The sequence below is a fragment of the Mixophyes fleayi genome, chromosome 7, assembly GCF_038048845.1.
Source record: "Mixophyes fleayi isolate aMixFle1 chromosome 7, aMixFle1.hap1, whole genome shotgun sequence".
NCBI lineage: Eukaryota > Metazoa > Chordata > Amphibia > Anura > Limnodynastidae > Mixophyes > Mixophyes fleayi.
Window position 1 is genome coordinate 125,464,530 of NC_134408.1, and position 72,089 is coordinate 125,536,618.

A 72,089-nucleotide genomic window follows, 5' to 3' on the forward strand; every position below is an offset into this window, starting at 1 on the left:
AAGGTTCTCACTTATCACCTCATGGAAGAAGTCTATGGGTTTAAGTACTCATAAGTAAATGTTAAAGGGTAATTCCAACCAAACTAGCTAAAAAAGTGATTTTGCCGAATTAAAATAATTTTGCTGGATACTACCATAACTTCTGCTAGTTGAAGTATGACTTCTGCCCCAAGTCAGTTGAAGCACTCAGTTATGGCTGCTGTTGCCATTTGACAAATATGTGAATAACTGCTACTAATTGTTGGACTGGAGTATGTTGGACCTACCAGGGAAAATAGGGGCCAACAAAACACCTCTCTTCCCCTCTATTATACCTATGTATGTGTACGGCCCATCTGGAAGTTACCAGCAAGACAATCCAACACTGGTGACACTCCTTAGCAACAACATCTGTAACCATAGAAACAGTCATTGTAACCCTAGTTTTCTTTCCATGGTTATGGAAGTAGTGTCAGATATTCACAACATATCTCCAACAACAGTCATGCCTGAGTCTTCCAACTGCTGAATTTTTTAGCTTTAGACCTATTTAAAATATCAGAAGTTACTCCAATAAGTTGCGGTGCCCAGCCTATTGGAAAAAGGCAAAATAATTTCTTACACTTTTTGTTATCATATTTTTTAGTTACATTATATATGTTTTAGGGCTTATCCTGCTTGATAAATTTAAAATAATAATTAAGAGCACCAATTCTTGTAAGATGTAACACTGAAAATTTAAGCACAGATCTGCAAAACTATTAAGCTTTACTACCAAATATTTTAGAATGCAGGCATGCCATAGCAATAATAAAGACGTCAACATTTCTTTTGATTGAAACATATTGAAGAACAAAACAAGGATATATCGGAAAATTTGGGTTGCCCTGTAAAGAACTCTGCTAGAAAGTGAAATATAAACTGTTGACCCCATCTCTTCTTAAATGTTTCCCCTAGCAGTACAGAGCTGTATGTTAAAACTGCATTGTCACTCTTTGCACCAGAATTTCAGATACCGTATCTTATTAGCATTCCTGGCGTTCAGATAGTTGTGTGTAAAACTATAATTATAGGCATTTGAACAATGTATAACCTTGGCAGGTTAAATCCGATCAACTAAAAGATTCCAAAAGCGTACAAAGGCGTACAATAGCAGCGCACGTCATGCTAAACATTTCAATAATATGTAATATATTAATGTATGATTAATTATAATAATTATAAAACTGAGTTGCTGTCCCATTTACTGCTGTTTATTTGGATTTAACTTTTATACGGAATTTATTTAATTGTTTTTTAATTTTAGAATTGCACAATTTAGCCAGACACCTGGCAATTGATGGTTGGTGCCTTTGCTCATAATTGTGCAGCTTTCTTCATCAGGATGCAGAGACCAAGGGCAAACTATGTACAGACATCCCGCGGGTACTACTTCCCACTCCCCTAATTTATCTGGTAGCAAACTGGTACCAGACTGTATGGTACTAGACTGAGTCTAGTAAGCAGGAGAAGACAAAAGCAGAAAGCTTTGATAACAGTAGAAGAGATGTAGTTCAGGTGGAAAAATATATACGTGTTTAACTGGTAACAATAATGAACGCCAGGTCAAAGTCTCTTGTTTTTGTTCTTCAAACACATTGCAATATAAATAATATTGTTTATAAAGATATTTGGTTATTTGTGCAGAATGAATCACTTTATCACTTTAAAACCTGGCAGAAGAAGGCACTTGACACAAGAGCTAACACTTACATGCAGGGGTGCCGAGAGGGCGTGAGCATTTACAAAGTACCAGGGCCCAGACCAGCTCCGTTTCGGCTGCACTGTAGTATACAGCAGCCGCGGCGCTGTCAAAGAAGCGCCCTACAGCACCGCCACGGACGCTTCTTAGACAGCGCCGCAGCTGCTGTATACTACAGTGCCGATATGTAGGGCACTTTTTAGCGAGGGGGGGTTTCTGGGTCCCCAGAAACCCCCATTGCGTGCGCCACTGCTCATGCTCAGCTGCAATTATTAGGCAGCTCATTAGTCTCTCTCAAACACTTAAACTCTTAAAATGCACTCATGCTTCAGTATCCAACAGCTGCTTGGATCAGCATAGACACTTCGAAAAAGTTAGCTTCTGTGCTGACGAAACACATCAGATGGATATGTTCTTATGGACTTGAAAATACACTGGGACAAAACAGATTATTTGGATTGACTATTATTTCCAATACCGATTTCACCTTCTATAAGTGGACACAGCACCCCAATTTCCACTTGCATGAGGACCAGCACATCAGACCGAGATCAGCCGTACATTCGGCGTTTTGAAGACACACAGAAGTCTACAGGGGAATTGTTCCCTAACAGCTTGGACGTCTTCCCTTTACAACAGTAATTTTGGAGCCTGAGACACACAGTGTCTAATTCACCCTCTGTTCATCCTCTGGAAACATCGTCTGTGAGGGTGCATTTTCAGATTGTCAACAGGAGATCAACTAGTGGGTGAGACTGTTTTAAACAAGTACATTATTCAGCTATTTTTGAAGTTCTGGATCAAGAAGTCATTCATTTGTCACATATATATATATATATATATATAGATACCAGAGGCCTGATTCATTAAGGATCTCAAATGGAGAGGATACTCATTTCAGTCTCCTGGACAAAACCATGTTACAATGGAAGGGGTGCAAATAAGTGTTCTGTTTTACACATAAGTTAAATACTGCCTGTTTTTTCATGTAACACACAAATACTTGATAGCTTATTTGTACACTGAAATTTAAAGTTGATATTTGTGTGTTACATGAAAAAAACAGTCAGTATTTAACTTATGTGTAAAACAGAACACTTATTTGCACCCCTTCCATTGTAACATGGTTTTGTCCAGGAGACTGAAATGAGAATCCTCTTCATTTAAGAACCTTAATGAATCAGGCCCCAGGATCTTAGATGATTGTATCAATGTGTACTGGCCAAATACTGTTTTTTTCTCAATATAATGAGGACAACTATTTCTGAATTTTAAGTACCGTATATACCCGTGTATAAGCCGAGTTTTTCAGCACATTTTTGTATGCTGAAAAAGGCCCCCTCGGCTTATACACGGGTGAACTTACCTGGTGTCCGGTCCCTCAGTTGTTAAGTTCCGCATTTGGAACGCAAACTAGCGTTCCAAATGCCGAACTTCCTGTTGGTGGAACGCACATGCGTTCCACTGCGGGGGAAGGAAAAGGCTGTAGGCAGAACTCTTTAAACCCGGCTGTGGAGCTTTGACGACAAGCGGTAAGGAAGCTGCTCTTAGATTGTGCTTAGAAACGTTGAAATGACAAATTAGATCCTACTTGTGACACGCTAATCTGATCACTAGCCTCATCAGATCACATCTCATAACAGAACTCGTCAGCCTTTTGGAGGGGGGATCCTACACAGGAAACACTACAGAGAGTGTATGGGATTTCTTTTGCTGATGCTAAACAGTTGAGTGCAAAATATTTTCTAATAGTGGCTGCAAACGTGTGAGAGTGACCCTGGAACTCAAGTCCTGACAACTGACAACCCCACCAAACTGCAAGTAATAGATTTGCAAATTTCACAACTTACACACTTAATAATTTATTTGTATTTTATGTGTATACATATTCTTATTTTCCACAACAATGTACATAGGGGGTGAAAGCATACATCAAAATGACAAAATAGCATTAAACTGAAAAACACACATGATATAAAAATGCATATACAGATGTAAATTAAAAACGTAATAATAAATAAATCTAAAAAAATTACCAGTAGCTGCTGCTGCATTTCCACCCTAGGCTTATACTCGAGTCAATAAGTTTTACCAGTTTTTTGTGGTAAAATTAGGTACCTCGGCTTATATTCGGGTCAACTTATACTCGAGTATATACGGTATATTTCCAATGTTTATTATCATTTTTTTTATTCCACTACATTTCATTAATACATTTCGTCAACACCTGTAGACACATCAGTGTGTATACATTTGTGGTTGATTGTTTATATGTTTATGTACTGTTTTTTATTGTTCATTCCACATCTTCTAATTAAATCTTAATAGCAAGGTCCGCCATCCCGCATACACTTTTTCTTTAGGATCCTCCTCTTGGAGCACCCTATCATGTTATAGACACTGTGCTCCCCAATTCAGGTATTTGGTATTTGCTCTGTCATAATACTTTCTTTTATCTCTCTCTGCTTCCCAATTTCTGTCTCGGAAATGTCACTTGTTCCCATCTCTCTTTCACAGCTATGCTCTCTTCATGTCCTCCCCTCGGAGCTCAGACTCAGTACATCCGAACGCAACTCTCCTACAGAGTTTGGAACATATCTCATTTGTTCCATTTCTCAAACCAGACTCTCTACTCCACACCGCTCACACCAATGTGGACAGATTAAATTCCTTCCACATTGAGCGTCACACCCTCATCCATCTCCGGGGGCCTTATATTAACAATTTGCTATTTTTACCATAAAAAAAAATGACGGATGGGATGTTGGGTAGAGGCATGAGGGTATGTATGTGCACAATTACCAATATAAGGCATATATTAATTCACATTCAGCCTTAACTCTAAATAAAACCTTGACTATCCTACTTTATTTCCTGGTGCGAGCTTACAGTTATTAGTAAATCACATTAGATCAGCTGTAGGAGACCAGTAGATCTTGAGCTGATGTTGAACCTCATCTTTCAGAATGACCTGTCTGCAAATCTACAGCTAAAAAATTGCAGCCTCCACCCTAATATACCAAAAGATGTGCAGGTGGTAGCAACCAATAAATAGGTGGACACCTATTTATTGGTTGCTATTGCCTGCGCTTACTGTGCCTGATTCAATAAGGAACGTAAATGCCAATACGTATTTTGCATAAAATTGCACTGCGCATACTTAGAAAGGGACTATATGCCTGTGAATGTAAGTAAATCCAAAAAATAAAGGTTTAAAATCTTCTGCCTTAGACAATAACGTGTGCATTTTCATGATGGGGTCTATCAAGACTGAAATGTGTGATTTTTCTCAATTGTGTTCCCTCACACACCAAGGGATAAATGTATCAAGCTGAGAGTTTTCTGGCGGGTTTGAAAAGTGGAGATGTTGCCTATAGCAACCAATCAGATTCTAGCTATCATTTTGTAGAATGTACTAAATAAATGATAGCTAGAATCTGATTGGTTTTTCAAACCCGCCGGAAAACTCTCAGCTTGATACATTTACCCCCAAGTCTTACCTAGTAAGTAGTACTCTGGTTTTATTTCCTATTTTATTTTCTGAAACTTATTTGTGCAATTTATTGTATGTCTTGTTATTAACTTTTTTTTGTAATTAAGCCTTATTGATGATTTAAGTGTGAAACATCAATAAGTGGTTTTGGAGAACATAAGGGCACCATAATAAATCCTTTGTGGTGGCAGAAAAGGTGTATTCATTGCTAAGTGACTAAGGTGACGCCAGTCACGGCCAGCTGTTCAGAATGCTGTATCTGGGACAGGCTGGGCTTCGTGACAGAATATATCACTCAATGTATAAAAAATATAAATACAAATTACATATTTTATTTTGCAATAAAATGTGACATGCAAACATATAAAAAAATTACTAAAATATAACTGCTATATATGTATGTTATTTAACGGTCCATACACTAATTTCATTGGTATATTAAGCAATATGTACATGAATATGAGCTATAAAACAACTGATTTTTGGCATGGTGTTTAAATTTGAAATAATTAAACATAGTTTTTATTATATGTCCGTTTCTTATTATAAGTCCTTATCATTTTTCTGATAACCGCTTCCACCTCTCAACAACCATCAATGTTAGTATCATCTAGAGTTTCAGCTGGTTAGCAACCTGCCTATCATCATCAGCATCATCAGCTATTTATATTGTGCTACTAATTCCGCAGCGCTGTACAGAAAACTCACATCAGTCCCCCTGCCCCAATAGAGCTTACAATCTAAATTCCCTAATATACAGAAAGAGGCTAATGTCAATTTAACAGCAGCCAATTAACCTACCAGTATGTTTTTGGAGTGTGGGAGGAAACCGGAGCAACCCAGAGGAAACCCACGGAAACACGGGGAGAACATACAAACTCCAAACAGGTAAAGCCATAGTCAGGAATATAAGTAAGTGCTAGATTATATAAGGTCTCTAGATGCACCATGTCAGTTAGACTTATACTATCAGGTATAAAGGTCCAGTGTAGCAATACAAATAAAATATTTTATTTAGTACACATATTTTATACCATAAATACATAATAATCTGCAATATTACCACTTGTTTAATTATTGTGGTATATGGGTGTGTCTTAGAGTCACATTTCCCAATCAAATGTTATAGCGGGAACACTTAGTTTTAGTAACTTTAATGGTTAATCCAAATTGTAGCAATAGGTTTCATTATATTGGATCTTTCCTGAAATTGACTGGCAGACAAAATCTCAGTCCATTTGGCAGCAGCTGACCACAATGCTGAAACCCCAATAGAGTGGGCAATAGCCATATGTACAGCGTTATGGGTACATTTTTTTGGCTAATACAATAAATAATCCCTATCAGTGTTTCAGACTTCGTGGTGCTGTATCCACTGTTTTGGTCTGACTGAAGCTGGTATTTAGTTTATTAGTTTTTTAACCTTTGTGTTCTCCCATATTCGGTTCTATATACAACTTGAAAAGTATGTCCCCCTCCTGTTGGTCTTTGCTCCCATTTCCAACAGTCCATGATCGATTTTAGGCATAAACATCTGTTAGAGTAGGTAGAGGGAGAAATCTATGTTTTTGTCCTGTACAGTTGTCACTTTGGATAAATGCTCACTGGTTGTGTTGCATAGCAGGTATTCAATTGGAAAAGCACCTGATCAGTGGTTATGTGCACAGACTGTAAAACAATGAGCTTCGGAGTTTTACTCATGTCTCATTCTCAGGGCTCAAGTTCAAATTGCAGTATTGGCACAGACCAACCGGTGACGTGGAGCATTCGTCTCTCAGGCAACAAAGCAAAATTTTAGGCCTGGCTGGGCATGGAGAATGCAAAACACATTCTATGTACATCTCTGAATTAAATGATATGCAGTATACAAATATTCTCATGAGCACATTGTAGCCAGGACCAGCACCATGACAGAGTTATGAAGGTAGCGAGAGTCCTTGAAAGAACATTTCTCCTTAGATTTCATCTAGTGTGAATTACTTATACCTATGGCTTCTTGAACATTGCTTCCAAGACAGCTAAATCCGGGGTAGTCTGTGTAAACAGGAGAGGCCTGTGTCAATATGCCTCTCTTTTATTTGGACAGTGTCTACAGACAAAGGACAACATTGATGAAACTCATCACCTATGATGACAGGTACAGACAGATTTCTGCCCCCAAAAATTAAGTGAGTTTCCCGCACTACATTTGTAAAAATACTGCTCAGATTCTATACATGTTTGTCTTACTTCTCTCTAATAAACCCTCTTGGGTCTAAATTTGTAGGGCCGCCAAACCTATGTGATCGCTTAGGGCGCTAAGGGTTAGGGGTTGCCTTATCACTGTATGAGAGTATGTCACTCATTCAGTATTTATAATGTCCCCGTGGTACCCCTACATTGACTGTCGTCCGCTGACACGGAGGAGCAGTAGCTGCCGCTTCTTCTCTGTAAAGATGCCAACTGCTGCTCCTCCATGTCTATGATATTCTGGGAGGGGGGCTCTGGGCTATTGCAAACTTCCAGTCTGAGGAACAGGGGATGCCACCCCCCACCTCACACCTGCTAAGGTAAGCTGCTGCAGGGAGAAGGGAGGAGCGAAACGCAGGAGGGATGGGGCATCTCCGACGACACGGGAGGGTGCCACCTAGGGCACAGAGAAAGCTTCCGCTGGCACTGCCCATCTTGTGCCGAATTTCAGTGTTTGTACCTTAAGGTTCTGCACCGAGGGCTGCCTTCTGCAATGTGTGAGTTGCATTAAAACAAAGTTAATTGTTCTCTATGTGGAAGCACACATGAAAGCATTAAGAGATGTTGACCGGGAAAAAAAGAAACGTTTGAAGAAGTATTATCTTGCCACTTATTTGGATAAATAATGTTCCATAGTAAACATCCTCCCACTGAGTTCATTTATAATTTCTACACCTTAGTTAAACTCTTATCAGTTGATATTTCTAATTCCCTCAGTTGATTTTTCTTAGCTCATAAAAAATTAAATGCCCTGTGCTGAGAAAGAGACGCCTCTCAGCTTTTGCCGCCCCTAGGTTCAGGCCTCTTGTTTCTCCAGCCCTGCATGACAGTCTTAGTGACAGCCGTGGGCTACAAGTGACCGTTGAGAAATCCATGTAAGTTACTTGGCCCTGTTAAGAAGACATACAATATAGAATTCCATGATTTAATAGTCTAACCCCACTATGTGATCACAATTTTTATTTACCTCCATCTCATATACATACTGGTGTCCAGACAGGGAGAACGGAACTTCAACTAGTAAGGACACAAGTAATAAATGGGCTTCTGCCATTGTACTGAGCGACCATCGACCATCTTGAAATTAATTTAATCTGCCCAAAACATGTTTACTAACAACGTTCATCTCTTTCCTTCAAGCACAGGCAAGTTTGTCCCAGTAGCTTTCCCTGTCCTTGTACAACACTATACCATGAGATTTGTGGATAGGCCTTGGTCTGGGGTATTCTATAAAAGTGGAGAAATCTGAAAGTTTCATACAAATGTCTGTGATGGAACAACTGCACAAGTTTACACCATATTCTATTAAAAAGTATTTTATTACAACTTGAAAAGGGTCCTTTTTACATCTTAAAAAGTATTGTTTTCCATACTAAGAAAACAGACAATTTATAGTTGTTGTCTATTGTCTTCAGGGGATCATTTCCTACTTTTTTAATGTGGATTACTGATCTAGTTCCCGTTCCCCTTTGCCACTGAATGGATTAATCACAGAGACTAGGGGGTATACTTACTAAACTGCAGGTTTGAAAAAGTGGATATGTTGCCTATAGCAACCAATCAGATTCTAGCTGTCATTTTGTAGAATGTACTAAATAAATGATAACTAGAATCTGATTGGTTGCTATAGGCAACATCTCCACTTTTTCAAACTCGCAATTTAGTAAATATACCCCTAACACACTTCCAGTGTAATCACCATTTTCCTCCACTTCAGTCTATGGATTTGTATTTGTGTTAACTTCTAGGGTTAAAATACAATTTTCAGACACTGGTTTATAATCCTAAGGGCCTCATGTAAAGAACCTTTCCTTTTCTGCTTAAAAAAAAGGTTTGCCAGAAGGCTAATAATAATTTGGCCGATTTTAAATCTATTAAGCAATTCTTAACTTGAAAATAAAAATTTACACCCCGCACAAAAAACGTAGTTGACACAGAGGGAAGCATTAAGTATGTGGAGCCTTCAAACCAGTGGCGTTAGAATGGCTAAGTCTGGCTCAGTATAGTCATCTACTGTATTTTAATGCGGCCCCAATACAGTACATTTCAATCTAATTAGAACAATACATGTTGCTAATGATTCATATAATGTCAGATGTGGCATCATTGCTCTTTCCAAATGGACACTATTTCGCCAAAAAATATTATGTGAATTCCAGTTCTGTATAAGAATACCCTGCACCAACTTTTCATGTATAGTAAAATAAAAATAAAAACAACTTTGACCTGCTCCTATTTTCCTCAAGAGAAATGTAGCTTTTCTTCCCCACCAGAAAGTAAACAATCATAGTTTTTATGCACAAAAATATAGGTCTGAACATTAAGTTTAACACAGCATAATTCTGAAATCCAAATGAAGCTCTTGCAGCTATACAGACGTTCCGTTGACATTAGGTTCTCACATGGTGGATCTTTGTCCAGCCTCATCCAATTTTAAGTTCCGTTTTCTGGCTGCATCGCTATTTAATTCCATGTCAGACTTCTCCGTGTTGCTGTTCTCGGTGGCAGTACCATCATTAGTGCCATCAGGAGTCACTCCAAATGGACTTTGGTTCTTATTGCTGTGCTCAGGAGGGCGCTTCCAGCCTGGTCGAGTGGTTATCCATATGATCAGTCCACCAAACACTGCAATAAGAAGTCCGAGAGTGTTCACGAAGACTCCGTGTGGTGGTAAACTACTGTAGGATGGATTTTTCCTTGGAAGATAGAAAAATGGGCTTGGTTAGTTGAAGAAGATTAGCTATGTAAATTGAAATTGCATGTGAAAAATCACTACTGTTAAAATGATATGGTAGTTTAGAGTTCCATCCACCAGAGTAGGAGGCGTATAAATGACTGACAGTCCCCATGATCATGCAGATTCATTCGTACACACCTACACAAATTACCATCAGATCTGTGCTCTTCATCTCTCATAACCATCTGCAGAGATCGTGACTCTGTACACACTATAGAGATCTGCCTACACTGCTGGATGTGAGTGCGTACACACTTCCACATTTGCCCGACATCGTTCCATCGTTGATCGTGATTTTAGGACTTCTATAAAACCAAATCAGCAGATACGATGTGCAATGTCTGAACAATGTGAGATCTGTACGAGAATTGCATGAATTATCTGTAGTGTGTACCCAGCTTTACAGGCAATTACTATACCAGGCAGTGATTGCCCATGGGACTTGTGAATATAGAGTAGCACTGCAGACCAAAGAGCGGGACACGTGATTGGATGTGAGCTAGGGAAGATTTCATGGTATTAATTACTCATGACTCTTGGGACCACCACTGTGCGCCAAAATGCACTGCCAGTTTTAAGTGTCTTAATATTCTAAAAATCAAGTTATTTGTTTTTCTATCAGCCTTAATGGTTTGGTGTCTCTGTGTGTGCATGTACACTAGGTGTATACAAATGTCTTGCACAGTAGTCTGGTCTCAGATATCATTACGATATGTCTTGCTCCATGCAGGATACATCCACACAAGAGTTAATTAATTCTTAATTAACCTAATTTTTTAATTAGGTTACAAATGGAATGCATAGATCTCCTCTTTGTGGTGCCGCTTATGCTGTCCACACAGCCCTAACATATGTGGCCCAGAGATCACCGTCAAAAACGCCAACACTATTTACTGTTGGCACAGACAACACGACTTAGCAATACATTTCCCCAGTGGTTTCCTCACACTGCATTCCACTTGGAACACAACAAGAGAAAGCTCTTGTGTGGACATACAATCCTGCTTCATAACATTTAGATTTTAAACTACTGGATCAGCTAATTAGCGATCACTCTACACAGACAATACAATAAACAAGAACATCTACAGATGCAAAGACCAACAATAAAACTGTTAAACTGTCATACAAAAAAATAAAAAAACCTATTCCCTCCTTAATGATATGCTTAAACATAAATACACATTATACAAAGTTTGATGATCTACTATATAAATGCCTAGTGGTGTGTGTGAAAAAAAAAAAAAAAACAAGCTGCAGCGCCACCTGCTGGGCAGAGTTACACACTGACCTATATATTTCTTGAAGGAGAAGTGACAGTTGGGAGTGGTTGGTGGTTGCCGGGGGTGACAGTGGGGAGTTTTTAACACCTTAAGTAGCTTGATGAAGGATGTGGCGATGAAGGATGAGGTGATGGAGAAAAATGATGAGGTGGTGACGTGGACAAAACCACGTTAAAAAAGGGCGCTTGCGTCGGGAAGTAACGCTCTTCCCCTGAGGAGGCCTGGGCTAGGCCAAAATGCATGACAAGAACCTTTTTAACACCTTAAGTAGCTTGATTTGACTAGAATGCATGAGTATCATGCACGGGTTAACTTGTGGTATATAATTGTCTAGGGTTAATATACTATTAGCGTTTACAGCTGGCATTGTATTGTAGTAATTATTGTGGCAACTTCCACTCATATTACAAAATGCAAATATATAGAGAAATGAGACGATATATGCAGAATTATTTATGCAGATTTAATTTATTCTTCCATTATGTGTAAATGATCGTTTATGTAATTTATTATTAATAGCGTTATTTTACCTGTATATCACAATACTTACAATGAAAAAATGAGTTTTTCTGTGATTCCCATAAGAGATGTTGCTATGACACCACCAAAGAGGAGAAGACCAGAGTAGACATGGATTGGCATTAGAGCCGCTCGGACAGAAATGGGGGTGATTGGAAGCAAGTAGACAAAAATACTTACAACAAGCTGAAAAATAAAATGACAACTTAATGAATTGCATGCATCCAAGTATATTTAACTTAACTCAATTAACAAGATTGTATGTACCACCTTGTGCTACTCTTCTCCAGCGTGGGACAATGTAACATGAATCATGTGAGCAATACGCATAAGCTTTGAATACTCAGGTAGGCTTTGATAATCTTAATCTTTCAATGATACAATCTTGTATGGCCAGATAACTATCCCAATGTCAGATAATGATCATGGGCCTGATTCATTAGTGATCTTATCTGCCGTTTTTTGCTTATCTTAAGCAAATCCACTCTGTGCATGCTCAGAAAAGGGAGATAAGAAGCAAAACCCACTGCGTAAGTGAAGAATTTCTTAAGTTAAGATGAAAATCCATCTTAACTTTACTCTTATCTCCCCGTTTCTTCTTAAAAATAAGCATCTTAACTTTTGCACAAGATAAGATCACTAATGAATCAGGCCCCATTGTTCATAAATGCGGCCAGCAGACGATCACGCGCAAAGGAGGATATGGACCATCTGTAGTAACGTTCTAACAGGCCCCAATTAGTTCAGAAATGATCAAACAGCTTGGTCCTCAGCATACACTAATGTTAAACTACCCTCACACATTGCCAACTAGCTAGTCAACACAATTACCCGAATGACCAGATTAGTGATCTCTTTGGTGACACACAAGTTGCACTAGCCTGGTATTACAGTAGACATGGAGAATGACCAGACTTCAGTGGAAGTATTGTTCTCTAATCCCACACACCTAGCAATGCGAATCAATGCTTAACTTCTTTTTCAATGAGCCAATCTCAGTAAACAGGATTAGTTTTTGATAAAACATGGTGATCATTTAGGAGCTTGCATGTTTTACAATGGGTCGTCAACGTGGTCAAATCGAATAGTCTACTAGAATTAGTTCTGTTGTCTAGATGAGTGCAGTTTCTTGACAACTAGCATTTTTGCTTTACTGTGATTTTACATAAATCCATATTCTGAAAAGGAATAAATAACATTATCCCCATTCCAAACCAATTCTCAAAATGACTCTGAAAGCCACCTTAGTACTTTTAATTCAATTAGATACATTTTCAATTTATGTCATGTACCTGTACTACTCATGATTATTGATGATATAATGTAGAATGGAACACTATAAATATGGTGTTATAAGTGGGATAATTATACTAACATGTATGTAAAAAAAAATCTGCATAACATTTTATAAGAGATTTTATATCTAACTAAATGGCCTGCCCCAGGTGATTGATGAGTCGACATAAAGATTTTATCACTTTAATTACAAAAAGTCGGTAATTGCCAATTTTATAACAGAATGCAATGTAGCAATACAAATGACATATTTAATGTGTCCAGAAAAATAGCCAAAGCTACTATCATCACAAGATATACAGTGTTTTCTTAATTAGTATTAAAAAGCAGTTATCAAAAGGGAAATTTAGCCAATTATTATTTAAATGTTATATTTGTAAACTTTCCAGGAATTTGTTAGAACTAAAGATAAGCATTTTATGTACATCAATGTTCCAGTCTGTCGGGTCTATTTTAGAAAAACAGCAGGGAGACTTTCAGGGTCTCAATTAGCTGAGGACAGAAGAGTAGACAGTAGCACTCAGCTCAAGGGAACATACAAATTCAAACATCTTATAGTGGACCTGCTGCCCAAATGAAGCGGAGCCAGCCATTTTGTTGGCTGAACCAATATTTTACGAGAATGCAGCCTACCGATTCACTAGGAAATACTGACATGACAGAATCTCATGTTTCACGGATGTCACTAATTCATACTTGCCCACTCCTGGGAGACTCCTGAATTCCAGGTAGGTCTCACGGACTCTGTGGCGTGGGTGCTTCCGTGACGTGAATTGCGTCATTTTGGCTCCACCGCCTGCGGCAAAATGGCACTTTTGCATTATTGCGACACAGACTGGGTCCCCTTCCGTCCCCACACTTCACCTCCCCTCTGAAGGTGTAAAAACTTGACAAGTGTATACTAAATCATAATGAAATGATAGGCTGAATATTGGTCCTGCCCATAAAATGGCTGCATCCACTCTGTTTGTTGTTGACGACTCCACAGGGAGTTGTGCATGTTACAAGATATCTTTCAATATCACCTGGTTATGTTATCTAGTTATCCAATATTTTAACATTTTTTGAAAAATGACCTGCATTAAGGGAAGGAAAAAAACTCACCTGCAAAACAAAAAGGATGACAACCGTCAAACCAACCCAGCTGTGCAGACTATACATGTTGGGAATGTCTTTGGCGTTGTGGTAATCGAACACAGCCACCAACGCCACCACTACAAGAACCGTGGCTGTGAGGTGCAGACCAGCGTGTATGCATTTCATGAGCACCTTGCTGCATTTCCAGGTCCATGGCAACCTGTACACTATAATGGCTGGAAACAAAAGGGTAAAGATCCAGGACCACGAGGTTACAGAAAGTAGTAATAACATGAATACACTTATGATACTTAAAGACCTCCACTGAATTTGTTAAATATTCTCCCTCCGCCCAAATATTGTTTATTTACTGTTAAAGAGACATGCATAATGGTTTAACTAACTAAGCATTAACACACCACATACCACATTCTCTTAATACTGCCCTGGTACTTTGTGGTTGGGGGATGGCCATGCCAAGTTGGGGCTATGGTCTCTCCACATGAGAGAGAGCCATGTTCCTTGGAGGCCTGGCGTTCCCAAAAAGAAAAATACACTCTCCACTCCCTTACCATAAAAATGTATTGCAGTGTGTCCCTGTCACATTCACAGAGAACTTCTATCAGTCAGAGTTAGTGCAGGCCTTCCCAAGGCGCGGACTCTAACGAACCCCTTGGTCTTCAGCAAGAACCACCACAAGGCGGGATGAAATTTGCTGCTGAAGGTTTGCAGGTTGCGGCCCTTAGGTTAGCCCTCTGACGTGATAGGTGATAGGATACCAAGGCTGAATCAAGGAGCACAGACTCTGTAGCAGCAGAGATGTACAGCGAAGCAAGTAAGATTAATTAGCTGAAGACACAGCACTCACAGAAGAATCCTAGGCCGCAATCAGTGGAGCACCGGGTCAGATACACTAAAGAGATGCCGCACACAGTAGAGTCCATAATGATAATCTGAGACACACCTTCCAGCTACAATCATGTGCCCGCCTGAACCAGGAAGTGCTGACCTGTACACAGAGTCAGGGGAATCAGCAGCACAGGAGTGCAGGTAATTCATGTGACAGTCCCATTGTGAAAGGGACATTCCTGGCAGTCAGGTCCCTAAATCAGGACAGCTGGATGTATGTGCACAGTCTACAAATATACTGACCTGCTCGTAATGTATATTACAAATCCCATGTACCTTGATCTTCAGTTCATGAAGACCTAGGAGCAGGAATGCTGTAAGGACCAGTATGTTCAGCATGTAAAGAGGTACGTTAGTGAATATAAAATAAATTCTCTCTCAGACAGGGAAATACTGCAATCCTCATAAGGAATGTTACAGGACACAGACATTGCTCTCTACGGCCTTGAGAAATTTTCTCCTTGGTGTTAAGGGTTGAAGCACACACAAATGCTTTATGACTAAAATACAGAACAAGATTATAGCAAAGCAGCATGACCCTCTGCAATCACTGCAATCTTGAGAGGTTTCATGTCAATCCATACAATAGATTCTTCAATATCTCTGTTGACTTTTTTCCCATGAATCAGCCTTGACCATATTCTCAATAAATAAACGATAGTACGTGTGGCACCAACCTACAGCTCTGTAGCCCTGAGTGCTTGTTCCCAACAGTCCTGGTAGTACAGTAATCTTGTGGGGCACCTTTTCCTGGTTTGGGTGCAGTCATTCTCTTAGAAGGCAAGGTCAATGCTGATCACTACTTAATAATAATAAGATATCATTTCACTCCATATTAGTAGTAAGTCTTTCCTGATGAGAGGCAGGGGCAGGTTGGGCTGGGGGCAGAGGGGAATCTGTCCCCCCCGCCCAGCCAGTCCCATAGTGGACTACCTTGGGCTGGGTCATTGGGCCACCTGCATTGTTTTCCTTTAAAATGTTTTTAATAGGCTGTTGAGTCGCGTTTTGGCCCCTGGGCTAAAATTTGCCAGCCCTCCCTTGATGGGAGGATTGTCTTTCAGAATGACAATGCCCCCATCAATTGAGCATGTGCGGTCACCCAATAGTTTGAGGAGCATGACACTGATGTTATTCAAACCTCATGGCTTTCTTAGTTACCAGATCTGAACTCAATCGAGAATTTATGGGATATTCTGACGCATGAGTTAATGTTTTCACCACCATCGACTAGACATCAGTTAAGTGACTTTTGTGTAAGAATGATGCTGAACAATTCTAGATATTAGTAAACTCAATGGTATGGTACATGGTGGCCCATCGTCCTCCTTAAATCACTTTATATTGGTGTTTCCTTTTTATGTTCACTACCTGTATATCTACCACTGTTACTGCAAGTGTCGGGCCAATGTAATACATTTTGATCTCTGATCCTGAGACTCCAGACTGGGAGACTATTTTCATGGCAGCTACTACTAATGTGTAATACAATGTTGGCAAATTTAAAATTTGTCTTTTTTCTTCTGTTTTATGCCACAGCTGAGACATTTATTTTGAGTGCTAAGCCAGTAAGTAGCCTAAAAGTCTGATTGGAATCAGTCACTGAAGCACTGCCCCACTAAAAACTAATTAGACCTCTCTTGTATTCACTAAGTCAGTGGTTCACAAACTGTACACCGCGGGTCCCTGGGCTGCCGTGCGATCTCACAGTGGTGCCGTGGCCAGGACTGGTGGTAATCAAGCCGGGGGACTACTTGGTAATTATTTTGCCATGGGGGTGCCTTGACAAAATTATTGCGACTCTAATGGTGCCTCTAGCTGAGAAAGTTTGGAATGCACTGCAGTAAGTACTTGTTCCTAACAAATCCATATGCTAATTTCCTCTGAATAGTAATCCCACCCACAAAATGGCTGCCTCCATTGGTCATCTGTAACAGGAGCACTTTAAGAAGACTTAGGTATAGCAGCCAGGTATATATTTTAGGTTGTTTTGATCACATAATATCATGATCATTCTCTATTGCCCTAGTACCATTCTCCGTATACAGTACACTGGCCACAATAATCAGCAAACAACATGGTGTAACCTATGAGAGGTATAACCTTATGACCTGCTTTGTACAATTAGTCAGAAAACAATTAGTATCCGTTACAAAGGGCAGATAAAAGTGTGGAGAACAGATTCAGCCGACTCAGGAATACTATAACATGATGAATAAATACAACTCCCCATCACAGACTCCTTATCACTGATATTCACATGAGCTGGGAAAATATTTGTTCACACTAAGGAGCTTGAACGGTTTCCAAGATTGATAAAGAACTAAATGATGTTTTCACCTTGTGTACTTGAAGAATTCTATGGAACTTTCATGGGATTGTGGTCAGTCTGATATTAGTCTGTTTTCAGTTCTTTGTTTTTACATTTTGGACACATGTGAGGTCCATGCAGTGTGCCCTCCAGTTCAGAGCTATTGGCTCCTTGGAGTTTTGATAGTTGTCAGTAAATTTACTGTCAGTAAAACAGGTAAAATTTAAAACTATCAGTAAAAATTAAGTAGTTGTCAGTAAATAAAACAAATTAGATCCTGTCACTAAAATAATACACACAGAAGTGCAATAAAAATGTTTTTGTGATAGTTCAGGATTCTAAATCATTTATTTTAAATCCATGAGGACAACTGTATTGTTAATAGTGGTTATAGTTCAGTTTTGGATAGACTTTGAAACATCGTTTTAACGCGTCAGTTGAAAAAATGCTAACAGTCAGTAAATATTTTGGAAATTGCCAGTAAAATAAATTTTAGGCATCTGGCTTGTTTCCAAAATGGAGTATTTCACTAGTCTTCAAAACAATAAAGTTAAAAATTACCATAAGATCTGGGAAACCTGGTATTCCAAGATCATATCTGCCATTCCAGGAGACTCCCAGATTTCTTCTAGTCCTCCTGGACTCCCGGGAGCGCAGGACAACCTCCCGGTTCATGGCCACCTCATTAGTTAAGTGGAGGGGGCAGAGCTTATGTCATTATTCACGAATCATCGTGGCCCCACCCCCTTCAGTAATAGGCTTGAAATTGTGATGACCATTTAAGGGGTGAGGCCAAATTAAGTGCTTTCCCGAGTCCCGTCCCCACATGCCCACCTCACCCCGGATCTCCCAAGTATGCATAAGATATCACGTAGGAAGTCCCCTTTATCCATCCAAACCCATTTTACCCCACCCCTCTCCTCACCTGCTACCATCCTTTCTACCTCTTTTGATTTTCTTTTATCTTTCATACAAATTTACACAACTGAATGTTTGCCTAATTGCTTTCTGATTAATAATTATAAGTTAACTGTATTATCATACTACAATTACTATGTTTTGTCCAACAATATATCATCTTATATTTACTGTGTATTACTATTAGATTTGCATTTTGTTTATCCCCTCTGTGTTCTGTTTGTACACTGAAAATAAAGAGAATTTAAAAAATATTATTATTTTAATTGGCATCTTTGGTGCTTTGCTATTTTAAATGGATACTAGTAGTTGAAAAAAAAACCTTGTATTTGAAAACAAGATGGGTGACTAAATTAAGTGAACTGTGTTACTGATATAATGAAGGCTGCTTCAAACGTAATTTTACCATAGGCAGTAGGGATTTTTGCCTTTTGATAAATCTGCCAATAAATCTGTGTTTACTGCATATAAGTCATAAGTCATTTCTTAGCTTGTCCTGGTTGCTGGCAAAGTAGAGTTATACATTAGTCCTACACAGCTTAGGACAAGATAGAGAAACGTCTTAGGCATTGAGAAGGTTCGGGAAGGATGTAGTGCCTCTAGATCTGACCAGGCAAACAATGCTCCCATTGAACGTTATGTCACCTGGTTTGGGAAAATAATGGGCTCAAATACTCCTCAGTGATACCTTTAAATAAGGGTAAAAGGAAGACTGGAAGTTTCACAGGTCAAAGCTTCGTCCTATTATGGCCCTAATCTCTTGCACAAGAACTGACCCAGGGGGAAGACAACAAGCCTCCTGTGTTCATCCCTGGAACCTGTGTCTTATATGCATGCAGTCTCTCTCTCTTACCTGAATGAGCAAAATACACCGATCAGCCACAACATTAAAACCCCCTGTCTAATATTGTGTAGGTCCCTTTTGTGCCACCAAAACAGCTCTGACCCGTCGAGTCATGGACTCCACAACACAGAGGTGTCCTGTAGTATCTGGCGCCATCAAGTTAGTAACAGATCCTTTAAGATTCCCAGCAGAACATTTCCCAGAGCATCACATTGGCTGCACCGACTTGCCTTCTTTTCATAGTGCATCCTGGTGCCATCTCTTCCGCAGGTAAAAGACGCACACGCACCTGGCCATCCACTTGATGGAAAAGAAAATATGATTCATCAGACCAGACCACCTTCTTCCCTGTTCTCCATGATCTAGTTCTGAGGCTCACGTGCCCATTGTAGGCGCTTTTGGTGGTGGACGGGGGTCAGCATGGGCACTCTGACTGACCTGCAGTGACACAGCACCAGACACAGCCAGCTGTGATGCACTGTGTGTTCTAACATCTTTCTATCACAGAACTTTACAGCAATTTGTGCTACAGTAGCTCTTCTGTGGGATTGGACCAGACAAGCTAGCCCTCTCTCCCCACGAACATGATTGAGTCTTGGGCGCCCATGACTCTGTCACCAGTTCACCAGTTGTCCTTTCTTGGACCACTTGTGGTAGCTATTAACCACTGCATACCAGGAACACCCCACAAGACCTGCTGTTTTGGAGATGCTCTGACCCAGTCATCTCACCATCACAATTTGGCCCTTGTCAAAGTCGTTCAGATTCTTATGCCATTTTTCCTGCTTCAAACACATCAACTTCAAAAACTGACTCTTCACTTGCTGCCTGATATATCCCACCCCTTGACAGGTGTCATTGTAATGAGATAATCAATGTTATTCACTTCACTTGTCAGTGGTGTTAATGTTTTGGCTGATTGTTATATTTAGAATATAAAGACTATACAGCCCTGTTGCCTCAGATACCAGGTAAGAATAAGTTCAAGGTTCTGGGTCAGATCATGGAGTTATTGTAAAAGTTAAGTCATCTCTGGGACAGCCTCTTAACGAATGCGCTGTCCCAGGACGATATTGGGTCATCCTTTATCATTGTGATAAGGGATGATAATTAATGGGGGGAGATGCGGCCATTAATATACATTAAAGGCACCTTAATCCTCAATAGGGTCCTGTGCACATCTGAACCAACACAGCATCAGTGAGAGCTCCCTTAGACATCCCACCAGCATACGGCCACATACACACCAGTGGGTTTTTTAAAACTAGTGAAAAAAAATGTCAGACATGTCTGTGTTTAACATGGATTCTTACTAGTGTTTTTACTTGCATTAAAATAACTTTTTAGACATTCTGGAGGCATTTACCCCACAAAATACAACAAGATGTGTTCAGAAAACCAAATACAAATACAAAAAAAACAAACACAAATTTTGTGCTACTATTCCTAACAGGTTGTATGAAATATTTTGCAGCAGTTTCGGAAACCATTAACATATATAAAACTGGGATGATCCATCCTATTACGTGACAATATTTGACTTTTATAGTAAACGCTATGCTCAATTAGAAGTTAAAGTGCACGTTTTGGGTATATGGGATGAGAACGGCTTTATTCCAGTTGCTGCGTCAGGAGATGGATGGTTGGAACCATGTTTAACCCTTACAGATAACTTCTGTAGAACCTTATTTATCTGAAAGTTGCAAATAATACAACAGAAACAGAATAAACAATACAACAGAAATAGATCCATTAAATGCCATCATCTGTTGACAATGTGTGCAATCCTCCCACTAGAGATATTTGCCGTCATTTCCCGTCACGTTTGCATGCTTGCTGCATGCAATTCAGTATTTTGTAATCACACACATTTCTTCATAACTTGTGTTCATATAAGTAACAATAATGCTTTCAATGATTCTACTTAGCAGGCAATATTGTTATCAAAACAATGTTAGATCTATTATGATGGTTGTGCCAACTTAATTTATTTTCCTAAAATGATTAGAGTAAATGAATAGCATTATCAGCATTGGTCAGTAGGCAAAACATAAACATGTCACAGATATGTCCTGTGTTAACCAAAGTAATGCACTATACCACCGTCCTCTATGGGGATCAGAGGCTGGCTGGGGGAAGGGGGGCAGTAGCCCCCCGGGACGGTCCCATAGTGGACTTTGGGCTGAATCATTGGGCCACCTGCATTTTTTTTTTCTTTTAAAATGTTCCTAATAGGCTGCTGAGCCGAGACTTGCCCCGGGCCTAAAATTTGCCAGTCCTCCCTTGGTATGGGGTTTTTGAAAAGCTTAACTTTTTCCAGCATGGACTCTACAGTCATAGCCAAACGTTTGGAGAATGTTATGTTAATATTATTTTTCACAAATTCTGCTGCCTCAGTTTTTATGATGGCAATTTGCATATACTCATGAAGAGTGATTCTCTCGTTAACACAGGTGAGAGTGTTGACAAGAACAAGCCTGGAGATCAATCTGTCATGCTGATTGAGTTAGAATAGCAGACTGGAAGCTTTAAAAGGAGGGTGGTGCTTGAAATCATTGTTCTTCCTCTGTTAACCGTGATTACCTGCAAGGGAACATGTGCAGTCATCATTGATTTGCACAAAAAGGGCTTCACAGGCAAGGATATTGCTGCTAGTAAGACTGCACCTAAATCAACCATTTATCGGATCATCAAGAACTTCAAGGAGAGAGGTTCAATAGTTGTGAAGAAGGCTTCAGGGCACCCAAGAACATCCAGCAAGCACCAGGACTGCCTCCGAAAGTTGATTCAGCTGTTGGATCGGGCACCACCAGTGCAGAGCTTGCTCAGGAATGGTAGCAGGCAGGTGTGAGTGCATCTGCACACACAGTGAGGCAAAGACTTTTGGAGGATGGCCTGGTGTGAAGAAGGCCAGCAAAGAAGCCACTTATCTTCATCAAAAACATCGGAGACAGACTGATATTCTGCAAAATGTACAGGAAATGGACTGCTGAGGACTGGGGTAAAGTCATTTTCTCTGATGAATCCCCTTTCTGACCCCTTTCTGACCACAACACTTGTCCAGAGAAGGAAAGGTGAGCGCTACCATCAGTCCTGTGTCATGCCAACGGTAAAGCATCCTGAGACCATTCATGTGTGGGGTTGCTACTCAGCCAAAGCAGTGGACTCACTCACAATTTTGCCTAAGAACACAGTAATGAATAAAAAATGGTATCAAATCATCCTCCAAGAGCAACTTCTCCCAACCATCCAAGAACAGTTTGGTGACGAACAATGCCTTTTCCAGCATGATGGAGCACCTTGTCATAAGGAAAAAGTGATAAATAAGTGGCTTGGGGATCAAAACATTGAAATTTTGGGTCCATGGCCAGGAAACTCCCCAGACCTTTATCCTATTGAGAACTTGTGGTCAATCCTCAAGAGGTGGGTGGACTAACAAAAACCCACAAATTCTGACAAACTCCAAGCATTGATTAGACAAGAATGGGCGGCCATCAGTCAGTATGTGGCCCAGAACTTGATTGACAGCATGTCAGGGCGAATTTCAGAGGTCTTAAAAAAAGAAGGGTCAACACTGCAAATATTGACTCTTTGCATAAACTTAAAGTAATTGTCAATAAAAGCCTTTGACACTTATGAAATGCTTGTAATTGTACTTCAGTATACCATAGCAACATCTGACAAAAAGGTCTAAAAACAATGAAGCAGCAAACTTTGTGAAAACCAATACTTGTGTCATTCTCAAAACTTTTGGCCATGACTGTACAGCTAAGGCCATCTGAGGGTTAAATTGCTAAATTGCTACGAAAATGCAACTTTTACTGCAGCGATAAGAGATACTTCCGTACAGGGAAAAATACTTCCCTAAATCATTTAATGAGCAGCTACAGTAATAATAACATCTGTTGACTATAAGGAAACCTTGCACAACCAAATGAATAGAAGCCCCAAATGTATATAGTAGTAACAGATCTACTTGTGAGATTACAGGTTATATAGATTACTTTTTTCTGTTAATAGGACTGGACTTATTAGGAATAATTCAAAGATTGTCAAGGTTTCTATTTCTATGAAACAAGACTTTAACTCTTGCATATCCACCTTGCATTTAATATTAATATATTATTACTACTATAAGTGTCCCTGCAGGGTAAAGTCAGCAGGATAATTAGTGGTAAATATGGGAGCAGCTTACTCCCAGGTGAAACAGGTCAGGTTGACATCTAAGCGCAGTTGACCATGACTTCATAGTGTGTATACTGTGTGGGAAGGATCATTAATTCTTACATGTTTATTTACAGTGTTAGCAGGATATTAGAGCAATATGTGTGGTCGTGCCCACTATTACTTCAAAGATTATCCATGGTGGAGGGTTGTACTGAACAGCAGATTCTTAACACAGCCCTTCATGGTTTTTTTCTCATTCAATGAAACTTTGAACTTTTTTCATTTCTAAATGGCTCACTCTAGGGCACACAATCCCTATAATTGTTTCAAGAAAGTTAATTAACAGTTGCGCTTTACTTGCATTGTGTTAGCATTTTGCTGAACGCTGTATGTCCCATTTTCACACAATTGTTGTTTCAGCACATTTGGAGCTATACAAAACACTAATAAAAACAAAAAGCATTTCAAATGGCAGTGGGTATGTAGAATTGCCATTGGTATTGGGATGGCATTCATATTGCCATTGTTGATCATGTGCTAAATATTGATGTTTACTTTAAGCTGAGTGGTCTGAAAACCCTAAGCTTACAAGAGCTCCCACTTGTAGGGTTGCACTGCACGGACAATCTACAGAATAATACAAAGTCCTATTTCAAGTAGATATGTCTTTTAACTATTTTATTTCCAGACAGCTTTAAGCATGCAATGCCAGTGACCACCACAGATTGCCAATCGCAATCAATCTGAGAGGAACCTGGATTGTGTCCTGCTGGTAATGATATTCATACCTGTCATTCTAACTCAATTTAAGCAGTGTAATTATAGTCTACTGCTTTTCCCAGTTCTTATATTCCAACTGCAATAACCTTGGTTACATGAATGAACAATAACAAAGTCATTTTAAACGCCAATTAACTGATACAACCCACATTACTGCAATTGAGAAATAGGTCGATAACAAAATAGAAGTATACTAAAATTCCACTGTGATATTGAAACAGGTTGGCAGGTATATGTAATGTAAAGATAGTGTAGCTCAGAAAGAATCATAGATACATGAGCTGGCATCTAAACATTAAGATAATTTAAAAAAAAATACATATATGAATAATAAGGCTATATGATATAAAAGTGACGGGTATTATGTTTTTTCCTGTTGTAAAATTCTACAGACCAAATTAAGTGTATAATCTGTAGCGCCTGAAGGAATATTGGAGTAAATCTGTAACAAAGTTTAACTATGTTAAACCCCCAGAGCTCCAATTTCCTGCCAGATGTTGCGTGTGGTGTGGATTGTGACAACAGCTACTCTGTGTAATGTATCCTAGTATAAGTGGCTGTCCTGAATTGATGGAAAATAAAACTGTTACAATTTTGGTTTAAAAAAAAGAGAGTTTGAACATGCTGCATTCTGTATTATCCAATGTAGAACAGAGTCCTACATTCTGTGGCTCTGTTGCAGCTGTGGAACTACAAGTCCCAGTGATCGCTTTCTATGCCCTGCCAGGGTCTCAGGATGCAGAAACTGGTGTAAAAGTTACACAATCACACTATTCCTCATCTGGTAGATCTTGCAATCTGGTACTTAATAGTAATAACACCAGGTCCTTCACTTTTATTCAAGCCCCTTCTGCAAAGCACATACCAATGCCTTCGATGAAGATGAAGCCTGTGATGATTAGTACGGGGTGCCAGTTAAATTCAGGATTGCCTCCATCCCATCCAAGCCCGTCGCTGTAGTGGAAAACCCAGACCAAAGCAAAGATGACCAGGATGAAGCCCAGCAGCAGGGAAGACACAAGGAAGAACAGGAAACTTATGTAACCTTCCATGTTTAGCAGTCCATGCTCTGTGTGTAGTGGCTGCAGAGGGCCCACACCTCCTTCCCTGATGGAAGATAGGAGGAGAGTGGATGGAGGAGGGTCACTCCCTGGGAGGATTTACTCTGTTAAAATAACAGTGGAAGAATGTGTTGTGCAACTTAGGTCTGGCTGTGGTCCCAAAGCACCTCTAAGTTTCATCCTAATTAAAGTGTCAGTTACAAAGTTTGTTCAAAACAGTATTTAATGCAGTGAAACGAACTTCTAGGAAGTCATTAGGTTATATCATACAAGCACAGCCACAAAGTAAAATAGCGTTTTATTTTATACATCTAAAAATTGTAGATGGTTTAGTTATTTAAACTATTAACTGTAAGTTTGCACACAGACATGCATCTATAATTCACTTTAGTGGCTAATGCAGAGTCGGACGTAATTAACACTTACAGCCTAAGTGTAAATTGCATCCCACAATTTGCTCAGGATTCAGAGTCACACGTAGCTTTAGATAAGTGTGACTCAGAATAGCAGGTAAATTGTGCAAACTTAGTAAGATACTACTTTGTCTGCCTTACGGGGCTGCTGCGCCTGATACACTTTATGTGATCAGTCTCAGCGGCCTAGTCAGGCAGATAAATTAATAATAAATAACAAAAAACAGTGGGGCGCAAATCCATTCCTACAATACTAGTGCTGATACTAACAAAATCCGACTTTTACCAGAACTAGGCTTTGCCAGCCAAACCGGCACTAGGCCGGTCAGTATGGGCTGGATTTCCCCTTCCCCTAAGTATAACCAGTCCAGTTCTGATAGCATTAGCTCCCCCCCCCAACTGGGGCAGTGTGTATGGGGTAATAATAAATGTATAAATCTATTTTGTCCCTGGTGCACTACAGCTCCCAGCATGCCCAGGCTGCCAAGAAGTGTTTGGGCATGCTGATAGTATTACAAGCGACTGCTGGGACCCGTAGTACACCACACACAAAATGGAAATAAAGCACACACAGGTTTAAAAAAAAAAAGTACTTGTCTGTGTGTGTGTGTATGTTAGGGAATTTAGACTGTAAGCCCCAATGGGGCAGGGACTGATGTGAGTGAGTTCTCTGTACAGCGCTGCAGAATTAGTGGCGCTATATAAATAAATGGTGATGATGATGAATAGTAAAATTGGGGGGACCTCAGACTATTTGTCCCCCTCCCCCCCCCCCTATTTTGCTAGTAAGAGGCCTAGGCTTGCAGCACTAGAGTTGGTTAAACTCATAGTTGCCAACCTTTCCAGGTTGGCCTCCGGAAGTCTCAGGGGGAGATGGGCGCGAGGGGGTGGGGCTCAGAGAATCGCGTCATTTTGGCCCCGCCCCTGTGACGTTATGACACAAACGCGTCATTTTACCACGGGGGGCAGGCAAAAATGATGTGAGTCCTGGAGAATCGCATCATGGAGGCTCAAAATCTGCCCACTTCACTAGGAAGTGTGCTGTTGCGGGAGCATTGCCAGCTCTCCCGCTAATATGGGAGACCTGCCCTGAATTTGGGAGTCTCCTGGACATACCGGGAGATGGCAAGTATGGTTAAGCTGTTTGGGAGTGTGGGGCACGCTGCTTTTTTCTAATAAATGAATTTATTTACAACATCTACAGCATGAATCTCGCACCAAGGGGTAAATGTATCAGTCTGGCATTCTACAAGTTGCCGATATTTGAGGCAGATTTAAAACGGCAATGTCTTTACAGGCAAAACTTACCCCCAGGAGAGAAGCAGCCGCAACAGATGCGTCTCCTAGAGGCCTATCTGCGGCTACTTCCCCCTCAACATAGCATGTAAAACTGTTAACATGACCTTACTTTGGGCCTGCCCACTACCTTCCCGTTCCGTCTCTTTAAGGGCTGAGAGGCAGAAGGGGAGATACGTTTCAGTCTGAGAGCAGACTGAAACAGATCCTTGGTTACTGCGCAGTAACAAAAAGTGCTTTTTGCACTTATGAGTCAGATTCTCTAGTAAGCTGCACAAACAGACTGTGAAGGCGCCAAGTTACTCACAATGGCGCATCCAGGTGTGGGGGGGGTGATCAGGGCAATCACCCCCCCCCCCAGCAGGGCCTTGCTGCCTGCGGCTGCACACTGTGTGCAGGTCCATTCGGCAGAGACAGCCAGACAGAGAGTCCTGCCCGGCTGCTCTGATTGTGTTTAAAACACAATCAGAGCTGTCGTATCACAGTGTGCAGCCGCAGGTAGCCTTACCTGTCTAAAAGGGGGGCGGGACTAAATCCTCCCACCCCTAAATCGCCCCCGGTAAATTTATATTCTAGTTTCACCTCTGGTTACTCAATACGCTTTAAGAAATAATGCATGTAGAGAGGTAACTAAGGATGGCAGCAGGGAGAGAAGCGCAGGGTGTAGAAAAGACAAATTGGAGAGGTCTCAATGACATATTGGAACAAAACATCAGGTGGAACAGGGGTCTAAAAAAGAATTAAGAAATAAAATGTTTTAATAGCAAAATCTCAATGGAGTCTGTGTAATATTTCTGACAATAGAACCAGCAATGTGACTGCACCAATGAAGGTATAATTCTCAGTATCTGTTATTTTCTGTATATACGGATTAATCTATAGGAACACTCACATAGTATTTGTACAAATGCCATATTGTACCATAGTTGGCATAGCATTGGGTGACTCATGATCATTACCCAGGCTGCAAACATTTGTAATTACACCTTTGGTTATTATGCTTGGAGCACTCTAAGTACACATAGGCTACAACAAGATGTAACCACAAGACTTGGCCGATCCCTTTAGCTGTAATGGATTGTTAATGTAAACTGTCTACATCATGCTTCTAACATAATAACTGTGTGCAGCTTATGTAGTTACAGCATTCATGTAGAGAGGTGTGCAGGTGTGATGTTCCTAAGAGGTTTAGCCTGTAGCTAAAAGCTCTCCACATATAGTAGCATCTTAATAAACATTTTATGCATCCTAACAAACAACACACTTTTAAATTAACTTGCAAAGTGCAATTCTGTTTAATTTTGCACAAACCATTAAAATATACATTTTGATAATAGTTTTCCTTTAGGATGAATCTTGTTCCCAAGTTTTCTTGGCATCTGTTTTCTTTCCTAAGTTTACATTAATTTAAAAAGAAGATATACAAATTGATTGGGAGTATCCGCTAAGCTGGGGTACAGGGAGACTAATTTTGTAATAGAAAAATCCACATATAAAAATATCCAAGAGCATGGCACAAAATCGATGGGCCCATAGAAAAATGTTAAGGACAATGAAACCTGTCCGTCACCATCAGACACCCCCCATAAGAGCTGTTGTTTCCCTGGCATCATGAGATGCAAACTACCAGTAAATATGTCTGTATAATATATAAATATGTATACCGTGTGTTTCAAAAATGCATTAATAATAATTTTTATAATAAATGGCTGTCTAGGTGCAATGATCACAAAGGTGAAATAGCATCTGCAAGAAAACACTTCTCTGTAACAATTGTGCATGAGCCCTAAATGTGCCCTGTGATTGGGGGTGGTTTGAAATAACAGTGCAGGGAGGATTGATAGACAATGGCATAAGTAAAGGGGAGAGCTATTCCAAGTGTTTGCTGGTGATAAGTGCAAAGGAGGCAGGATTAATGATATTGTCAGTGCGATGGGGGCTGGCTGTATGTTCAACACTGTGGTCTGAGATTGGGACCAGAGCAAGGTAGGAGGAGGCAATGGAATCAATGCAAGAACCACTATAGTATCACCAAAGTTGGAATAAGGCAGTACACTGTGAAGCAGGACATACCTCCCAACTGCCCTTGCTATCTGACCAAAACCTGACTAAGCAAGACAGTCACCCAAATTCGGGAATGTCCCATCAGATTCAGGAAAGTTGACAGTATGTCCTGCTCTCTCCTACCTGTTCTTGTCACTTTCACCATCTGTGGCTTCTGGTTTCTTTAGAGCAGTTGCTGCTTGTCTGGATCCTGGAATGCTGGAGGCCCTATTTGGAAAAAATAATGGGTACATGAAATTTAGAAAACGCCAACTTCCTGTCTGCCGCACAGCCCTGTGGGAGCCCATACAGCAACAGGCAGCCTAGCGATTGGCTGCCTGTTGCTGCCCACTGACCACCAATGTTTTAGATGGATTCCCTGTATGCCCTGCGGTCACGCCTACCAAAAATGTATTTAATTATTATTTTAAAAGTGAGAAACGAGACGGCCTCGTTAGCCATCGGCCTACCAGGAAAGTTCCCGGTAAGGCTTAATAGTTATTTGAGGATAACTATTGTCAAGTTTTAATCACTAGTTTCTTGGGTTCCTGCCCTACATTGTACTCCAATTGGTTGCCGGAGTTCATGGTGGGACAGGAAAAAACAGTATCAGCCAATAAGGTGACAGCACTGTGTGAAAGCTGATGGATAAAGAGGTCAGATGATTAGTAAGTAGCTATACTTGCCACCAAATAAGGTTCTGCAAATTAGTCTGGGCACTAGAAATATCTCAGCGTATTAGAATGGCACCAGATGGGGCTCTACATGTTAGACGGCACCAGATATGGCTCGCTAAATGAGATGATTGTCAGATATGACTCTGCATATCAGACTTGGCGCCAGATATGGCTGAACATTATATACTTGGCACCAGCTATGGCTCAGCACATTAAACTTGGCATCAGATACTGCTTAGCTCCTATTGGCTGCTAACTTTGGAACTATGACTGCCCCGCAAGATTTATACCGAACTATAGTTTAGCCAGGAAGCTGCTTAACAGACTTATAATAGATTATTATAATATATAATAGACTTATAAGTCAGCTTAGGTTCAGTAAATATATTGGGTCTGATACAGAATTGAACGTATGCCCATTTGCGTAGCGTAAATTGTGAGTTCTCGCCTTTTAAATAACTGTATTATTTGCAGTGGCATAATGTTTATTAGTGTGATATTTATTGTTTGTTTTTGTTTTGTGTTGTATTTGAGAATTTTCAATAAAAATACTTGATTTAAAAAAAAAAGTAAAAAATAAAGATAAAAAAGTGCTCGATAAACAGGTGCAAAAATAGCCAAAATAGCACCTTAAAAATATCTAATGAGCTTTTCATATCCAGTACTGTGCAAGTAACAAAGGGACACCCACTGCGACTGGAGGAAAAGTTATTTACAGGTAGACTGATGTGGTTTAGTCAACAATATTTATACATGAGGCTGCTATGCATGTGGCAATCACTCCAATAAGTCATAGAGGTTGTAATTTATGTAACAAAAATATGTCAGTGAGGCCTGACAGCTGTAGTCTTTCCTAACAATGGCAGCCGGATTTATTAAGGCGATATTTTTTTAGTAAAAGATTGTGAACGTTCTTCGCTGGAGTTGTTACACTTTGCCAGATAATTCTATAAATGTTTACGTCAATGCTACATCAATCTGCAACACATTAGATAGCTAGGCTTGTGTCTCCCTCACACAGGGCTTAGTTTCACTGAGGGTCATGAAAAACAGATTTAGACTCACATATCATTTGTATGTCTTGCAACATCACACAGGTTATAAAACGAGGTTGAAATAGTTTTGTTCAAAAGAGGCAACTCTTAAATACTTCTGGACGATGCAGTGGGTTATTGGAAGGCAAAGGCTCAAACACAAAACAGATGTGATTATGAAACAAAACGTGATCACTGTGGGTATTATCTTGAAATATTTGATATAGAATATCTTCAATGTATTTAAAAAACCAAAATGTAATCTCTTTATTTAGTATGATACAAAACAGAGCTGGATATACGTATGACAAACGATTACAGGTTAAGCAATAAAGAAAATCATTTGTTTGTAATTTGTCTTGCTGAACAAATGACAAATCTTGTAACTATTAAACAACTTGTCAATAAAACACAAATTTCAACATACAAGCTTATCTGTGTGACGGCAATTTGCTGCAAGTTTATCCAAGTTAAGGAGGGCTTTGATGATTTGTTTCCTTTTGTCTTGGGTTATGTAGATAAAGTATTACGTTTGGTATATATGCCTTATAAGAGACCTGGGATTAGAGTGGAGTGGTAATTGTACCATAAGTCCACACTTCAGTGTTGTTTACTAGGCTGGTTATGTATTCCGCGCTAGTAGCCAACGAAATATGGTTTATTACTTCTTGTTGTGTGAGTAGAGTGTTTTTTTGCAGTGACGTGCAATCAGGTGTTTGGCTGTACAACATATGTGCATTATAAGCCTATCTGAGTCCTTGCCAACATTTTTAACCGGTGCATAGCAGTATGTTTGGAAGAGTTAAATCCAATTTGAATCCTGTGACGTTTGAGATTAGAGTTTCTTTTCCACTCCAGTAGGATATAACCTTTGGACAGGACCACCAACTGCCGATATAGCCACATTGTCCCCTGCATTGTTTGGAGATGTCAGGATACATGCGGTGTAGTGTTTCTGGTAGCAGGTACCACCTGGTGTAAGGATTATTACATTTTTCCTCTTCCAAAGTCCCCCCATTTCTGTTTCCCAGGTTGATTGAAAGGTATATTTCCATATAGAGGCCATCTCACCAATTTATCCAGGGTAGAAGAGGGGCTCCTCCCAGATAGATAACAGAGACGAGAGTTGTCCGATAGGTGGAGATTGATACTCTCCCAAAATGCTAGTAGGGTCAAAGCCACTGTAGGGATGGATAGAACAGATTTTTGTTTGTGTTGCTTTTTGAGTCCGAATAAATTTGAGTGAGCTCTATCCTAGTAGGTCAACCTCTATACCTACCCAGCACTTTGTAGTTTGGTGTGCCAGGACAGAACTTGGCTCAAACATGTTGTATCATCATATTTGTGAGACAGAAGTAGCCACAGAAACCCCAGCCTGGCAGGAACATTGGCCAATATCAATGTACGCAAGCAGTTTTTTATAAGCCCATGTGAAATTGTTGGAGAAGGTTATTGATTGTCCGACTCAGCAACCGAGCTGGTAGAGTCTGAAACAAATAGAGGAACTTTGGAAGAATATTAATTTTTATTGCATTGGTTTTACTTGTCCAGGACATATAGTATTTATGAAGTGACAAGGTGCTGTATTTTGTCGATACGGTGTATAATATCAATTGTTCTTCTTAGGTTGTCGAGGGCCTGCGTTGACTGGATGAAGTAGACCTGATCATGGTGTATTAGGCTGGATAATATAGAATTTAGTCGATTTGTTAATACTTTTGCAAACACTGTAAAATCTGTGTTGAAGGAGATTGGTCAGTAATTAGCACAAATCAAATGGTCCTTATCCGCCCTCTCATCACTGCATTATCTGCTACCCAGATGGTTTGGAGGCCAACATCACTGTGGATTATTGGAGGGATAATCAGATATGGTCTCTGCAATTACAATTTGGAATCGGGGGTCGTTTAGGAGCTTTTAGTTTAATCTCTAATATGTTCTTCCTTTTGGGCCCTCAAGGAGTTTAAAAGGTAGCTGTGTCTGGTCAGACCTTGAGTTTATTTGTATTGTAGCACCCAGTACTATTGGAGAGATACCATTGCAACCCATTATCATATCTATCCTAAGGTAAGCTTTATACGGACAGGGTCAGTGTTTGAAGTGGACATTTAGAAGTGGCGGTATGAAAAATGCAACGGGAATAGAAGTGAATGGAATGTGATAGTTTTACAATGAAGGCCGTAGAAGTGGCGATACGGTATATCACCGTATACACCCCCACTTCATCCACTGTACACAGGAGGATGGGTTAAGAGCAGGTCATACCTCAAATAGGCCAATTTCCTTTATATGTTTGAGTTAGTTTGAGAGTGGGTTACAGTTATTGTTAGATCCATCTATAGAATCGTCTAGCACTGTATTGAAGTATCTGCTTGTCAGAAGTAAACATTTTCATGTTTTGTAAATCAGGGTTAAAATTAAATCCAGAAATAACTTTGTCTCATACTGGGCGCATATAAATTGGTCACAGTGATTTCCAATGGTTACCAGTTAAGATGATGATTTTTTACATGACTTTTGGGCATGACTAAGTCCAGAAAGGTCTGAAAACATAATGAGTCGACAAAGATACGCAACTCCCCAATTTTGATTATAGTCTGCACAAAACAATAATGCCATCCACCATATACATTTCCTTGTATTGGGAACAATTAAGCTTAGAACCGTTTGAAATAAGCGACCCTTTAAAGGAACTAAACAAACACTTTGTTTCAAAAAATATATATTTATTGCTTTTAAAAACAAGTATACAGAACAAAATATGATGGTACAAAACATTTTTTCATACTTGGTTAGAAATGAATTCATACAAATGTTGGGGAATGTTGGGGAACTCCCGTCTTACTCTTCGGAATTACAATGCATTTTATAAACATAGCATGAAAAGTTATGGTTGGGCCTCTCTTCTATGTGTATCAGAGTGTCCCGATCAAACACTAAGGCGTGGCTGTGAGTCTGAAAGAGAAAGAAAGTGGATGGAGATTAGTCTTTCATTGGAAAATTATGAACGGGTGGAAGAAGTGGTACTGAGCAGGTGCTAATACTAAAAATAAGAATACATTATTCATCCATAGACACAAAATAAGATCACACTAGGAATAAAACACCACTAATTATCTACACAGATAGAAGATATCCAAAAATTACAACTGGGATATAAAATAGTTGTTGTTTATATAAACAGAATTTTAACTAACACTGGAAATAAAATCCAGCACAAGGAACAAGAGATGTGATACAATGAAGGTGTCCAGATTTACAAAGTGCAAACAGATAAGAGAATTGCACATAGCACAATGAGAGTGGTATTGTGCAATTATCCATAAATAAACAAAATAAGAATTTAATTTACTAGAATCCAACAATGGACATCCTATGTTTTCAAACAAAACAGTTTCTAGCCATTCTGTATTTTTTATTAAAAAAATATTTGAAACAGTAATGTACAATGACTCTTTCAACCACTAAAACCCTCACAGTTTCAGCTAAATAAATTGTGGCGACTGCAGCTAATGAAGCTGCAGAGATGTCAGCTATTAGCTGGGCTTGGGATGCTGGTCATTATACTTGAAAGCAATTAGACCCACACGCACAACCTACCACAGCTTTTAAGGGGCAGCACGGTGGCTAAGTGGTTAGCACTTCTGCCTCACAGCACTGGGATCATGAGTTCAATTCCTGACCATGGCCTTATCTGTGTGGAGTTTGTATGTTCTCCCTGTGTTTGCGTGGGTTTCCTCCGGGTGCTCCGGTTTCCTCCCACACTCCAAAAACATACTGGTAGGTTAATTGGCTGCTATCGAAAATTGACCCTAGTGTGTGTGTGTGTGTGTGTGTGGGGGTGTTAGGGAATTTAGAGTGTAAGCTCCAATGGGGCAGGGACTGATGTGAATGAGTTCTCTGTACAGCGCTGCGGAATCAGTGGCGCTATATAAATAAATTATGATGATAATAAGTAGGGATGGCTATTTTTGCACCAGTTTATCGAGTTGTTCATGTCTTCAGTGATAAGTCCTTCTGGGTAACACTTTTACCCCACAGCAATAGGGGCAGGAGAGCTAAACATGTGAGTGCTCGCTAGGCTGACAAGGTTGGAATGCCAACGCCTCTATCTTTGTACAGAAAGTAGACAGTGGGATATTAACGGCTATAGTGCAACAGTTTTGGCCTCCTTGGTCAAACTGCATCTTTCACAATCTTTAACTGGAAAGAAGTCATGATAACCTCTGCAAGATACAACCTTAAACATGACATATCCATGAGCATTATAATGCACGGTTTACTATTTATTGCCCGAGTTTCAAACGCATCCCGTCAGTCAGTACTTAGTGACACCTGCCTTTGACAAGAATCACAACTTTGATCTTCCTCGCCAGCTAAGACTCTTTTCTGTTCTTGCTTTAGGAATATTTGCTCCTGCTTCCAAAATTATTCCAGCTAAGAAATCTTCTTAGGTCTTCTTGCAGGACACTGAGCTCACCACAGATGGTTAATAATATTTATGTCAGGGGCCTGTGAAGCTCGTTCTGAAACCTTAATCTTTTTCGGTAAGTACTTCATGGTTGATAATGAGATATGTTTTGGATGATAGTCTTCCTGAGATAACTTTTCAGCTTTAGTTCCTTCACCGACTCTGGGAAATAAGCTCCTAGGATTCTATAATATTTAGTATAATTCCTTTAGATTCTATTTCTTTGTTCCGCTAGCTGCCACAATACCCCAACGCATAATAGATCCACCCCCTTGCTGAATGGTGGGCAAGGTTTTCTTTTCTTCATACATTTCACTCGTTTTTCTCCAAATGTATGTTTTGTGGATAAAAAGAAAAAAAAAAGTGTTTTTTCAGTACACAGTTGTTTGTCCCAAGTTTTAAGTAAAGCAGTACTGTGAGTCACTGCTCCATGTCTGGAGTCCATTAAGCTCCTCTGCAGCGAAATACTGGTTCTTCTCTTCGTATCTGAGCAGTTTACAGAGTATTCTCAGTCTCCCAATTCATGCCTAACATTTCCCCCTAATTTCCCCCTAATGTCCATGATGTACTGGACATTGGGGTGTCCAAAGCTGGAAGCTTTTAGATATCTGTTTACAGCCTTCCCTGTAGCAGTAAATGATCTTTGTTAGGTCTGAGTCAGTTGGTCAGAGGGACCCTTAAGTGTGCACAGTAGGCACAACACACTGGTTAGAATATCTATAGAATTGAATATATTAGAATTGTTTTCACCCGGCTTAATTTAAAGTCCGAGGCAATCTAAAGTTTTGAGACCCTAAGAAAACATTCAGTTATTTTTTTTCAATCTGTTAAATCAGCAAAGTAGTAATAGTAAGTGTGCATTAAAATGTGCAGAAATACAGTATATCATGTTTGTACCCTGCAGATCTTGCAGTAACATTTTTTCCACTGAAGGATTCTGTCAAACATGCAATATTATCAGGGGAGCTCAAACTTTTGCATATAACTGTAAGGACAACTGTTGTCATTCAGGGCAAATTGGGCAATGCATCCATCTTTAAGATGGGGGTAAGTGGGAATAGGGTTGGGGGCAAAACTTTGCGTGATCGTGCCTCTAATTGCCATTTTGGTTTTGGAGATACGAACTATTTTTAAGGCTTTTTTTTTTTTTTTATTTAATTCTTAGATTTTTTTGCTTAACATTTTTAAATAAAACTTTTATATTTTTGGCCATGTCACAGCAAGAGAGACTTGAATCTTTGCAGCAAAATGACACTTGCAATAGTAATGCTAGCTGACATGCTGGATTACCTATCCTCCTGCCCGGACATGGCTGTCACTAGGCTGGCAAAGCCCAGTGACATCATAATGTTCCCTTTTGTATATATGGACGAATGTACAGGAACCAAATCAAATGGATCTTGGGCATGGCGCTGAAGTCAGAGGCTGCCACTGTCAGCCTGGTCCCAGCAGGAGCATATTAGAACATACTCCCAGAATGCCAACCTGGCAGGGCACTGATCTATATCCGGTCAGAGAACAGTGCCCTAGATGGTTAACAAGCTAAACTTGCAAATGTATATTTCTTACCACATCCCAAGATTCTTGCAATGTGATCTTCTTCAGAACTCTCCCTGTATCATTGCAATGCAGATCAACATGTGCTCTTCCTTGTACATCTATCTGCGTCACAGCCACCACCGTCAGCAGATCCAATTCATCTTCATACACTACAGCCTTGAATGTCTGGTGTGGGAAGTAACAAGGGTGAAAGGACTGGAATGAAGGATAATGGAATAGAAAGCTAACGGATTTATAAACAGAGATTTTCCACATTCCCAACTTATTTTAAAACCATGCATTACTCCACCTGAGAACTTTGGGGGACCTCCCCCATAAATAAATCAATGCAGCAGCATTCCGATACTTACAATTAGTTACAGCCTCAGTATGTTCTGAGCACAAGAGACTCTGATACAGGATTATAAATTATAGCAAGCTCTTGATTGGATGGCTGCAGCGCTTATCCAATGAGGAGCCGGATATCATTTAAAACCTTGTGTAGGATCCCCCCCCTCTTGTGACACACAGAAATAATTACAGAGACTGGCCAGCAGAGGTCCCCACTAGCTAACTGTAAGGACTGGAAGTCTGCAGATCTGGGAAGACAGCAAATATTGCTGAGGAGGGACAGAAGTACAAGTGTGGGGAAAGTGGGGGGCGGATGGGGGTTAAATAATAACTTAAACACCATCAAAGGAAAAAAAAGATAAGATAGCAACTAGTGGCATTTATAAATATATATGTAATTGTTTCAAGAAGTCGTCACAACTGAGGATATTTAACATTAACATAAGAGTTGATCATCAGGGGAATATTTTTTCTAGGCACAGGGAATGGTTATTGGCAAAAATAGAGAATAATAGAGATAACTAAGATAATAGAGATAGTAGCAGTATGACAATAGTAATATACGTTATGGAGATTGGAATGAACTTTTAGGAAATGGATTTTTATTCATAAATTGGCAATTGTCACACTTAAGGTTTTGCTTTCACTACCTCTGGATCACAACAATTATAACATTTGAAGGACTGAACTTGATGGACCTGTGTCTTTATTCAGACTTTGCTAATGATCTAACCCAGTGATGGGCAAACTACGGCCCGCGGGCCAGATCCGGCCCACTTAGAGGTTCTATCCGGCCCGCCAATATTTAAAAAAATTTCATTAATATATGCATAAATTATTAGGGCCGACCCTGTGTGTCAGAACCTTCATTTTTATGTCTTCCCAGCTATTTCCTCCATGAAACTTCATCCTCCTTCCTAAAAGGACACTTCGTATGTCAATCACTCAAACACCTGCCCGCCCCCTAATGGCTGAAAGTCATGTGAGAAGAGATGGGCTGGGCCATATACTAAGGCGGATTTCGATTGGCCGCTGTGTTGTCAGTTAGTGGCTCACCAGAAAGACGGATCTGCACCAACCTGCTGAAATAAGTGCTGTGTCTGTACGATCGCTGCACTTATAGAGGTAACACTGCTATATAACACCCTCCCGTCCCATTCAAAATATTTGTATTATATATTTCGATATTTGAGTTTTTTAATAAATTATATTGGCCCGCCTAAAGTTTTTCTTTTTTATTTGGCCCGCTCCTGAAAAAGTTTGCCCATCACTGATCTAACCATTTAACTGTTCACCTAGACATGCGACATATACATAGACAAGGGCTGCTATACCTTTGAAAGCAAAAACTGGCGCACCCATCTGACCTGAAGTTTACTCAGGACATAAAATGTTTTCCTGCTGTAGCTTTACAAGCTACAGTAGGTAATAATAGAAACAAAAAAGACAGTTGTCAGTGCTTATCCTTTACACTGCATATCTGTGTGTGTCTAGCAAACTGAAAACATGATGTATTAGTTCATATTTTGATCAAAACATTTAAGCCTGCATCCCAGCGTCATGGGTACCTCATTATATGCAGGTCCTACACTGACCTATATGCTTTAAACACCATTAACATGCAGTTAAAATCAGATGCACTCACGTCCCAGGTATAGGGGTTTACATCTAGCAAGGGCTGGCTTGTGAGCCACACCCAAATGTGCCTTAAATAGGCTTGATGGACAGCTGCTATGACAAAAAGGCAATATTTTTAAACAACATGTTTTTTCTCTGGTTTTGTTTAAAAATATTGCCTTATTGTCATAGCAGCTGTCCATCAATGATGAGGTGCCCTTGACGCTGGGAGGCAGGCTTAAATGTTTTGATCAAAATAGGAACTAATACCTCATGTTTTCATTTTGCTAGACACACACAGATATGTAGTGTAAAGGATAAGCGCCGACAACTGTCTTTTTGTTTTGTACACATATATGGGCATTTATATTGCCACGCATATGGTACCATATACAATATGGGATATACCGAGAGCAGGCTTATTGCCAAGCAGCTGGTACCATATATAGTATGGGATATACAGAGCGCAGGTTTGTCCAATAATAGAAACAAAACCATATAGCATACCATATACCTCATCCATTTCCATTTGACTTATTTATACCTCTTGTTCCGGAGCATCATCTAGTATATCGTAACGTCTTTTCACCCTCCTCCCAGACGCGGTCACAGTCACCAGATTATTCACCTAAAACGCAAATATATATACACATACTGTGTCACAGCCCTTTTGTATATATTGTATATAAGTAATATAACTAAATATCATGTATAACATAAACGTGATTATGTATGTCGTTTGTGGCGTTTAACGTACAGAGGTTATCTGCTGCCGGCAAAATGTTTTCCAGAGATGGCAAATAACACAGCACCGTTAATAGTATATTAAAGGCAATCATACAGACCATAGAACTGCAAAATAAAGGATGCTTTCCGCAGTTATAAAAATGAATGGAAACAGAAATAAAATAAAAAATACTTAATCCAAATAATGTTCCACTTTCATGTGTTATTTCTCCAGGTATAATAATGTAGTGGGCTTTAAAATGTACATATAGGAACAGATTCAATTCAGTGCGATGTGTCACTGGAACAGTCCACAGAGATACAGTCAGGTCCATAAATATTGGGACATCGACACAATTCTCATATTTTGGGCTCTATACACCACCACAATGGATTTGAAATGAAACAAACAAGATGCGCTTTAACTGCAGACTTTCAGCTTTAATTTGAGGGAATTTACATCCAAATCAGGTGAACGGTGTAGGAATTACAACGGTTTCTATATGTGCCTCCCACTTTTTAAGGGACCAAAAGTAATGGGACAAACTAAACAATCCTACATCAAACTTTCACTTCTTAATAATTTGTTGCAAATCCTTTGCAGTCAATTACAGCCTGAAGTCTGGAACGCATAGACATCACCAGACGCTGGGTTTCATCCCTGGTGATGCTCTGCCAGGCCTTTACTGCAAATGTCTTCAGTTCCTGCTTGTTCTTAGGGCATTTTCCCTTCAGTTTTGTCTTCATCAAGTGAAATGCATGCTACATCGGATTCAGGTCAGGTGATTGACTTGGCCATTGCATAACATTCCACTTGTTAGCCTTAAAAACTCTTTGGTTGCTTTTGCAGTATGCTTCAGGTCATTGTCCATCTACACTGTGAAGTGCCGTCCAGTGAGTTCTGAAGCATTTGACTGAATATGAGCAAATAATATTGCCCGAAACACTTCAGAATTCATCCTACTGCTTTTATCAGCAGTCACATTATCAATAAATACAAGGGAAGCAGTTCCATTGGCAGCCAAACATGCCCACGCCATGACACTACCACCACCGTGCTTCACTGTTGAGGTGGTATGTTTTGGATCATGAGCAGTTCCTTTCCTTCTCCATACTCTTCTCTTCCTATCACTCTGGTACAAGTTGATCTTTGTCTCATCTGTCCATAGGATGTTGTTCCAGAACTGCAATGGCTTTTTTAGATGTTGTTTGCCAAACTCTAATCTGGTCTTCCTGTGTTTGTGGCTCACAAATGGTTTACATCTTGTGGTGAACCCTCTATATTCACTCTTGTGAAGTCTTCTCTTGATTGTTGACTTTGACACATATACACCTACCTCCTGGAGAGTGTTCTTGATTTGGCCAACTGTTGTGAAGGGGTTTTTCTTCACCAGGGAAAAAATTCTTCTGCCATCCACCACAGTTGTTTTCCGTGGTCTCTCGGGTCTTTTGGTGTTGCTGAGCTCTCTGATGCGCTCTTTCTTTTTAAGAATGTTCCAAACAGTTGATTTGGCCACACATAATGTTTTTGCTATCTCTTTGATGGGTTTGTTTTGATTTTTCAGCCTAATGATGGCTTGCTTCACTGATAGTGAAGCTCTTTGGATCTCATATTGAGAGTCGACAGCAACAGATTCCAAATACAAATGTCACACCTAGAATCAACTCCAGACCTTTTACCTGCTCAATTGATGATAAAATAGTGAAGGAATAGCCCACACATGTCCATGAAATAGCTTTGGAGTCGATTGTCCCATTACTTTTGGTCCCTTAAAAAGTGGGAGGCACATATAGAAACCGTTGTAATTCCTACACCGTTCACCTGATGTGGATGTAAATACCCTCCAATTAAAGCTGAAAGTCTGCAGTTAAAGCACACCATGTTAGTTTCATTTCAAATCCATTGTGGTGGTGTATAGAGATCAAAATATGAGAATTTTGTCGATGTCCCAATATTTATGGACCTGACTGTACATCACGACCAATTGAATCTCCCCATAAAGAACTTATATTCTATAACGATTAAGTAACTAGCATGGACTCTGTTTCCCCCACCTTTTGTGCTTGTAGAATCTGTCTGACACCGTTACGTACTCCGTGAACATTCCAGTTTACCGTTATTGTGGTTGCATTGGGAGCGTGATCAAATGGCTCACACTTTCGAGTGTTTTCTTGCGCTATATTCCAAATAAACTCTAGAGCACTACTGGAGAAATAGCATGACATTAAAGATCCATTGAACTTTATGGTACACCACCTCAACACAATGCAAATTTTGAGGTTACAGTAAGAAAATGGAAGCAACATAATTTTCCTTGCAGCAACGCGTAAGCTGCATATATCTCTGCTGTGTGTGTGGAAGGCAGAGACAGTGCAGCATATAGATCAATGCATCTCTACATAGTACTGCTTCCCCGGCGGTGTTCTCCTGTTGCATTCTATTTGTAACGTAACTAGAGGAACAGATCCTGTGGACGAGTCCTGAACAGGCCATTGTTTTTGGAAGTGTACTACGATATAATGCATAACACCCGCTGAGCGGAAAATCACACCTATAAAAGTAAAGTACCATGTATACACACACTGCTTATCATACAGGCAATATCAGGAGAGGTTTTGTGACAGACATACAGGGAACAATGTTTAGGTGGTTACAACAAACCGTTTTTCTCACACAGTCTGATTAATTTTCACTATTTAATACATTTCTTGGCAGACAAAATATATTGTTAACAAGCTGATGACTTCTTCCATAGAATAGGACTGCAGGAAAAGTAGTGAGAATACAACCTTCTACTTACCGCGGGGTCTCTGACTGCTAGGATAGCGAAATCCTCAGTGACCTCGTATCTGTACGAATCTTCTTCTATCTCCTTCAGCCTTAGAACACTACAGCACAACCAAGAGGTAAAGACTGTATATTTATATCAGGACAGTAATCTATTTTACAATCGTTTACACTCAATCCACTAAAAGAGGATAGATGAATATATAGTTGCAGGAGTGAAATCACCTCTGGGTATAGATATTTATACATATGCAGCGGAAGCTCATGCTAATCATATAAAACATTGATAAATTAATATATTTCACAAGACCTTTTATGTGCCTAGACTCACAAGCGCCATTATCATCCAGTCCTTATAATCTGCTGAACCATATGTTGGCAGAGTGCAGCAGGAGCGGAAACAGAGAATTTGATGTCAGAAAAGGTATATCCCCTTTTCTAGAAAACCTCATCTATAATATAAATGTCTAGTGGCGTGTGTTAGTCTGTCTGTGTGTGTGTGGAAAAAATAAAACCAAGCTGCAGCGCCACCTGCTGGGCAGAGTTATACACTGACCTACTAAATTCTTAGTGTGTGTGTGGAAAAAAAAATTCAGAAAGGGCTGAAATTTGGTATACTAAGATGTTTTTAATTTGTTAATTTAATTTGTTAATTGTTAAAAGTGTTTATAAAGATTTTAAAAAAATATATATATATTTCTTGAAGGAGAAGTGACAGTTGGGAGTGGTTGGTGGTTGCCGGGGGTGACAGTGGGGAGTGGTTGGTGGTTGAGGCCTGGGCTATGGCCCAAATGCATGACAAGAACCTTTTTAACACCTTAAGTAGCTTGATTTGACTAGAATGCATGAGTATCATGCACGGGTTACGTTTGGTTGTGCAGCCCATACACCATTTCAGTAGCCTTCTAGGATTTGTTTTATTTTATTAATGTATTTTTGGAGATAGGACCTCCCAAAGCACACACAGCAATTAGGTTGGCTCTTACCGGTAACCTATTAAGTAGCTATAATTCCTCCTTCTTCCTATTCCTATTCAACCAAGTATTCTACTGGCTTCTCTTTACTTCATAGCAACAAACTTTAACTTCAAGGTTCCTGTCCTCTGTTATATGTAAAAAGTATATACACAAGGAACATACACTGACCACAAGAGCTTACAATCTAAAATAATTACAAAACATGAGACATGGTGCGAAGGGACAAAGGCAGAATCACTAAAGGAATCATTCCAAAATATAAATGGTATGCAGGCAGATGTAGCAGTCATGGTTTACTGGAAAGTCTCATAAAGCAGACACAGAGACACAGAGGTACATTGTACTGGTGTGGGTGTGATATACTGTTATATGGGAGGAAACTGGAAACCGTAAGATGAGCAGAAAAAGACGGAATGAAATAAAAATTAAATCAGTCCACATGGAATGGACACAGTGCAGTCCAAAGGTTTGTGGACAACACTATAACAATCTTCTTTAGTTTAGGTCATTGAGGATGATAATGTTCTGCTGTATTTAAATCTGCTCATACCACACTTTAAATATGATCCACTAAAGAGCACACCCTGTCACCGCCCCCAGACCTATGTGTAAGATATACAAGTCTGGGTCACGTGAGAAAAGGCCAGATTACAACTTCTTACATAGGATTCATTTAAGCAGGGGAAAAAAAAATAACAGAAATAAATATCTACTCAGACTGCAATTAGACTTATTGATTCGCAATGCTTAGGTCATGTAGTTCTCCCAATACAGTTTTCTCCATAGCTTTGAGCACTTTGCCTAAAATCTACTAAAACACCATTGCAAAATAACCCCTGTCTTCTCCACACCACCCGCGGCATGCCCCTGTTCATTAAATTGTATAGAACTTTCTGAATAACAGGTTTCTGGACATGGATCTCATACCGGTATATCACAATGTCCCTGAATTGAGGTGATCGGCCTGACCATATACACTGATCACTATAAGCTTATGCATGAAAAGTATCAAAGTACGCTTGTAAATAAAATATCAATGATTTTTACTTTGCATGTCCATTCAAATTCAATAAACCATATGGACACATATAATGCTTCATAAACAAAATAAAAAACATATTCTTCTGCATATTTACATTTTATACCGCTAGGCATTACAATAGGCATTAAACAGAAAACGAAAGACCAAGGCAGCCATGTGAGCTGAAGACCAAGGCAGCCATGTGAGCTGAAGACCAAGGCAGCCATGTGACCTGAAGACCAAGGCAGCCATGTGACCTGAAGACCAAGGCAGCCATGTGACCTGAAGACCAAGGCAGCCATGTGACCTGAAGACCATGGCAGCCATGTGACCCGAAGACCAAGGCAGCCATGTGACCTGAAGACCATGGCAGCCATGTGACCTGAAGACCATGGCAGCCATGTGACCTGAAGACCAAGGCAGCCATGTGACCCGAAGACCAAGGCAGCCATGTGACCCGTAGACCAAGGCAGCCATGTGACCCGTAGACCAAGGCAGCCATGTGACCTGTAGACCAAGGCAGCCATGTGACCTGTAGACCAAGGCAGCCATGTGACCTGTAGACCAAGGCAGCCATGTGACCTGAAGTCTAAGAAAGCCGTTCCATGCCTCTATGTAATTTCCTAATATTGTAAGGTAGTCATAGGGAATTATTACACTGATTGTGCTAGTGTGATTGCATAGTTCTATATAATGATATATATATGGAGCTGAGCTGTGCACAAAATATCAGCAACCTGTACTCACCTGATCTGATCAGGTCCAACATGAATTATTCTTTCTGAAGCATCCGGGTGAAAGTGAATCCAGTCAGGTTCTAATGAGCAGTATTTCATTTCCCGTATTCCATTATTTGCCTTAAGCAACACATATGTGACATGAGGAGTGTGGGATGTGGTAATTCCAGAAGGAAAACATGTGGAAGGAAAGATATTAAAGGACAGAATATCAGGATAATAGAAGAGAGGGAGGAAAACATAAGCAACACAATTATTATACACTTAATGAACTAGGGTCTTATACACCAGAGGTGTGCAACCTGTGGGGCAGAACTCCAACAAGGTACCAGAATATACTTCTGAGGCCATTTGATTGTCAGATAAGCAATATATTCTATCAGCAAATGCTTTTTCTGGGTTTCTGAACACATGGATATTGACACATTTTATTTCCTTTACTTAGCTCTCCAAAGCGATCCACACATACATTGATTATGCAATTTATGCCAATTACCATGTGATCAGATCTGGGTCAGTACAGGCCAGATATATGGACTTCCAGCTTGTCCAGATCTGATTGGTGTCACATACCATGTTTCTATAACAGCCAAATGACTATGAACAGAATATAATCTGATACCATTTTCCAGCCAGCCCAATAATGCTTGATCAATGCCATATTTTTGTGGGCAGAATGATTGCAAGTTGCTAAATAAATCACAAAAGTAGTCATTAAACCATAACAACGTAAACAGAGAGCTTAACAGTAGTTAGATCTTACTATTACAAAAATCATGAATATTGGCTGGCTCGCCAACGAATAACCTATTTAAATAAATGTGACCAGCCCAATTATACCTCTGAACCTCATTTCATGTAGCTATGTGTTCACCCACATATATGTATACTATTGCTGTCTCTACTACAGTTGGGAGATGGGTTAACGTTTGTGTTGTGAACATTCTAATGCTGATAGGTTACAGGATAATTCTAGTCCCACCCACTTCAAAGTTACTTACACTTAGATTTCCACCATGAGTGTGCTTATATTCACATAAACATCTGAGTACAATCAGCAAGATTCTATATGAAATATTTACTAGACCTGTTCACAAACTGGATACATAATGCACAAAGAAAGAAAGTTAAATATATTTCACAAATATTAAGTTTTTTTAAATTACCAGGCTGTGGTTGTCCATTGAGCAGATGTGATATATCCCTCTCTCTTTTTTCTTGTTTGGTGTAATTATATAATGCCAGGGATATCCCCCAACTTGAAAGGCATTTTCTAGACAAGGCACTTCAAACAGAATTGGGGGCCGTTCTATAAACATAAAATACTAATTTATTATATATCAGCTATATATAATGATATAATATCAACAGGAAAATAAATAAATATATATATATATATATATATATATATATATATATATATATATACACACACACACACACACACACACACACACTATATGGACAACCATATTCGGAGGCTTGACCATTACACCAATGGGCAGTCTAATGACATTGTATTCAAATACATATACTTTAATATGGAGTTGGTCCCCCTTTTACAGCGATAACAGCTTCCACTCTTCTTGGAAGGTTTTCCACAAGATGTTGGGAGTGTTTCTGTGGGAATTTGTGCCAATTCACTCTGTGGAGCATTTATGAGGTCAGGCACTGATGTTGGACAAGAAAGCCTGGCTCGCAATCTCCGTTCCAGTTCATCCCATAGGTGTTTGATGGGGTTGAGGTCAGGGCTCTGCGTGGGCCAGTCAAGTTCTTCCACACTGAACTCATCAAACCATGTCTTTGTAGTCCTTACTTTGTGCACTGGGGCACAGTCATGTTGGAACAGAAGAGGGTCTTCCCCAAACTGTTGCCACAAAGTTATCCAAAATGACTTGGTATGCTGAAGCATTAAGATTACCCTTCACTGGAGATAAGGGGCCCAGCCCAAACCCTGAAAAACAGCCCCATAACATTATCCCTCCTCCACCAAACTTAACAGTCGGCATAATGCAGTCAGGTAGGTAACATTCTCCCAGCATCTGACAAACATCTGACAAACCCAGACTCGCCCATCTGACTGCCAAACAGAGAAGCGTGATCATCATTCCTCAGAGCACGTTTCCACGCATTGGTCTTGGTGATGTGAGGCTTGCATGCAGCTACTCGGCCATGGAAACCCATTCCATTAAGCTCCCACCACACAGTTTTTGTGCTTACATTAATGCCAGTGGAAGTTTGGAACTCTTCAGCTATGGAATCAGGAGAGCGTTGCCGACTTTTACACACCATGCGCCTTAGCAGACGTTGATCCTGCTCTGTGATTTTACGTGGTCTTCTGCTTCATGGCTGAGTTGCTGTTGTTCCTAAACGCTTCCACTTTCTAATAATATCACTAACAGTTGACCGTGGAATATCCAGCAGGGATGAAATTTCTCGAACCGTCTTATTACAAAGCTGGCATCCTATCACAGTACCACGCTTGAAGTCACTGAGCTCTTCAGAACGACCTATTTTGTATTACAAATGTTTGCAAATGGAGACTGCATGGCTGGGTGCTTGATTGTATACACCTATGGAAACGGGTCTGATTGAAACACCTCAATTCAATACTTAACAGATGTGGCCAAATACGTTTGTCCATATAGTGTATATACACATATACATACACTATAAAATACAATTTATTTAGAATAACTGATGATTTATTCATTTAGGAAAAATTTAGTCACAACATACTCCCGTGTGTGCCAAAATTTGTAAGGTTCACTGGGAACTGCCTAAAAAAATAGGAATCAGGGGCACAATTATGGCATTACTGCTGCTAGTGGAGAATAAGGGTCTAGTCTACCACTGGGGACGCAGAAATACAACTTACATTAATGTGCACAAAACGCATAATGAACTTTATTAATAAAGGCTTTTCTGAATCAGAAAATAAAGACAATCCACCCAAAAATATGTATAGGGACTATCACAATGTGACTAAATATGTAATAAGCTCCAATGTGCTGTAACCCATAGCATATAATCAGGTGCTTCTATCATTTTTATTCTGTGCCGACAGATGACAGCTAGAACTGATTGATCTCTATGTATGGCTAATTTTAAAATGGCTTTAGAAATGAATAAAATGTACAAAGGAGCATGAATATATCTTATGTGGCCACAATTTGACTTGTAAATATTTAAATTACAAAATGCCTTTAGCACTCCCAGGTCTACAGGTAGAGTCCAGTAAGAGGAAAAACCAGGTAAGTACCTGTCAAGGTGATGTTACAAGGAATGCCGAATGGAAAGTCCCCAACTGTTCCCGTTTTTCCATTCCAAGTGCAAGTCTCCCCTAAGACACATTTCTGCTGCATAAACTAAAAAGACAATATTTATTGCATGGTTAGAGCGCCTTGGCATTAGGACAAAAAAGGATATTGGTGGTTCAACTGGTAAACTGTGTAACTGATTGCCTACAGTCCTAAGGAATCGATAGGCTCCATTCTCAAGAGTAGTGGTTTAACCCATACAATGCCTCCACTGTTGCTACACTCTAAACATAAAATAAATGTTTAAGGAACACAAAAACTAAATAAAACATTGTTTATTCGATATAAAAGAGCTACTTTTAACATCTGCAAACATTTAATGCGGTAAGACTGGACTGAGCATTGTACCTTTGTGCTATTTATGTGAAAATGTCAAAGTTGAGGTTTAGTTGTTCTTTAAAGGGATGGAAACCCTCAGCATTAATAGCGATTGGCCAGCCAGTTCGGCAGCAGTGAGGTCATTAATGTCTGAAGAGGGAGACCCAGGATTTTATGTCGACATCATGTGACCAGCTCACAACTTATCCAGATCACAATAAGTATTGCAATTTGGACGGGTGTATCTATTTCCCTTTAACAATGATGCCATTTGTGGGCCTCAATTTTTTATTTCATTTTTTTTGCAAAAGTTACCCAAAAAGTCAATGGATGCTTGTGATCCCTAATGCTACTTTTTTAAAAATCTTAGAGAAAGGATTACTGTCAGCGTGAGGACCCAAATAAAATATTAAACTGATAAATATGAATGTACATGATTTCCCCTCGAACCAAAGTGCTTGAAAACATTTGGTCAGTCGGACCAGGTAATTAAGTTAAGCCCAGACCTTCTTTCATGAAACTCACCTAACGTATGGAGATCACAGCCATGCATTCGCTTTGATCCTACATTCCATTTCCTACTTAGAGTGGTCTATCTAATTAAGGCATTGTAAAACAAACTAGCATACTAGGGACACATTTAAAAGACCTTTAAGGCAAATACAAAAGATTAAGGCTAGCCAAGCATGTATATAAGAAATATTAACTTAAAAAATCATGCCTTCATATTTCATACTTCGTGTAATCAGTGTGCCATTTTGTACTTAGGGGCAAAAACCACACAAGGGTTGTGAAGTATAGATAACAACTGTATAGGTAAACCACAGTAGTCACATATTTTTTGGAATGAAATTTGATATTACTGTAATTCCATCATATTTGATATGTAAAATTGAGGGAGGTTATGACTGGTTTAGTGAAGAGGGAGTTATATCTCTAGGATATGTCCGAGAAAAGTTATGGAAGGTAAAAACTTTTAGACTATTTTTGGACAAACTATAATTGAATTAATACCCTGGGTGTGAAAGGGCAGATTGTCAGCTCTTGGGGTCTCAATCTAATTGAAGGACTGTCCAATTCATTCAGCCTTGTCCCTGGCATACAGATTATGTTACATAAATTTCATTCTCAGCAATTTCATCCCATTTGTTTTTATAACTGTATTGCATTTATTTTTTGTATGTCATTCATTATATGTTTTTGTTTTTATTATATCCAAATGCTCTGTACCTTTGCATATTAAATCTAAAATTAATTTTGTCCTCGATAGCCTAACAACTCCATTAGCCTTTTTATGATGAATATGTCTTGAAAACATTAACCCTTTGAATGCTGGTGTGTGAACTGTCAATCCATTTAGCTAAGCCTTGTGTGCCAGCAGGGGAGGGCTGGCAAATTTTACTCCGGGGTGCAAGACTCGACTCAGCAGCCTTTTAGGAACATCTTAAGGGAAAAAAATGCAGGTGACCCAATGACCCAGCCCAAGGTAGTCCACTATGGGACCGCCCCGGGGTACAGATGCCCTCTAGCCCAGCCTGCACCTGTGTGCCAGTGTGTAACAGAGGTTTTATGTGTTAACCCTCTGATTGCTGGTGTGTGCATTGATATCCTGTGTGTTACAAGGTGCATAGTGTGTGCCAGTAAACTGGGGTCCTATTGCTCTTATTCAATAGGTGGTGGCAGATCAATGGTGGTGGTGTGTATGGATGTGAGAACACTGTTTGGGAGCAATTCAGCAAATCTATCACCTGTGTGATATGTGAGAGAAAGACTGAGTGCTGGAATCGTGTGTAACCCCATATAGAAAACGTCTCACAATCAGGGAGAGCATTCATGACAATTACACATACATTGCTTGTTTAATAAGGATGCCCCACTAAACTCTAAGATTAGATGTTTATCATGTGGGCATGAAACATTAGTGAAATCAACTCTGCAGCTTTATTTGAGGGCGCCTGCACTGACTTTAGTATTTACTGTACAGTAAGGTGACTTGTAACCCTCTAGCTGTTGTGGACATACACATCCCAGCGTGCCCTGCTAACTGCAGATAGAACTGTGATAACCACACGTAACAATGATTAAGCCAATACCTGTTTAGCGATTCTCTCAAAACTGTAGAGCCGGACCATGCCAGCACTGTGCATTACAATGATCATGCCATTACAAATCATTGCATCAGTTACGTTAGATCCAAAAACCTGTGTACACAAGATAAACAACAGTAAGTTTTAAAAAAAGAATTCTGAAATTACAAGATTCATTGAAGAAAGTCTGTTTCCCTTGTTGTTATAAAACCACAACTGCAAATAGCTTAAGCCAGTGTCTATTGTTTTCATAAACCCTCTCCTACCTATGTTTGGGACCACTGCAAATAACCTGCAATGCCATGATGCTCCTGGGCTCAAAGTCTGGAGTTTGACATCTTAAATCTACCATTTATTTACAAATCAGGTGTATCGACAACCTCCAATTTAGAAAAGTAAAAAGATCCACAGCACATATCACAATTTAGTTGAGATGACAAAACTAAACGAAATGGTCCTTCCCTTCAAAATAAAATATTTTATAATATTTTAACAACATTCTGTAAGCATCATGTACAAGGCAGTTAATGCATGTGTAGGGACAGGACTGCCCCCTTGTGGTCATACACTAGACCTACAACAGAGAACCCACTAGAACAAAAAATTAAATACATATGAATACAAAGGGCTGTTTGTACTAATGAACATAGAGCACTAGTGCCCTGTTTTTGGCACAAAGCGTGCCTTATATAGTATGAAGGTAATACATTAAACGCAGCTCTGTTTCACAAAACATGTATTCAACTTGTTAGGTTAATGAATAAAAAACCCAAAAAGTGGCAAAATATAGTAGTCTGTTATACAGTGATTTTTGCCCTGTAAACACAATATAGATTATAAGCAATCTTGTTTTATTGCTGTGTTTGTCCCCAATTGTAACGTGCAATGGAATATGCTGGGGCTATATAAGTAAATGTTAATAATAATGAATAAATCCCATCTTACATTTTTAGCAATCTCGACTACTCCCACTAACGAGAGAGGGTAAACGTTGAACACTGCAAAGTAAACCAACACCGTCCTCTGAAAGACAACATAAAATATGCCATTGTAGAGCACATAATACGGAAAACACATTTAAAGAAAAAAAGTGTTCATTGTACAGCAATACATAATCTACTCATAGTTTGTTAGGGTTTTGCTGTGAAGGCGATTGCCAGAAGTCCTGACTATATACGAGTGTCAGGACCCTGTTAAATACGAATTCTCGGAGTCCCTGGGGAAAGTCCTTTTATGCTTTGAAAGGTAGGGAGAGATTACTTTATTTATTTTAATACAGTGGTCTCCCCAGAAAATGTTGCCAACCGGGTGGCATTAAGAAGTAGACGGGTGGGGGCATTTGTAATACTTTGCAATACTACTGAAAAATGTTGGAGGTTATTGCCCACACCTGCCAGGACTGGTCAGACTGGTGGTCAGTGGTCTAACACACACTGCTGGCTGTAGTGCTCACATAGTGCCTGTTCTAATAGGAGAAACGATGGTTTATTCTATTATAATAGGACTCTGTTGGGCTCCAAGGTCCGGATGGCAAGTAAAAACAGCCAGGTGTAACACCCGGGAAATAGGTGCTGGGGGAACACTGTAATATTTAACTTATGACTTGTTTACAGTATTGTTACACTTGTTATGCATTCTTTTTAAGGTACTTTGTAATTCATTACTACTTTGTTTTTATATTAAAATATGAACCGCTAATTTTAAATACAGCACTTAATCCTTACCCTGTGTAACCTCAACAGCACTATGACAAAGTCTGCTCAGTCGAGGAAAGTACAACAACTACTGCCAATAATTCTGTTAGTGGATCATCATCACCATTTATTTATATAGCGCCACTGATTCCGCAGCGCTGTACAGAGAACTCATGAGAGAGAGAGAAGAGACAAGAGAGACTAGGGTCAATTTTGATAGCAGCCAATTAACCTACTAGTATGTTTTTGGAGTTTGGGAGGAAACCGGAGTACCCGGAGGAAACCCACGCAAACACGGGGAGAACATACAAACTTCACACAGATAAGGCCATGGTCGGGAATTGAACTCATGACCCCAGCGCTGTGAGGCAGAAGTGCTAACCACTTAGCCAACGTGATAGTGCATGAAATTCTACATTTGTGTGAATTCTCCCGTGTATAGTAAGCATCTCTGCTTGGAAACACGTACCTGCTGGGGCTCGGAGGCGCAATTCTTTTGGACAGACTTCACTACTAGAGTCTCCTGGGGGACATCCCAAGTAATATACCTGTTGTAAACAATGCACAAGACATGTCTAATATTTTCTGAAAGATGAATCAAGATTTCATTTGAAGTTCTGCCACACACAACATAATGCACGCAGATACACAAAACCTACACACATGATTAGCTTAATACTCAAGTGTGTTTTATAGAAGAACAATATATTTTGTTAATCAGAACTATGTCATTCATACATAATATAAGGGACTGTTTTGAAGATTCCGTCCCCGCTCTGGTGCAAACTGTCCGGTTTGATGGCTGCTCATTAATAGCTGCTGTGACACAAGACAATTGGAATATATCCTGTACATATTGGATAAAAAATGAATGATAAACATTAGAAAATTAAATGTTATATTAAATTGGCCAATAAGGTTGTGGGTGTATGGAGGACCATAATGCCACAGAATAGCAGGTTCATGATGTAATCATCAGTGGTTGAAGTGGAAATTTAAAAGTGGCGATATGTAAATTATAATAGGAATGTAAGTGAATGAAGTGAGATAGCGTTACAATGAAGGCAGTAGGAGAAGTGGCGTATGGCATACCACCGTATACACCCCCACTTCCACCATTGGTAACCATACACAAGGATCATTTTATTGTGATGTAAGTGTCATCATGTATCCATATAGGATAAATCATGCCTCCTATACCCTTACAATGTCTATAAATTCCCCAATTGTTCCTCCACCTAGTCTTCGGCATCCCACCATATAGCCCCCTCGTACGAGCTGATATGCTTTGACATGATCAGTTTCAGCGAATCACCCTTTGTTGTAATGTCTATTCTTATTAAAAAAAAACAAAAAAAAAACAAATTACATTGGCAGGACACACACAAATTTAGGCAAAATCACCTTTTTTGCTGTAGACATATCTATCACCTTCTCTTCTTTACAAACACTACAATAGGACTAATTTGCTTTACTTTTCATAACCCATCAGCCCATTGCTGTGACAGCTTCTGAACATCCTGTCTGTATTTTAATTAACTCTACAGTTACCATTAGCAGTCATTATAGGACTAGTAGTTCCACAGTTCCAAGACCTCTATGGCTGCAGTCAGCAAGAAGGAAGAGCGGACAGCAGTGGTTAAAAACGCAGAGAGACAGGCAGAAGTGGACAACCTTATGGCTTGTCTACTCCTATCTGTATATCTAGGTATGTACCGGCTGCAGGGCGCTCCATCCTGCCTACTGCTTAACACTGACAGGTTGAAGAAGAGGACAACAAGGACTAGAGGCAGCAAAGGCAGAAACACAGATTGTTAGGTGTGTCTAGAAGTAAACAAATATAACAATAAAGTATTTTTAAATAAACAAAGTAGAAATATATGAATGATTTGGTCATATGTAAATTGTTTGCAGTGAGAGATTAGCAATCTATTCATTTCAATTCAGGAGAAATCTGACAAAGGTTTATGGATAAGTGAGAATCTAGAAACGGCGTCATGTATGCAGTAATGCTGTGGGTATTTAATAGAGATATTTTGTTCTGTCACCTAAATTTTCTGTATGACCCAAGGTAAATGCTCTGCAGTGTTTCCCCAGTATCGGCTGCTATCCGTAGTAGCCAGTTCTGTCCAGTAACAGTTATTAGTGAGGAGGTATAATCAGATGCCCGAGAGAGAGATTCCCCCTGGAAAATAAGACCAAACAACACGTTTATATAAATGCACAATTTATCAAACATAATTTTACTTCAGAAAGTAATAATAGTAATATTTCCCCAAGTTACTGAAACTACAAAAAAATATATATGATTTTTATATTATATATATATATATATATATATATATATATATATATATATATATATATATATATATATATATATATATATATATATATATGTTAGATCCTTTTTACACTGGAATCACAATGTTTATGAAGACATTTATAACATAATCATTTATGTTTCTCGTTCATCCAACTGGGGATCATTGGAAACCTTTAGTAAAGAGACTTAGCCAGGAATGTGGACACTTTATATTTGTACGCTAAGGGGGAATTAAATTTGGCACGAGGGGCGGAACAGTACTCAAACCTTAGCTCATTTCCCCTACCGTCCCATAGAGTTGCAAGTAGAAAATGTACAGTATTATCCAGCAATTCTGCGCAGCCTGACACTGAGGCGATATCCGGTTGCACCTTGTGGCTAATTGAATCCCCCCTTAAGGGGAAGATTCGATTCAGCGTAAAAGTCCCGTTGGAGCACAGGGTGAAGTGCTACTGCTTGTATGTCCAGGTATTAAGGTACATTAAACATTGCTTTATTTGCTTGCACCTGAGCAATTCCAAACGACATGCATGCGCACATCGGCAGTGGTGGATTTTAATAACACAGGTAATCTAGCTGCTTTTAATGCTCTATATGTATATCAAATCAATATACTCCCCCTACTTGGGTTGAATGCAGCATGGTGTATTATTTTGATGCTTCAGGAAAATAGTAACATCACCCAACTCCTGTGCTACAACATCCCAAAAAGTTGAAAGTAGTGTATACTTTATTGCATTCAACGGTAACATGTAGATTCTATAGATTTGGAGAGGATTTTTACACCTGTAATGTAATGTCATGGTGTAATGTTTGCATGGTTAATTGAAAAAGATGCAGGAATGTATTTGAAAGATCACTGACCTGCAATCGTGCCATTTGCCTGTAGTATGAGTGAGGAGGTCTGTGTAATTTACTTATTTCAGAGTGCTTGGGGTTTATGTTTGAACAAACACATCTATTTAGCTGCTTAGGCTCTCGGCTCCTGCTTGCCCCTGTGTGATTTAGATAGATCTAAATAAAGCTTAGTGAAATATGAATGTATAGCTCTGATGTAAAAATAAGCAGATTCTGGCAGCAGGGGGGCCCATTAGTTAGAGCCACTCTACGGGGCATATTCAATTCTTTGAAGTCCCCGCAGCGTTAAAACTATTACCGTTATTACGGTAATAGTAAGCTGGATTTCAGCTCGCAGCTCCCTGAGCCGCGAGCTGAAATCCAGCGAGAAAACTACCGTAATAACGGTATTTACGCGCACTATTACCATAATAACGGTAATAGTGCACGCGCCGAGAGATTTTTGGCGTTTCCGCCAACAATTGAATATGCCCCTATATATCAACCACTGATAAAAAGGTCACCTTTTCGAGAGAGGTAATTACACCTAATTATGAATACTCACCAATGGACATTCACATAGTACTGCATCTTCAATTTTTTCTGACTTCAAACATCTAGGTGTTTCATACAACAGTTGTGGTTTTGAAGCAATACTGAATACAAATAAAACAACATTCAGGTAATGTAACTTATTGTTGTATTACTTCATTTATAATTTAGAGTATATGCATTAGAGCATGTGTTTATAACTGCCCAATGCTGCATGTTTATAATCTATGAATATATGTATTTAAGGAATATAAAATCCATATAATTTATCCTTAATTCCTCTTTAAGATATTTTTTTTGAATAAATAAATTTTCCTCCTCCTGCCTTCCGTTACTTTAAGGAGGTGATCTAACTAATAAGGCTCATTTTACCATTTGGGCAAATACCTCTGGATAATTAAAATGACTAATTAATTAAAATATAGTTGTTAATAGTATTATTAATAACTGTTTTATTATTATTTGTCAATTTTCTGAATATGGACTTGTGTCAAATTTTTGTCTGGCTCGTATGGCTGCAATTTGACTGGATATTTACAAACAAATTAATTACCTGCTGTAACAACAACCATAGTTGGCAAAATAAATTCTTCCGTTTACATAGTTGATGGAAGACTTTGAATGTTTTGTCCACACTTTGTTGAATTTGGTGTTTTTCTGAGGAAAGATATACATTATTTAGTGTATATTTCATTTTGCTGAAGAAATACCTATTATTAGAGATGTATAAATAAACCATACTTAACAACTTTCTGAAGTTGGCTTCCGGGAGCCTGCCGGGGGAGGTGGGCGTGAGGGGGGAGGGGCGCCAAAAATCGTCCCATTTTGGACCCGCCCCCCTGTGATGTAATGACGCAAACGCATCATTTTACACCAGCGGGCGGACCCAAATGCCGCGATTCACGGAGAATCGCAGCATTTTGGACCAAATTCTGCCAACTTCACTAGGAAGTGGGCAGAATTCGGGAGATTGCCATACTCTCCCGGGAGTACGTGAGACTCACCCAAAATGCGGGAGTCAGTTGGCAAGTATAAAATAAACACAGCTGCTGCATTTCTCAATTATTAATCAACAAAAAATGAAAAAGCATTGTGTTCATTCACTGAAATAAAAGTTTCCAAACATTGCTCATTTATTAACCTACTCTCCATTGCACCTATAAAAAATACTTTCGCAGGACGATAAACATGGTCACAATGACGCTGTCCTGTTGTGGGGTAAAAGTCAAAAACCACCCTCTATACACTTCCAAATAACATGCATATGATCACTTCACAGTCCCTTTATGAGAAAAAAAACTATTACAAAGGACTGGCCTGGTGAAATATACCTAAAAACTGAACAAAATAAATGCCACACTAATGATAAACAGGGGGTTTAATAATTATAAAGAACAGTATTTTATAACCAGTCAATGTGTGGCTTCCAGACTAGGACCAGAATGCTTTTGGGGGTTGCAAATCTATTCTATTGAAATTATGCCACTAGGTCTAGTTTAGAACACTGCATTAAGATGCAAAATTGGCATTGAACCACTGCAACCAATCATCAAAAAACTTTCTTCTATGAAGTGGAAGTCATACAATAAAAGCAAGTGTCCAATTTGAAAATTGGCAAAAGAATAACCTGCTCCCTTGGGGAAAATCTATCATTTTAAAATAAAAATAAAATAAAAAAAATCAATAAAACATTAAATTGTAGTTTTTATAGTCACATTACCTGACACACGATGTTCCTTAAAATGTCCATGTTAAGTCTGTGGTTATTGTAGACGCTCTTTGGGAAGGAGCCCAAAGCCTTTCTGCTGACAAGAGTGCAGACATTTTTCATAACCCCCGTCCTTGAGTAATATCTTCTGACAGTCCTTTGGGGAGATTTGCCCGAGTTTAGACTCCTATCAGAACTCATTGCTACTTAACCTAATTCAAAAAAGTAGTCAAGTATTTTAGTTTTAAAATGCATTGTAACTCCATAAAAGAACAAGTTTGTAGCACCATAACAATTATTTAGCAGGGCTTTAGTTTAATTATATAGACAACTGGTATTGCAATTTATATTCCCTAAAATGGAATGCTTGCTACTTGCATGTTTTATAGTATACAAAGAAATGGATGTGTAACAAATAGAAAATATACAGAAAATAAGAGTTTGCAAACGTTTAATTCATGCATTAAAACAACATTATTTGTAAACAAATCAAGACACAGAAGAACACAGCAATTATACACTATACATAACATCCTGTCACTGACAAACAGATAACTTACACCATCATACACAGATTTGAATGGTTGCAGCAAAGCATTGAAACCACACAGCAACAATCTGTTTTTTTTTCCGGGTTGTGTCGCTCATGGGATACGTAGTGTCTTCTTTTCATCATTTACATTGCACATGTCCGATAATAAACTACAGTGTCCACAATGCATTGCGGCACCCTTTAACTCAGAGGCGATTAAGCGCTGCACAGTTCCGGTTTAGTTATGAACATTGAAAAGTTTAGAATAAGAAGCTGTTGTAGGTCTGACAAACATAATTGTTGATTAGAGTGTGAAAAACACAGAGGGGAGAGGAGGATTTACTCCAAGAACATAGAGCAAGATTCATAATTCATTACAACAAGAGTTGCATTAAACATGTATTTGGCTCCTCATGGTAGTTTTTCGTGCAGTTATAAGAAACTTGCAATTTGTTATAAGAAAAAATACTAGCTTTATTATTTATATTATATTTTTTGCCAGATGACCAAGCTTAACGTTTAAGTCAGATGGCACCTGCCATTCAGGACTATCAGTGTGTATGCGGACAGGTTTGCTCCCTATTGTTGGATAGATCACTGGCGTGACGCAGAGATCAACTTAGTGCAGATTGCGCAACATTAATATCTCAAATTCGCACTGTGCATTGCCCACAAAGAACACAGGCGTATGCGTCAACACAGACTTGCACGTATTTAGCACTATTCGACTGGAGGGGGAGGCAGGGAAGGGGCGTACAAACGCAGGCCGAGTATGGTACCTGTATGTTCACGAGAATGTGGCGCATGCAGACCTGCAGAAATATATGTGTACGCCTATTAGGAGATTGTGTTTTGCACCTGCTAGAGGATAGGGGGATTATTATTATTATTATCATTTATTTATATAGCGCCACCAATTCCGCAGCGCTGTACAGAGAACTCGCTCACATCAGTCCCTGCCCCATTGGGGCTTACAGTCTAAATTCCCTAACACACACACACACACAGAGAGAGACTAGGGTCAAAATTCCCTAACACACACACACACACACACACACACACACACACACACAGAGACTAGGGTCAATTTTGATAGCAGCCAATTAACTTACCAGTATGTTTTTTGGAGTGTGGGAGGAAACCGGAGCACCCGGAGGAAACCACGCAAACACGGGGAGAACATACAAACTCCTCACAGATAAGGCCATGGTCGGGAATTGAACTCTTGACCCCAGTGCTGTGAGGCAGAAGTGCTAACCACTGAGCCACTGTGCTGCATTGGATTCTGGATTCTGATGATAACTTGGCGTAAAGCAGGGACGTATGGCTCGGCATATGTGCGTAAATATGCTTATTTTGTATGTGCTTTTTTAAGAGTAATTTGAGCCCATTTTACAACCAACTCTGCATCAGCCTCCACAAGTTTAAATAATGTAATTATGCCTTTGGGTAAGTCTACAGTTAGGGAACAGTCCCAATCCCTAGCAAAGCTCCCAACTATACAATAAACCCTAAACTGGACTCACGACCCTAAATCCTAACTAAAACGATTTATTGTTTTCAATTGAAAAGCAACTAATACTGAAGGAGTATCTTCCATTGTCATCCACATGAGCAGTGGTTGGGAACGAGTGTTGGGTCTGGTAATACTGGCTTCACAAGGGTCCATGCACAAGGGGATGGAGAGGGCTTTCTGTCAAGTAACACCAATATACAGCGCTCATATACAAACTTCCCTCATAATGCCCTGTCGGTTAATTCAGAGACAGGAATATAAGGGGAAATCATGGCTCATGATCTGGTATTCACATGTACACCTGCTGTGACAAGCTTTATATTTGCTGTGGGTAGTAGGCAATATTTCAGTTGACTACACCAAAATTTAGAGAAAAATATATAGGAAGGTTGGGAGCTGTGACTTCGGTGAAAAAATGGACTTTAGAGCCAGTACTACAAAAATACCCCTCAGAGTTTATATTATGTAAGAAGGAATCCAGACGTAGCAGGGGCAAACGCAGGATTTGTAGAAGGGGGTTTCCATACCACGCCGCCAGTGGGTGTGACCAGCAAGCATGGGGGCGTAGCTATAATATTAGACAGTGCTTGGCTGCTCTCCAACTCTTCCTATCCCCATATTATACATGGGCAATGCTGTATACACTACTGTTAGGTGCACGCAGCTCTCTCTTTTCAAGCAGAGCTGGTTGAAGTGGATGCAGGGTCCAGCCACCTCAATTATACAGTGCCCCAGGCTTGGAGGGGGGTTTCCAGGCACTAGGAAATCCCCCTTTGCCTATGCGTAGTAACTCACGTGTGGATTATGAAAAGATCATGGTTGTACCTGTTCCTTCTAACACTTCGTAAAATCTGATGTTTGACTGCTGCTATAGGTCAGTGAGTACTAGTACACAGTCACATGACCATTTACATACAGGGTTCCTTGCATACTTGCCTACACTCCTGTAAAGTCCGGGAGGCTCACAAATCCCAGATCCCTGGCGGAGGCATGGTTTCATTATGAGATTTGTGGCATTAAGCCCCGCCCCCACCCAACAATGCTGTGAAGCGCGCAGGGGGCATGCTTACGTTGCAAAGTGTCCAGCCCTCCAGGAACTCACAGAGCGGAGCAAGGAATAGTTGGTAAGTATGATTTCTTAAGACCTGTGGAAATTGTATACGTAAGGATACTTCAGTAAGATCTTGGAGAACTTTAGCTTATTAACATTACTTCAAAATAACCTTTTACTTAATTAGTATAAAAAATCTATGCAATAAAATCAGAGTGTATATGTGTATTTAGAATTACTTGTTGCTTCATATTGTCCTCGGTTTATATTTTTTGCTCCCCTAGGACCCTGCTCTGTGACCAGGGGCGGACCCAGACATTTGCCCTACCCGGGGCGATTTTAGGGGGGGGGGGGCGATTTAGGCCCCGCCCCCTTTCTGTGTTCTAAGGCTGCCGGGGGCTGCACAGTATGTGCAGGTCCGTTCAGCAGTGAAAGTGTGCTGTCCCGCTGCTCTGATACTGCTGAACGGACCTGCACAGTGTGCAGCTGTCGGCAGCAAGCCCCTGCTAGGGGGGGCGATCGCCCCGATTCTCCTTTTGTATGTACATAAAGATAATGCACAATAGCTTTTGTTATTACAGAATAAATATATTCTAAAAAATATCTCAGAGCTATCTTGTACCAGTGGATAGTACAATCTATACTCTTAATCATAATATTATTATCTTTTATTTATAAGGCGCCACAAGGGTTCCGCAGAGCCATACACAGGGGGTTAGAACATACGTCAAAATAACATAAGTACAAAATTGCCAAAATTATATAAACAATAAATTTACATATTTACAACACACAAAATGACATAATTACGTAAAGAAAACACTAGGGCAGTGTTTCCCAAACTCAGTCCTCAAGTACCCCTAACAGTGCATGTTTTCTTTATCTCCTCGCTGGTGCACAGGTTTATTCATTACTGATTGACACATTATAATTATACCACCTGTGGATTTGTTACATTGTATCAGTCAGTAATGAATACACCTGTGCTCCAGCAAGGGGATGTGGAAAACATGCACTGTTAGGGGTACATGAGGACTGAGTTTGGGAAACACTGCATTAGGGACCTAAGTCATTAAGGAGAATAAAGCATCAAAAAGGAGTAACTTTGCACCTGGGCAAAACAATGTTGCATTGGAGAGGGAGGTAATTTTAAAATGTGGGGACAGATTTATATTTGGGGTAGGGCATGTCCTAGATCATCTTTAAATTTCAGTGTAAAAATAAAGCTATCAAGTATTTGTGTGCAACATGACAAAACAGCTAATATTTAACTTATGTGCAAATTAATAAACTAATTTGCACCCCTTGCATTGTAACATGGTTTGTCCAGGAGCAAGCTTACTTCTTTTTTTGCTTTTTTTAATTATTCAGGCCCTAGGAGAGAGGGTCCTGCATGGGAGAGCTTACATTCCAGAGGGGGTGGGTGGACACAGAAGAGGGATAAGCTGAGTGATGGAATGGAGGTGCGGGATTCAGAGGCGGCAGAGTTAGGAGGAGACTGGTAAGATTGAATGAAAAGGTGAGTTTTAAAGGCACGTTTGAAGACTTGTAGACTGGTGGATAGTCTTAATAGGGCATGGGAGTGCATTCCAGAAGTCTGCTTCTGAAATCTACAGAGCCGGATGGAAAAAGGTAAGTTGGATTTCTTTTTATTTCCTTTCGTTAATCAGGGGCTGGGGTAGAGTTAATTATATAACATGAGTTAATGGCATAACAATGTAAAAAGTTACTTTTAATTAACATGTTACGCTTATTGTATTTTCTGGTTTCTAATTTGTTATATTAATGTTGACCCAATGCTGGTTGTATTTATATTTGACCTTGCAAAAATAAATCTTAAAAAAAAAAAGTGACTTTGTACTTCCTTTTGTAAATTCGGCTTAAAGGGATTCCTAAGATGACACATTTAAGAGTTGTTTAGCCGCATATTTTTCACTTGGATCCAGAGATGCTCCCTGCATGCATATTTTGGACAGTGTGGTGTAAGTTATACTCCTATGGCACACCTTCTGGCCAGGAATAAATAACCTCTATGGGGACAATTTATTTGATGGTGGGACTATTTCATTTAAGGTGGGTGATGGCATTATTAATTAATGCTGGGGTGGTTTGGGGATTATTAATTGAACATTAGTTTTGAGAAGGTGGGTTATATAATAAATGTGAGTACTAATTAATATTGGGGCAGTTTGGGGGGAAATAATTCTATTTTTTAAATGTAAGTACTATTAATTTATTGTCAGGATATGTTGGGGAAAATAGGTTTATTTTTTCTGAATGCTATAAATTTAAAGACAGGCCAGTTTAGGCGGGAATAGGTCAACTTATTAAATGTGAATACTATTAATGTCGGGGCTGGTTTCAGGTAGGGAGACCTAATTATTAAACATGGGTGCTATAGATTTAACATTCCAAACAGGACCCCAACATTCCAGGATCCTGACAAGCAGCAACTGAGCTTAAGACACAAGCAGCAGTTAGTAGTAAAAGCCTCAAGAACAGGTAGGAGAGAGCAGCACAGTCTGCTAACTGTCCTGATTATGGTGGAACAGTCCCAATTTTGTGTGACTGTCCCGCTAAGACATGACTTTGTTCTGACTTGGCTATCATTGCCTGTGTATTTGAATATCAAACAGCCTCTACTTAATTAAAATCCCTTGGCCTCTTTGTGAAAGACCCTCTAATGTAACTTTTAAACATCAATTTGGTATTGTAACTATTCATAACGAAATTAAATCTTTATAGCTTAATATCGATATATGAAAAATAAATAAACTGCAGCAGGTATGGCTATATTTAAACATATTTTCATTTTTCCAAATATTAATGCTGCATTCTCTTTAAAACAACCAAATGAATAAACAAATTGTCAATGCGAATGTATAAACGTTTTGAGTATCTATATACGGCTTCTGCATTTGTTCACACAATGAATAAAGCTTGTATCTCCATGTGCCAATGCGGTTAAAATAAAATATTTGTCTATGTACCTTATTGGGAAAACATACACTACTTTTATTGCCAATAGAAACTGCTGTGCACTTGTAATATGGGAGGTAGTGTGGGAAGCCACAGGGAATTAGCGTGGAGAGCTGAGCTAGCAGTGAATAATGTCAACTAGGTCAAGATAAATAATGGTTAATACATGTCTACTGGAGACAAAGGATGCAAATAGAATCCAGAAGTAGCCGGAGCCCATTGTTTCGTCCACATCTCTCAAGGACATTTCTAGACTTATCTTTTATTTGAAATACAGATTCATGGCTGGTGTGCTTCTGCTGCAGATGGTACTAAATTAAGCCTATAAAATGACTGAAGGAATGACTATATTTCATTTCACAAAAAAGGTAAACTTCTTCCAAAATCAAGATGTTCATATTTAAATAGCACCCCAATAACCTGTAATTGCCACATTATTTGTTAGAATGACAATACAATTAATCTCCAGATATGAATCAGTGGTAGGTAAATCTAAAGGGATGCTCATTAAATCGAATGTGTTATATTAATTAATTAATACTGACGCAGTGAAAGCAATAAGTCAGCTCCTGGTCATATTAAAAGGCATATAGAGAACAGTAAGAGTTTTATTGCAGAACGACTTACATCCAAATACAGTGGTGTAACTATGAAGGTAGCAGTGGCTGCATATTTATATCCCGTACTGGGAATTAGCCAGGTAAGATTTGCTGTGGATCGCAGGTGATGTGCCCAAAATGTACAATGTGTGCAGTCAGTACTGCACTCAATATTTATGGTAGGTATTGATATGATGAAACGTCACCATGCAGTTTTTAAGCCGGATTTCAGGATCTGATAGCCTGCTATATCTGTCAACTTCTAGGGTTAAATGTATTAAACTGCGGTTTTGTGAAATCAATGATTATTAACAATAAACAATCTGGTGATGTTTTTTTAAATATATATATATATATATATATATATATTGTGAGAAAGTACACCATTCACAGGAATCGGACACAGGTATACTGAACAATTTAGCTGTTTATTAGCAGTTGTCAGGATGGTAAAACAGCTCTAATGCTGGTACAGCAATCATATCCAGTAACAGTGCACTAAAATCCCCACTACCTACATCTGGCTAGACATTACTTCCCTGTCTACTCACCGGCCACTTACTGGCATCGGTGGTCCCACCCACACATACAGTGTCTTTATCCTCCACCCCAAGCACTACAAGAAATCACAGCAAACAAATCACACCCATGTGGAACACCTGTGTGCGTCTGTGCTAATAGAGGAACCTAAGGGAAACTTAACACTGTTTGCAGCCTGCTGCTGCAGACTAACTGCATTCCTACCTGTTCCCTTACAGGGAACTGTGGAAAATATCCCTCTTTGCCACTATATATATATATATATATATATATATATATATATACTGTATATATAATATATATATATATATATATATATATATATATATATATATATATATATATATATTCTGCCTCACAGCACTGAGTTTGATTCCCTACCAGAGCCTTATCTGTGTGGAATTAGTATATTCTCCCCGTGTATATGTATGTGGGTTTTCTCCGGTTTCCTCCCACCCTCCCAAAACATTGTAACGGTCCGGAGTCCAGTAGCAGTAAGGAAGGTAGGCCAAAGGAAGATAATAGGGAATGGTCAACAATAGCCAGGATCGGTACACAGTAAGGCAATAAGTAAAGGGTTCAGAAAGAGGCGAAGTCGCGGACAAGCAGAGGTCGGTACATGAGTAGTCGATAACTGATGGCAGAAGGCAGCAACAGGAACTAGATTACAGGCAGAAGCACAATAATCTGATGAGGCAGACAGGAACAGGCCAGCCTTTTATAGAAAGTCAAGGGGAGGAGCCATAACATGCTGGAACATCAGGAGATCAATGAAACTGAGCTAGAACACAGAGTGAAGGCAAGGAGCTGTCCAGCATCCAGAATAGCTCAGTCAGCAGAACAGCAGTCCACAGAAGCAGAAGTCCTGGGTTTGAATCCTGACTAACATACTGAGAGGTTAATTGGTTGCTGACAAAATTAACACTAATCTATGAGTTTCTCTATGTTAGGGAATTTAGATTGTAAGCTCCAATGGGATATGAATGAAAACATTTCTCTGTACAGTGCTGTGGAATTGGTGGCATTATTATAATTATCCTTTATTTATAGGGTGTCACAAGATTTCCGCAGCGCAGTACAGGCAGGTGGATCATACAGGGAAAACAGTACAGGACAATAAACAAATAATACAGTACAGAACAATAGAGAAATAATACCAGGACTTCAAAGCTCCAAACATAGCTAGTAAAGTGAAGTTGGAGCAGAAGAATAGGTAGAGAGACAGGAGGGAAGAGGACCCTGCTCGTAAGAGCTTACATTCTAAAGGGAGGGAAAACAGACAGCAGGCATAAAGGAAGTAAGAGGAGCAGGACAGGGGAAGAGAGAGGTGAGGAGATCAATGATGATGATATACAATATATATTCAAAAGTGCCCAGTAATTTCCTTGTATTATTAGTGTTTATTCACGCTTGACTAATGGCTTTATGGTCAAGGTTTCCTGTATGTTTCTGTTTGACCTATTCAAAACAAAGAATGATAAAAAAACAAAAGGGCCTAGTGGGCCATATGATCCAATCACACAGCAATATTGGTGAGAGGGTTATTGTCTTGTGTGAGCTGTGTAGAGGGTGGTAATAGGGTAATCTAGGGAGGTTAAGAGGGTGGTTGAGGAATATTATCAGCTTGCCTGAAGAGGTGGGTTTTCAGAGAACGCGCAAAGGTTTGAAGACAAGAGGAAAGTCTTATTGTGCAAGGGAGGGAATTTTACAACAAACAGTCCTATAACCAGGAATTGGAGCATGTGATGAGAGTGGATGAGAGACGCAGATCTTGTGTTGAACGAAGATGTCGAGTTGGGAGATTTTTTGAGACGACTAAGGCGATTATGCAGGTTCAGTTTTGTTGAGTATCTATAACTAGGTAATTCTTACTCACCCCCTGTGGGCACACAAGCTGTGTCTTCAGAGAGCTTAAGATGGTGTATGAGAGGTGGAGGGTAAGGGGTTGGGTTGGAGGGTATGGGCCATGGAGGGGTACTGGAGAGAAATTAAGAAGTGTCCCAATATAATTTTTACACTGGAAATCTATTATCTGTAAATGTAATGTAATGTTACTCACAATACATTTTCAATATAGAGCACTTTTTGCTTTTCTTGCACAGCAGGGGTGAATTTAGTGATTATATATAGTTGATTCATTTTTAGAAATGTTGATATTTCCATTTTTGGGGTGTAACAACTGCTCTCAATTACAATTCCACCAGCAGCACTGAGCACACATTCAGACAATGCACTAGAACATGTTCAGGAATTAGTTTCACTGGCAGACTTGGATAATTCTGGCCACTGGGCAAGCTTCTACCCTTATTCCATCACAAGCAGGTGAAAGTATAATTCATATACGCTCCTACCAATCACTTCCTTTCAAGTGCTGCAAAAATGTTTTAATTTTCTGATTGTAGCGAATATATACAGCAGGATTGCAATTTAAATAGTCATTCCTTTTCTTGATATCTTTAGCACGCTTGTCATTTTGATATATAACGGAGTACTGTGTGCCATGGCTGCTAATTCATTACCACCTATCCGTTATCTGTTACACTTTCATTACACTGATCGCCCTCATTCTCCTGAGGCACATACAGTCATGGCCAAAAGTTTTGAGAATGACACAAATATTATTTTTATTAGTTGTTAGGTTTTTCTTTTATGCAGAGTGATCAGATGAATTGAAATTAATTTCAAAGTCCCTCTTTGCCATGACAATGAACTTTACCCCCAAAAACAACATTTCCACTGCATTTCATCTCTGCCACAAAAGGACCAGCTGACATCAGGTCAGTGATTCTCTCATTAACACAGGTGAGAGTGTTGATGAGGACAAGGCTGGAGATCACTCTGTCATGCTGATTGGAAAGTCTCTCGCAACTGAATATTTTGGCTTTACACTGAAAAATGGCTTTAATTATAGAAAGTGTATAGCAAAAATTGCATTTGACACCAGTTAGTGTGTTGTAAAAAAAAATACACCAGTTGATATCCCAATATATGTGCTTGATGTGCTCACATGCATGTTGTCACAGTGTTCTGGTTCATCTTGGTTGCTTTCTTGACATGTGGGGGCAATCAGGATTTAAGGAAGACACTGGAAGAATACATGTACCTATACTCATTTAGAGACACTACAGACTCTATATTATTAAGGACCCACTATAATGGAGGAATCCTCTTTAGGATCCACCACTTTTATTATCACAATCACCACAGATTACAAAGATGCAATAAGGAGGACCTTCCCTAGAGAGACATTACCCAGCCTATGTCAAATATTTATACACAATAGACCTTGGGTTACCCAACATCCGTGAATCACAGATTCTCCAGGTTTTAGTTCACACTGAAGTGAATCCAGTGCTGGATAAGCATTTATGCATATTTGAAGTTTAATACTATTCCTTTTTAAGAGTGTGAATATCTCTTATACACCTAGCAGTTCTCAGTGTAGTAATCACTTCTATCAAAATTCTTTTGAGAGCAGACACAACATGTATATGTTCAATAAAACAAAGTCCCACGACTAGCTCTCATGGGTCCTTTACCTCCTTTGCTCATTCCTACAAGACCTTGGACCCATCTTATTATTAACTCCGCCATCTATCATCAACACAAATCACTGTGATGAGTTTAAGGTTCAACAAAGCCTTTATTCCAGGATTGCAGATTTCAGTGCGTTCCTATAATTACAGCTATTCCAGTGTGTTTCTGATCATTACACCCTACAGTGTGTTCCTGTAATTAAAGCTATTCCAGTGTGTTCCTGTAATTACAGTTATTCCATTGTGTTCCTGGTCATTACATCCTACAGTGTGTTCTTGTAATTACAGCTATTTCAGTATGTTCCTGGTCATTACACCCTCCAGTGTGTTCCTGTAATTACAGCTATTCCAGTGTGTTCCTGGTCATTACATCTTCCAGTGCGTTCCTGTAATTACAGCTATTCTGTTATGGTCACCATTGCAGCATAAACTTGTAGAACAAGGGGTAGAGGTCTTCACCTTTAGCAGCCGCCTTTCCCGTAGAGACTGATTATGCTCACAGGTACTCGGATGCCCTCATGACTTTTGCTCAGAGTAGTACAAGTTTATGCTAACACGGCGGCGCACAGGTACAGGAGGTAATGCACAGGGCAGGATAGGCCAGAGATCTGCGGACTGGACAGAGCACCGGTGGAGATGTCAGATACCAGCAGGGTCAGGGTCACAGGCAATGGTTCAGAGTCCAGGTACAGGCAGAAGGTCAGGGTCACAGGCTATGGTTCAGAGTCCAGGTACAGACAGAAGGTCAGGGTCACAGGCTATGGTTCAGAGTCCAGGTACAGTTAGAAGATCATACACGGGAAAGCAATCCAAGGGTTAAACAACAATCAAACACAGGAGCAGGTAGCAGTACTGAGGCAGAACGCTATAACCGGCAGTGAGGCCCAGTCCTCACTGCCTTAAATAGTACAGGTGACTAATCAAGGCAAGAGCCCTGCCAGTGCTCCAGCAGTGGTATAATTAATGTGCAAGCCCAAAGCCAATGACAAAGCAGAGCGTCAGCAGATACCTAACTAATCAGCCATAATTGACTGATGCTGCAGAGCCCTGCACGCACGCGCCCTGGCTGTTTGACAGCTGGCCGGGTGCGGCAGCAGAGAGAACGAAGCGTCCCGGTTGTTGCCAAGGCACTCGGGACGGAGAAACCAGAAGTGACGCCCCGGTCGTCATAGCGACAGCCAGGGCGCCACAAGCAGGACCAAGAGAGTCGTGTCGGTGCCCGTGGCCGCCGCCACTACTGTTCTATATGTACCTAAGCATTCACGCCTGGTATCATCCCCGCCAGTCACGTCTGATACCTGCACAAAGGCCTATGGAGGGATACTAGCTAAGCCTATAATTTCTTGCGGGTGTCCCTAATGAAAACATACCCTCCATTAGACTCTGCGTCTCCGATGCAGGTGGTGTTAGCTCAGTCTGACTAAGTGAATGCTATACTTCCTGTGTGCTTCCTGACAAAAGCATTTTAAATAATTTAGCAAGTTGGTAAATTCTGATAGATGCTGAGGACACTAAGCTATGTAGGGTTATTAGTACAGAGTGGTTTCAACTTGCTACAAAAAATTACCTTTTTGCACAAAGCAGTAAATGTGGCTGGGAAATGGCAGATTACATTTAATAATAAATATAAGGTCATGCACCTAGGCCGTGGTAGTAACCTTACTTCTTACAAATTAATTAGAATACAGTTGAGGACAACGTAGATGGAAAAGGACTTAGGAATACTCCGAGTTGTTATGGCAATATGAGTTGAAATAATAAAACCCCTAGAACTGCTTCATGTGGTCTTCGTCTATAGCAGCCCCTTGCCAAAAAATGCAATATGTTTCTCAATTACCCCCAGGTCTTAACTTGTGGTAGTAGGCGTTTATTAAGTATACATATTGCTACATTTTGTTGACGGGACACAGTGAGAGACATGTGGTGATTTTTGGGATCTGGGAAATAGGCCGAGTTCAAAAAGACAGCCAGCAAGCATGAGCAAGGTCCAGTATTCAGGCCAATGTCAAGGCAGGCAGAGATCAAGAGTAAATCTGGTAATCAGGGCAAGGTCAGGGCGGGCAAAGGTCAATAGCAAATATGGTGATTAGGCCAAGGTCAGGACAGGCAGAGGTTAATAGCAAGTATGGGGATTAGGCCAAGGTCAGGACAGGCAGAGGTCAATAGCAAGTATGGTGATTAGGCCAAGGTCAGGACAGGCAGAGGTCAATATCAAGTATGGTGATTAGGCCAAGGTCAGGACAGGCAGAGGTCAATAGCAAGTATGGTGATTAGGCCAAGGTCAGGACAGGCTGAGGTCAATAGCAAGTATGGTGATTAGGCCAAGGTCAGGACAGGCAGAGGTCAAGTGTAAATTTGGTAATCGGAGCAAGGTCAGGGCGGGCAGAGGTCAATAGCTAGTATGGTGATAAGGCCAAGGTCAGGGCGGGCAGAGGTCAATAGCAAGTATGGTGATAAGGCCAAGGTCAGGGCAGGCAGAGGTCAATAGCAAGTATGATGATTAGTCCAAGGTCAGGGCAGGCAGAGGTTCATAGCAAATCCTATAACAATTTGAGGTCAAGGGCAGGAGAAAGAAGCAGGGTCCAATATACCGGTCCGGGCCACAACAGAAGATTTACCCAGGATACGTAGACACAACACACTGGTTCAGACAAAGTAACACCAGCACAAGTGGTAGAAAGGAAGAGAATTATAAAGGCTGCAGCCTGCTGCCATGTGACCAGCTAGATACTGACAAAAGAAAGAAGAGACGCTGGTTACCATTGCCATTGGTAATGACGATCAGCAGCATTATCTAAACATTCTCATTAGCTGCCTTCTGATTGGCTATTTGTGGACTGCCTTCTTTAGCTGATTGTTCTTAATTCATTTGCGTTGTGACCATATGATATGTGTATATCCGTATTTCTTACTTTTAAGCCTTACAACCATTGTGTCAAAGAAGCAGAAGATTTCCATTGCACTCAGACGTGTTAAGGCAACAGCTGTTGGAGTGTTTCTAGTGAATCACTATTTGATTGCTTAAGTCGAATCAGCACATTTAATTAGTAACACTGAAAGCACACGCTATAAGGAAAATACATTTTCTAAAAGCTATACTCGATTATTACTAATACTGCAAGTATACACTGTAAGAAACATTATTTTTTCCAGATTGATAGAGGAATAAAGTTTTGTTTTGTTTTGCTTTGTATTTTTGGGTTACAGCTCTGGACACATTTTAATTTTATTTTTCTATGTTAAGAAATAAAAAAATATATTTTTTGACATATGTTACATTATATTTTAGTAATTTACTGATGGGACATTAGGTCATTACGTAATTATAATTGCAGCACTCAATTGTCAACATCCTTGATCCGTGAATGGAGCTGTTAAGAATTTAAGTGACAATAATGCATCAGTTTCTATGAGCTATCTGTATTGAGAAATACGGCATATACTCTGCGACATACATCCTGGC

The 72,089-nt window shown here is 39.7% G+C and overlaps 2 protein-coding genes across 4 annotated transcripts; both read right to left on the reverse strand.

Annotated features, from left to right (window-relative positions):
- Positions 1–8,742: 8,742 nt before the first annotated feature.
- Positions 8,743–25,415, reverse strand: CYBRD1 (cytochrome b reductase 1). Its single transcript, XM_075180651.1, has 4 exons — positions 25,146–25,415; positions 14,382–14,590; positions 12,013–12,167; positions 8,743–10,138 (listed from the first exon to the last, which is right to left on the reverse strand). The coding sequence occupies exons 1-4, from the start codon at positions 25,330–25,332 to the stop codon at positions 9,841–9,843; spliced, it is 849 nt and encodes a 282-aa protein (XP_075036752.1). The 5' UTR covers positions 25,333–25,415; the 3' UTR covers positions 8,743–9,840.
- Positions 25,416–33,509: 8,094 nt separating this feature from the next.
- Positions 33,510–58,511, reverse strand: DCAF17 (DDB1 and CUL4 associated factor 17). Of its 3 annotated transcripts, none has more exons than XM_075180652.1 (15): positions 58,434–58,511; positions 57,886–58,085; positions 56,719–56,822; positions 56,179–56,269; positions 54,499–54,635; positions 52,920–52,998; positions 51,702–51,779; positions 50,763–50,870; positions 48,294–48,399; positions 46,198–46,340; positions 45,042–45,151; positions 42,310–42,397; positions 39,327–39,410; positions 36,845–37,000; positions 33,510–33,759 (listed from the first exon to the last, which is right to left on the reverse strand). In XM_075180652.1, the coding sequence occupies exons 2-15, from the start codon at positions 58,072–58,074 to the stop codon at positions 33,646–33,648; spliced, it is 1,587 nt and encodes a 528-aa protein (XP_075036753.1). In that variant the 5' UTR covers positions 58,075–58,085; positions 58,434–58,511; the 3' UTR covers positions 33,510–33,645. The 3 variants fall into 3 exon arrangements, with proteins under 3 accessions (XP_075036753.1, XP_075036755.1, XP_075036756.1); XM_075180654.1 differs by having other exon boundaries at positions 57,886–58,030; positions 58,434–58,501; XM_075180655.1 differs by lacking the exon at positions 39,327–39,410.
- Between the last annotated feature and the right edge of the window lie 13,578 nt (positions 58,512–72,089).

Coding starts and splice junctions, on each gene's coding strand:
- CYBRD1 (XM_075180651.1), bottom strand. CDS start 25,332: ATGGAAGGTTACATAAGTTTCCTGTTCTTCCTTGTGTCTTCCCTGCTG. Junction 12,168..14,381: donor TCATCCTTTTTGTTTTGCAG/GTGAGTTTTTTT, acceptor TTTATTTTTCAG/CTTGTTGTAAGTATTTTTGT. Junction 10,139..12,012: donor GAAAAACTCATTTTTTCATT/GTAAGTATTGTG, acceptor CTATCTTCCAAG/GAAAAATCCATCCTACAGTA.
- DCAF17 (XM_075180652.1), bottom strand. CDS start 58,074: ATGAGTTCTGATAGGAGTCTAAACTCGGGCAAATCTCCCCAAAGGACT. Junction 51,780..52,919: donor GCGCCTCCGAGCCCCAGCAG/GTACGTGTTTCC, acceptor GTTGTCTTTCAG/AGGACGGTGTTGGTTTACTT. Junction 39,411..42,309: donor TAGCAGTCAGAGACCCCGCG/GTAAGTAGAAGG, acceptor TTTGCGTTTTAG/GTGAATAATCTGGTGACTGT.